Here is a 70,985-nt window from a genome sequence, read left to right as displayed (position 1 = left end):
TGGAGCCGCCTTCTGGCATGGGCCCTCACTTCAGCCCTCGAGGGAGATCACGAGACTGGAGTCGATTCAGCCCTGGCGACGTCCCTGGACCAAACCCTAACCCTAGCTAAGGCTCCCTCCCCATGGGGACCCCATGCCAAAGTCTGACAAGACCACGCGCCTGGGGTCCAGAGGCGGTGCAGGCTGACTCGGCATGGAAGCTGCAAGCTCACCATGTGGTTTCCCAGGCCCGTGTGCAGCTGACCGAGAGGATTCCGGAGGCCTCCTCGAACAGGGGCCGATCGACGTGTGTGGCCTTGGCAGCCAAAGACGGATCCTGACCGGCACGGTCCCTTGTGCCCTCAACTCAGGCCTTCGGGAAGACCACTGCCCTGCTGTGGGTTCGGCGCCTGGAGCCTCCTGGGACCTAACCCTAACCCTAACCCCACACCGAACGGGGACCCTCCACCGAAACCTAAGCCGGCCTCGACCCCTAACCCTGCACTGGAGCCGCCTTGCTGCATGGGCCCTCACTTCAGCCCTCGAGGGAGATCACGAGACCGGAGTCGCTTCGGCCCTGGCCACGTCCCTGGACCGAACCCTAACCCTAGCTAAGGCTCTCTCCCCAAGAGGACCCAATGCCAACCTCTGACAACACCACGCGCCTGGGGTCCGGAAGAGGTGCAGGCTGACTCGGCATGGAACCTGGAAGCTCACCAGGTCGTTTCCCAGGCCCGGCTGCAGCTGCCCAGAGGATTCCGGAGGGCTCCTCGACCAGGGGCCCAATCACGTGTGTGGCCTTGGCAGCCAAAGACGGATCCTGACCGGCACGGTCCCTTGTGCCCTCCACTCAGCCCTTCGGGGAGAACACTGCCCTGCTGTGGGTTGGGCGCCTGGAGCCTCCTGGGACCTAACCCTAACCCTAACCGTACCCCGAACCGGGACCCTCCACCGCAACGTAAGCCTGCCTCGAACCCTAACCCTGCAATGGAGCCGCCTTCTGGCATGGGCCCTCACTTCAGCCCTCGAGGGAGATCACGAGACTGGAGTCGATTCAGCCCTGGCGACGTCCCTGGACCAAACCCTAACCCTAGCTAAGGCTCGCTCCCCATGGGGACCCCATGCCAAAGTCTGACAAGACCACGCGCCTGGGGTCCAGAGGCGGTGCAGGCTGACTCGGCATGGAAGCTGCAAGCTCACCATGTGGTTTCCCAGGCCCGTGTGCAGCTGACCGAGAGGATTCCGGAGGCCTCCTCGAACAGGGGCCGATCGACCTGTGTTTCCTTGGCAGCCAAAGACGGATCCTGACCGGCACGGTCCCTTGTGCCCTCAACTCAGGCCTTCGGGAAGACCACTGCCCTGCTGTGGTTTCGGCGCCTGGAGCCTCCTGGGACCTAACCCTAACCCTAACCCCACACCGAACGGGGACCCTCCACCGAAACCTAAGCCGGCCTCGACCCCTAACCCTGCACTGGAGCCGCCTTGCTGCATGGGCCCTCACTTCAGCCCTCGAGGGAGATCACGAGACCGGAGTCGCTTCGGCCCTGGCCACGTCCCTGGACCGAACCCTAACCCTAGCTAAGGCTCTCTCCGGAAGAGGACCCAATGCCAACGTCTGACAACACCACGAGCCTGGGGTCCGGAAGAGGTGCAGGCTGACTCGGCATGGAACCTGGAAGCTCACCATGTCGTTTCCCAGGCCCGGCTGCAGCTGCCCAGAGGATTCCGGAGGCCTCCTCGACCAGGGGCCCAATCACGTGTGTGGCCTTGGCAGCCAAAGACGGATCCTGACCGGCACGGTCCCTTGTGCCCTCCACTCAGCCCTTCGGGGAGAACACTGCCCTACTGTGGGTTGGGCGCCTGGAGCCTCCTGGGACCTAACCCTAACCCTAACCGTACCCCGAACCGGGACCCTCCACCGCAACGTAAGCCTGCCTCGAACCCTAACCCTGCAATGGAGCCGCCTTCTGGCATGGGCCCTCACTTCAGCCCTCGAGGGAGATCACGAGACTGGAGTCGATTCAGCCCTGGCGACGTCCCTGGACCAAACCCTAACCCTAGCTAAGGCTCGCTCCCCATGGGGACCCCATGCCAAAGTCTGACAAGACCACGCGCCTGGGGTCCAGAGGCGGTGCAGGCTGACTCGGCATGGAAGCTGCAAGCTCACCATGTGGTTTCCCAGGCCCGTGTGCAGCTGACCGAGAGGATTCCGGAGGCCTCCTCGAACAGGGGCCGATCGACGTGTGTGGCCTTGGCAGCCAAAGACGGATCCTGACCGGCACGGTCCCTTGTGCCCTCAACTCAGGCCTTCGGGAAGACCACTGCCCTGCTGTGGGTTCGGCGCCTGGAGCCTCCTGGGACCTAACCCTAACCCTGACCCCACACCGAACGGGGACCCTCCACCGAAACCTAAGCCGGCCTCGACCCCTAACCCTGCACTGGAGCCGCCTTGCTGCATGGGCCCTCACTTCAGCCCTCGAGGGAGATCACGAGACCGGAGTCGCTTCGGCCCTGGCCACGTCCCTGGACCGAACCCTAACCCTAGCTAAGGCTCTCTCCCCAAGAGGACCCAATGCCAACGTCTGACAACACCACGCGCCTGGGGTCCGGAAGAGGTGCAGGCTGACTCGGCATGGAACCTGGAAGCTCACCAGGTCGTTTCCCAGGCCCGGCTGCAGCTGCCCAGAGGATTCCGGAGGCCTCCTCGACCAGGGGCCCAATCACGTGTGTGGCCTTGGCAGCCAAAGACGGATCCTGACCGGCACGGTCCCTTGTGCCCTCAACTCAGTCCTTCGGGGAGAACACTGCCCTGCTGTGGGTTGGGCGCCTGGAGCCTCCTGGGACCTAACCCTAACCCTAACCGTACCCCGAACCGGGACCCTCCACCGCAACGTAAGCCTGTCTCGAACCCTAACCCTGCAATGGAGCCGCCTTCTGGCATGGGCCCTCACTTCAGCCCTCGAGGGAGATCACGAGACTGGAGTCGATTCAGCCCTGGCGACGTCCCTGGACCAAACCCTAACCCTAGCTAAGGCTCGCTCCCCATGGGGACCCCATTGCAATGTCTGACAAGACCACGCGCCTGGGGGTCCAGAGGCGGTGCAGGCTGACTCGGCATGGAAGCTGCAAGCTCACCATGTGGTTTCCCAGGCCCGTGTGCAGCTGACCGAGAGGATTCCGGAGGCCTCCTCGAACAGGGGCCGATCGACGTCTGTGGCCTTGGCAGCCAAAGACGGATCCTGACCGGCACGGTCCCTTGTGCCCTCCACTCAGGCCTTCGCGAAGACCACTGCCCTGCTGTGGGTTCGGCGCCTGGAGCCTCCTGGGACCTAACCCTAACCCTAACCCCACACCGAACGGGGACCCTCCACCGAAAACTAAGCCGGCCTCGACCCCTAACCCTGCACTTGAGCCGCCTTGCTGCATGGGCCCTCACTTCTGCCCTCGAGGGAGATCACGAGACCGGAGTCGCTTCGGCCCTGGCCACGTCCCTGGACCGAACCCTAACCCTAGCTAAGGCTCTCTCCCCAAGAGGACCCAATGCCAACGTCTGACAACACCACGCGCCTGGGGTCCGGAAGAGGTGCAGGCTGACTCGGCATGGAACCTGGAAGCTCACCATGTGGTTTCCCAGGCCCGGCTGCAGCTGCCCAGAGGATTCCGGAGGCCTCCTGGACCAGGGGCCCAATCACGTGTGTGGCCTTGGCAGCCAAAGACGGATCCTGACCGGCACGGTCCCTTGTGCCCTCCACTCAGCCCTTCGGGGAGACCACTGCCCTGCTGTGGGTTGGGCGCCTGGAGCCTCCTGGGACCTAACCCTAACCCTAACCGTACCCCGAACCGGGACCCTCCACCGCAACGTAAGCCTGCCTCGAACCCTAACCCTGCAATGGAGCCGCCTTCTGGCATGGGCCCTCACTTCAGCCCTCCAGGGAGATCACGAGACTGGAGTCGATTCGGCCCTGGCGACGTCCCTGGACCGAACCCTAACCCTAGCTAAGGCTCCCTCCCCATGGGGACCCCATGCCAAAGTCTGACAAGACCACGCGCCTGGGGTCCAGAGGCGGTGCAGGCTGACTCGGCATGGAAGCTGCAAGCTCACCATGTGGTTTCCCAGGCCCGTGTGCAGCTGACCGAGAGGATTCCGGAGGCCTCCTCGAACAGGGGCCGATCGACGTCTGTGGCCTTGGCAGCCAAAGACGGATCCTGACCGGCACGGTCCCTTGTGCCCTCAACTCAGGCCTTCGCGAAGACCACTGCCCTGCGGTGGGTTCGGCGCCTGGAGCCTCCTGGGGCCTAACCCTAACCCTAACCCCACACCGAACGGGGACCCTCCACCGAAACCTAAGCCGGCCTCGACCCCTAACCCTGCACTTGAGCCGCCTTGCTGCATGGGCCCTCACTTCAGCCCTCGAGGGAGATCACGAGACCGGAGTCGCTTCGGCCCGGCCACGTCCCTGGACCGAACCCTAACCCTAGCTAAGGCTCTCTCCCCAAGAGGACCCAATGCCAACGTCTGACAACACCACGCGCCTGGGGTCCGGAAGAGGTGCAGGCTGACTCGGCATGGAACCTGGAAGCTCACCATGTGGTTTCCCAGGCCCGCCTGCAGCTGCCCAGAGGATTCCGGAGGCCTCCTGGACCAGGGGCCCAATCACGTGTGTGGCCTTGGCAGCCAAAGACGGATCCTGACCGGCACGGTCCCTTGTGCCCTCCACTCAGCCCTTCGGGGAGACCACTGCCCTGCTGTGGGTTGGGCGCCTGGAGCCTCCTGGGACCTAACCCTAACCCTAACCGTACCCCGAACCGGGACCCTCCACCGCAACGTAAGCCTGCCTCGAACCCTAACCCTGCAATGGAGCCGCCTTCTGGCATGGGCCCTCACTTCAGCCCTCCAGGGAGATCACGAGACTGGAGTCGATTCGGCCCTGGCGACGTCCCTGGACCGAACCCTAACCCTAGCTAAGGCTCCCTCCCCATGGGGACCCCATGCCAAAGTCTGACAAGACCACGCGCCTGGGGTCCAGAGGCGGTGCAGGCTGACTCGGCATGGAAGCTGCAAGCTCACCATGTGGTTTCCCAGGCCCGTGTGCAGCTGACCGAGAGGATTCCGGAGGCCTCCTCGAACAGGGGCCGATCGACGTCTGTGGCCTTGGCAGCCAAAGACGGATCCTGACCGGCACGGTCCCTTGTGCCCTCAACTCAGGCCTTCGCGAAGACCACTGCCCTGCGGTGGGTTCGGCGCCTGGAGCCTCCTGGGGCCTAACCCTAACCCTAACCCCACACCGAACGGGGACCCTCCACCGAAACCTAAGCCGGCCTCGACCCCTAACCCTGCACTTGAGCCGCCTTGCTGCATGGGCCCTCACTTCAGCCCTCGAGGGAGATCACGAGACCGGAGTCGCTTCGGCCCTGGCCACGTCCCTGGACCGAACCCTAACCCTAGCTAAGGCTCTCTCCCCAAGAGGACCCAATGCCAACGTCTGACAACACCACGCGCCTGGGGTCCGGAAGAGGTGCAGGCTGACTCGGCATGGAACCTGGAAGCTCACCATGTGGTTTCCCAGGCCCGCCTGCAGCTGCCCAGAGGATTCCGGAGGCCTCCTGGACCAGGGGCCCAATCACGTGTGTGGCCTTGGCAGCCAAAGACGGATCCTGACCGGCACGGTCCCTTGTGCCCTCCACTCAGCCCTTCGGGGAGACCACTGCCCTGCTGTGGGTTGGGCGCCTGGAGCCTCCTGGGACCTAACCCTAACCCTAACCGTACCCCGAACCGGGACCCTCCACCGCAACGTAAGCCTGCCTCGAACCCTAACCCTGCAATGGAGCCGCCTTCTGGCATGGGCCCTCACTTCAGCCCTCCAGGGAGATCACGAGACTGGAGTCGATTCGGCCCTGGCGACGTCCCTGGACCGAACCCTAACCCTAGCTAAGGCTCCCTCCCCATGGGGACCCCATGCCAAAGTCTGACAAGACCACGCGCCTGGGGTCCAGAGGCGGTGCAGGCTGACTCGGCATGGAAGCTGCAAGCTCACCATGTGGTTTCCCAGGCCCGTGTGCAGCTGACCGAGAGGATTCCGGAGGCCTCCTCGAACAGGGGCCGATCGACGTCTGTGGCCTTGGCAGCCAAAGACGGATCCTGACCGGCACGGTCCCTTGTGCCCTCCACTCAGGCCTTCGCGAAGACCACTGCCCTGCTGTGGGTTCGGCGCCTGGAGCCTCCTGGGACCTATTCCTAACCCTAACCCCACACCGAACGGGGACCCTCCACCGAAACCTAAGCCGGCCTCAACCCCTAACCCTGCACTTGAGCCGCCTTGCTGCATGGGCCCTCACTTCTGCCCTCGAGGGAGATCACGAGACCGGAGTCGCTTCGGCCCTGGCCACATCCCTGGACCGAACCCTAACCCTAGCTAAGGCTCTCTCCCCAAGAGGACCCAATGCCAACGTCTGACAACACCACGCGCCTGGGGTCCGGAAGAGGTGCAGGCTGACTCGGCATGGAACCTGGAAGCTCACCATGTGGTTTCCCAGGCCCGGCTGCAGCTGCCCAGAGGATTCCGGAGGCCTCCTGGACCAGGGGCCCAATCACGTGTGTGGCCTTGGCAGCCAAAGACGGATCCTGACCGGCACGGTCCCTTGTGCCCTCCACTCAGCCCTTCGGGGAGACCACTGCCCTGCTGTGGGTTGGGCGCCTGGAGCCTCCTGGGACCTAACCCTAACCCTAACCGTACCCCGAACCGGGACCCTCCACCGCAACGTAAGCCTGCCTCGAACCCTAACCCTGCAATGGAGCCGCCTTCTGGCATGGGCCCTCACTTCAGCCCTCCAGGGAGATCACGAGACTGGAGTCGATTCGGCCCTGGCGACGTCCCTGGACCGAACCCTAACCCTAGCTAAGGCTCCCTCCCCATGGGGACCCCATGCCAAAGTCTGACAAGACCACGCGCCTGGGGTCCAGAGGCGGTGCAGGCTGACTCGGCATGGAAGCTGCAAGCTCACCATGTGGTTTCCCAGGCCCGTGTGCAGCTGACCGAGAGGATTCCGGAGGCCTCCTCGAACAGGGGCCGATCGACGTCTGTGGCCTTGGCAGCCAAAGACGGATCCTGACCGGCACGGTCCCTTGTGCCCTCCACTCAGGCCTTCGCGAAGACCACTGCCCTGCTGTGGGTTCGGCGCCTGGAGCCTCCTGGGACCTAACCCTAACCCTAACCCCACACCGAACGGGGACCCTCCACCGAAAACTAAGCCGGCCTCGACCCCTAACCCTGCACTTGAGCCGCCTTGCTGCATGGGCCCTCACTTCTGCCCTCGAGGGAGATCACGAGACCGGAGTCGCTTCGGCCCTGGCCACGTCCCTGGACCGAACCCTAACCCTAGCTAAGGCTCTCTCCCCAAGAGGACCCAATGCCAACGTCTGACAACACCACGCGCCTGGGGTCCGGAAGAGGTGCAGGCTGACTCGGCATGGAACCTGGAAGCTCACCATGTGGTTTCCCAGGCCCGGCTGCAGCTGCCCAGAGGATTCCGGAGGCCTCCTGGACCAGGGGCCCAATCACGTGTGTGGCCTTGGCAGCCAAAGACGGATCCTGACCGGCACGGTCCCTTGTGCCCTCCACTCAGCCCTTCGGGGAGACCACTGCCCTGCTGTGGGTTGGGCGCCTGGAGCCTCCTGGGACCTAACCCTAACCCTAACCGTACCCCGAACCGGGACCCTCCACCGCAACGTAAGCCTGCCTCGAACCCTAACCCTGCAATGGAGCCGCCTTCTGGCATGGGCCCTCACTTCAGCCCTCCAGGGAGATCACGAGACTGGAGTCGATTCGGCCCTGGCGACGTCCCTGGACCGAACCCTAACCCTAGCTAAGGCTCCCTCCCCATGGGGACCCCATGCCAAAGTCTGACAAGACCACGCGCCTGGGGTCCAGAGGCGGTGCAGGCTGACTCGGCATGGAAGCTGCAAGCTCACCATGTGGTTTCCCAGGCCCGTGTGCAGCTGACCGAGAGGATTCCGGAGGCCTCCTCGAACAGGGGCCGATCGACGTCTGTGGCCTTGGCAGCCAAAGACGGATCCTGACCGGCACGGTCCCTTGTGCCCTCAACTCAGGCCTTCGCGAAGACCACTGCCCTGCGGTGGGTTCGGCGCCTGGAGCCTCCTGGGGCCTAACCCTAACCCTAACCCCACACCGAACGGGGACCCTCCACCGAAACCTAAGCCGGCCTCGACCCCTAACCCTGCACTTGAGCCGCCTTGCTGCATGGGCCCTCACTTCAGCCCTCGAGGGAGATCACGAGACCGGAGTCGCTTCGGCCCGGCCACGTCCCTGGACCGAACCCTAACCCTAGCTAAGGCTCTCTCCCCAAGAGGACCCAATGCCAACGTCTGACAACACCACGCGCCTGGGGTCCGGAAGAGGTGCAGGCTGACTCGGCATGGAACCTGGAAGCTCACCATGTGGTTTCCCAGGCCCGCCTGCAGCTGCCCAGAGGATTCCGGAGGCCTCCTGGACCAGGGGCCCAATCACGTGTGTGGCCTTGGCAGCCAAAGACGGATCCTGACCGGCACGGTCCCTTGTGCCCTCCACTCAGCCCTTCGGGGAGACCACTGCCCTGCTGTGGGTTGGGCGCCTGGAGCCTCCTGGGACCTAACCCTAACCCTAACCGTACCCCGAACCGGGACCCTCCACCGCAACGTAAGCCTGCCTCGAACCCTAACCCTGCAATGGAGCCGCCTTCTGGCATGGGCCCTCACTTCAGCCCTCCAGGGAGATCACGAGACTGGAGTCGATTCGGCCCTGGCGACGTCCCTGGACCGAACCCTAACCCTAGCTAAGGCTCCCTCCCCATGGGGACCCCATGCCAAAGTCTGACAAGACCACGCGCCTGGGGTCCAGAGGCGGTGCAGGCTGACTCGGCATGGAAGCTGCAAGCTCACCATGTGGTTTCCCAGGCCCGTGTGCAGCTGACCGAGAGGATTCCGGAGGCCTCCTCGAACAGGGGCCGATCGACGTCTGTGGCCTTGGCAGCCAAAGACGGATCCTGACCGGCACGGTCCCTTGTGCCCTCAACTCAGGCCTTCGCGAAGACCACTGCCCTGCGGTGGGTTCGGCGCCTGGAGCCTCCTGGGGCCTAACCCTAACCCTAACCCCACACCGAACGGGGACCCTCCACCGAAACCTAAGCCGGCCTCGACCCCTAACCCTGCACTTGAGCCGCCTTGCTGCATGGGCCCTCACTTCAGCCCTCGAGGGAGATCACGAGACCGGAGTCGCTTCGGCCCTGGCCACGTCCCTGGACCGAACCCTAACCCTAGCTAAGGCTCTCTCCCCAAGAGGACCCAATGCCAACGTCTGACAACACCACGCGCCTGGGGTCCGGAAGAGGTGCAGGCTGACTCGGCATGGAACCTGGAAGCTCACCATGTGGTTTCCCAGGCCCGCCTGCAGCTGCCCAGAGGATTCCGGAGGCCTCCTGGACCAGGGGCCCAATCACGTGTGTGGCCTTGGCAGCCAAAGACGGATCCTGACCGGCACGGTCCCTTGTGCCCTCCACTCAGCCCTTCGGGGAGACCACTGCCCTGCTGTGGGTTGGGCGCCTGGAGCCTCCTGGGACCTAACCCTAACCCTAACCGTACCCCGAACCGGGACCCTCCACCGCAACGTAAGCCTGCCTCGAACCCTAACCCTGCAATGGAGCCGCCTTCTGGCATGGGCCCTCACTTCAGCCCTCCAGGGAGATCACGAGACTGGAGTCGATTCGGCCCTGGCGACGTCCCTGGACCGAACCCTAACCCTAGCTAAGGCTCCCTCCCCATGGGGACCCCATGCCAAAGTCTGACAAGACCACGCGCCTGGGGTCCAGAGGCGGTGCAGGCTGACTCGGCATGGAAGCTGCAAGCTCACCATGTGGTTTCCCAGGCCCGTGTGCAGCTGACCGAGAGGATTCCGGAGGCCTCCTCGAACAGGGGCCGATCGACGTCTGTGGCCTTGGCAGCCAAAGACGGATCCTGACCGGCACGGTCCCTTGTGCCCTCCACTCAGGCCTTCGCGAAGACCACTGCCCTGCTGTGGGTTCGGCGCCTGGAGCCTCCTGGGACCTATTCCTAACCCTAACCCCACACCGAACGGGGACCCTCCACCGAAACCTAAGCCGGCCTCAACCCCTAACCCTGCACTTGAGCCGCCTTGCTGCATGGGCCCTCACTTCAGCCCTCGAGGGAGATCACGAGACCGGAGTCGCTTCGGCCCTGGCCACATCCCTGGACCGAACCCTAACCCTAGCTAAGGCTCTCTCCCCAAGAGGACCCAATGCCAACGTCTGACAACACCACGCGCCTGGGGTCCGGAAGAGGTGCAGGCTGACTCGGCATGGAACCTGGAAGCTCACCATGTGGTTTCCCAGGCCCGGCTGCAGCTGCCCAGAGGATTCCGGAGGCCTCCTGGACCAGGGGCCCAATCACGTGTGTGGCCTTGGCAGCCAAAGACGGATCCTGACCGGCACGGTCCCTTGTGCCCTCCACTCAGCCCTTCGGGGAGACCACTGCCCTGCTGTGGGTTGGGCGCCTGGAGCCTCCTGGGACCTAACCCTAACCCTAACCGTACCCCGAACCGGGACCCTCCACCGCAACGTAAGCCTGCCTCGAACCCTAACCCTGCAATGGAGCCGCCTTCTGGCATGGGCCCTCACTTCAGCCCTCCAGGGAGATCACGAGACTGGAGTCGATTCGGCCCTGGCGACGTCCCTGGACCGAACCCTAACCCTAGCTAAGGCTCCCTCCCCATGGGGACCCCATGCCAAAGTCTGACAAGACCACGCGCCTGGGGTCCAGAGGCGGTGCAGGCTGACTCGGCATGGAAGCTGCAAGCTCACCATGTGGTTTCCCAGGCCCGTGTGCAGCTGACCGAGAGGATTCCGGAGGCCTCCTCGAACAGGGGCCGATCGACGTCTGTGGCCTTGGCAGCCAAAGACGGATCCTGACCGGCACGGTCCCTTGTGCCCTCCACTCAGGCCTTCGCGAAGACCACTGCCCTGCTGTGGGTTCGGCGCCTGGAGCCTCCTGGGACCTAACCCTAACCCTAACCCCACACCGAACGGGGACCCTCCACCGAAAACTAAGCCGGCCTCGACCCCTAACCCTGCACTTGAGCCGCCTTGCTGCATGGGCCCTCACTTCTGCCCTCGAGGGAGATCACGAGACCGGAGTCGCTTCGGCCCTGGCCACGTCCCTGGACCGAACCCTAACCCTAGCTAAGGCTCTCTCCCCAAGAGGACCCAATGCCAACGTCTGACAACACCACGCGCCTGGGGTCCGGAAGAGGTGCAGGCTGACTCGGCATGGAACCTGGAAGCTCACCATGTGGTTTCCCAGGCCCGGCTGCAGCTGCCCAGAGGATTCCGGAGGCCTCCTGGACCAGGGGCCCAATCACGTGTGTGGCCTTGGCAGCCAAAGACGGATCCTGACCGGCACGGTCCCTTGTGCCCTCCACTCAGCCCTTCGGGGAGACCACTGCCCTGCTGTGGGTTGGGCGCCTGGAGCCTCCTGGGACCTAACCCTAACCCTAACCGTACCCCGAACCGGGACCCTCCACCGCAACGTAAGCCTGCCTCGAACCCTAACCCTGCAATGGAGCCGCCTTCTGGCATGGGCCCTCACTTCAGCCCTCCAGGGAGATCACGAGACTGGAGTCGATTCGGCCCTGGCGACGTCCCTGGACCGAACCCTAACCCTAGCTAAGGCTCCCTCCCCATGGGGACCCCATGCCAAAGTCTGACAAGACCACGCGCCTGGGGTCCAGAGGCGGTGCAGGCTGACTCGGCATGGAAGCTGCAAGCTCACCATGTGGTTTCCCAGGCCCGTGTGCAGCTGACCGAGAGGATTCCGGAGGCCTCCTCGAACAGGGGCCGATCGACGTCTGTGGCCTTGGCAGCCAAAGACGGATCCTGACCGGCACGGTCCCTTGTGCCCTCAACTCAGGCCTTCGCGAAGACCACTGCCCTGCGGTGGGTTCGGCGCCTGGAGCCTCCTGGGGCCTAACCCTAACCCTAACCCCACACCGAACGGGGACCCTCCACCGAAACCTAAGCCGGCCTCGACCCCTAACCCTGCACTTGAGCCGCCTTGCTGCATGGGCCCTCACTTCAGCCCTCGAGGGAGATCACGAGACCGGAGTCGCTTCGGCCCGGCCACGTCCCTGGACCGAACCCTAACCCTAGCTAAGGCTCTCTCCCCAAGAGGACCCAATGCCAACGTCTGACAACACCACGCGCCTGGGGTCCGGAAGAGGTGCAGGCTGACTCGGCATGGAACCTGGAAGCTCACCATGTGGTTTCCCAGGCCCGCCTGCAGCTGCCCAGAGGATTCCGGAGGCCTCCTGGACCAGGGGCCCAATCACGTGTGTGGCCTTGGCAGCCAAAGACGGATCCTGACCGGCACGGTCCCTTGTGCCCTCCACTCAGCCCTTCGGGGAGACCACTGCCCTGCTGTGGGTTGGGCGCCTGGAGCCTCCTGGGACCTAACCCTAACCCTAACCGTACCCCGAACCGGGACCCTCCACCGCAACGTAAGCCTGCCTCGAACCCTAACCCTGCAATGGAGCCGCCTTCTGGCATGGGCCCTCACTTCAGCCCTCCAGGGAGATCACGAGACTGGAGTCGATTCGGCCCTGGCGACGTCCCTGGACCGAACCCTAACCCTAGCTAAGGCTCCCTCCCCATGGGGACCCCATGCCAAAGTCTGACAAGACCACGCGCCTGGGGTCCAGAGGCGGTGCAGGCTGACTCGGCATGGAAGCTGCAAGCTCACCATGTGGTTTCCCAGGCCCGTGTGCAGCTGACCGAGAGGATTCCGGAGGCCTCCTCGAACAGGGGCCGATCGACGTCTGTGGCCTTGGCAGCCAAAGACGGATCCTGACCGGCACGGTCCCTTGTGCCCTCCACTCAGGCCTTCGCGAAGACCACTGCCCTGCTGTGGGTTCGGCGCCTGGAGCCTCCTGGGACCTATTCCTAACCCTAACCCCACACCGAACGGGGACCCTCCACCAAAACCTAAGCCGGCCTCGACCCCTAACCCTGCACTTGAGCCGCCTTGCTGCATTGGCCCTCACTTCTGCCCTCGAGGGAGATCACGAGACCGGAGTCGCTTCGGCCCTGGCCACGTCCCTGGACCGAACCCTAACCCTAGCTAAGGCTCTCTCCCCAAGAGGACCCAATGCCAACGTCTGACAACACCACGCGCCTGGGGTCCGGAAGAGGTGCAGGCTGACTCGGCATGGAACCTGGAAGCTCACCATGTGGTTTCCCAGGCCCGGCTGCAGCTGCCCAGAGGATTCCGGAGGCCTCCTGGACCAGGGGCCCAATCACGTGTGTGGCCTTGGCAGCCAAAGACGGATCCTGACCGGCACGGTCCCTTGTGCCCTCCACTCAGCCCTTCGGGGAGACCACTGCCCTGCTGTGGGTTGGGCGCCTGGAGCCTCCTGGGACCTAACCCTAACCCTAACCGTACCCCGAACCGGGACCCTCCACCGCAACGTAAGCCTGCCTCGAACCCTAACCCTGCAATGGAGCCGCCTTCTGGCATGGGCCCTCACTTCAGCCCTCCAGGGAGATCACGAGACTGGAGTCGATTCGGCCCTGGCGACGTCCCTGGACCGAACCCTAACCCTAGCTAAGGCTCCCTCCCCATGGGGACCCCATGCCAAAGTCTGACAAGACCACGCGCCTGGGGTCCAGAGGCGGTGCAGGCTGACTCGGCATGGAAGCTGCAAGCTCACCATGTGGTTTCCCAGGCCCGTGTGCAGCTGACCGAGAGGATTTCGGAGGCCTCCTCGAACAGGGGCCGATCGACGTCTGTGGCCTTGGCAGCCAAAGACGGATCCTGACCGGCACGGTCCCTTGTGCCCTCCACTCAAGCCTTCGCGAAGACCACTGCCCTGCTGTGGGTTCGGCGCCTGGAGCCTCCTGGGACCTAACCCTAACCCTAACCCCACACCGAACAGGGACCCTCCACCGAAACCTAAGCCGGCCTCGACCCCTAACCCTGCACTTGAGCCGCCTTGCTGCATGGGCCCTCACTTCAGCCCTCGAGGGAGATCACGAGACCGGAGTCGCTTCGGCCCTGGCCACGTCCCTGGACCGAACCCTAACCCTAGCTAAGGCTCTCTCCCCAAGAGGACCCAATGCCAACGTCTGACAACACCACGCGCCTGGGGTCCGGAAGAGGTGCAGGCTGACTCGGCATGGAACCTGGAAGCTCACCATGTGGTTTCCCAGGCCCGGCTGCAGCTGACCGAGAGGATTTCGGAGGCCTCCTCGAACAGGGGCCGATCGACGTCTGTGGCCTTGGCAGCCAAAGACGGATCCTGACCGGCACGGACCCTTTTGCCCTCAACTCAGGCCTTCGGGGAGACCACTGCCCTGCTGTGGGTTGGGCGCCTGGAGCCTCCTGGGACCTAACCCTAACCCTAACCGTACCCCGAACCGGGACCCTCCACCGCAACGTAAGCCTGCCTCGAACCCTAACCCTGCAATGGAGCCGCCTTCTGGCATGGGCCCTCACTTCAGCCCTCCAGGGAGATCACGAGACTGGAGTCGATTCGGCCCTGGCGACGTCCCTGGACCGAACCCTAACCCTAGCTAAGGCTCCCTCCCCATGGGGACCCCATGCCAAAGTCTGACAAGACCACGCGCCTGGGGTCCAGAGGCGGTGCAGGCTGACTCGGCATGGAAGCTGCAAGCTCACCATGTGGTTTCCCAGGCCCGTGTGCAGCTGACCGAGAGGATTTCGGAGGCCTCCTCGAACAGGGGCCGATCGACGTCTGTGGCCTTGGCAGCCAAAGACGGATCCTGACCGGCACGGTCCCTTGTGCCCTCCACTCAAGCCTTCGCGAAGACCACTGCCCTGCTGTGGGTTCGGCGCCTGGAGCCTCCTGGGACCTAACCCTAACCCTAACCCCACACCGAACAGGGACCCTCCACCGAAACCTAAGCCGGCCTCGACCCCTAACCCTGCACTTGAGCCGCCTTGCTGCATGGGCCCTCACTTCAGCCCTCGAGGGAGATCACGAGACCGGAGTCGCTTCGGCCCTGGCCACGTCCCTGGACCGAACCCTAACCCTAGCTAAGGCTCTCTCCCCAAGAGGACCCAATGCCAACGTCTGACAACACCACGCGCCTGGGGTCCGGAAGAGGTGCAGGCTGACTCGGCATGGAACCTGGAAGCTCACCATGTGGTTTCCCAGGCCCGCCTGCAGCTGCCCAGAGGATTCCGGAGGCCTCCTGGACCAGGGGCCCAATCACGTGTGTGGCCTTGGCAGCCAAAGACGGATCCTGACCTGCACGGTCCCTTGTGCCCTCCACTCAGCCCTTCGGGGAGACCACTGCCCTGCTGTGGGTTGGGCGCCTGGAGCCTCCTGGGACCTAACCCTAACCCTAACCGTACCCCGAACCGGGACCCTCCACCACAACGTAAGCCTGCCTCGAACCCTAACCCTGCAATGGAGCCGCCTTCTGGCATGGGCCCTCACTTCAGCCCTCCAGGGAGATCACGAGACTGGAGTCGATTCGGCCCTGGCGACGTCCCTGGACCGAACCCTAACCCTAGCTAAGGCTCCCTCCCCATGGGGACCCCATGCCATAGTCTGACAAGACCACGCGCCTGGGGTCCAGAGGCGGTGCAGGCTGACTCGGCATGGAAGCTGCAAGCTCACCATGTGGTTTCCCAGGCCCGTGTGCAGCTGACCGAGAGGATTCCGGAGGCCTCCTCGAACAGGGGCCGATCGACGTCTGTGGCCTTGGCAGCCAAAGACGGATCCTGACCGGCACGGTCCCTTGTGCCCTCCACTCAGGCCTTCGCGAAGACCACTGCCCTGCTGTGGGTTCGGCGCCTGGAGCCTCCTGGGACCTAACCCTAACCCTAACCCCACACCGAACGGGGACCCTCCACTGAAACCTAAGCCGGCCTCGACCCCTAACCCTGCACTTGAGCCGCCTTGCTGCATGGGCCCTCACTTCTGCCCTCGAGGGAGATCACGAGACCGGAGTCGCTTCGGCCCTGGCCACGTCCCTGGACCGAACCCTAACCCTAGCTAAGGCTCTCTCCCCAAGAGGACCCAATGCCAACGTCTGACAACACCACGCGCCTGGGGTCCGGAAGAGGTGCAGGCTGACTCGGCATGGAACCTGGAAGCTCACCATGTGGTTTCCCAGGCCCGGCTGCAGCTGCCCAGAGGATTCCGGAGGCCTCCTGGACCAGGGGCCCAATCACGTGTGTGGCCTTGGCAGCCAAAGACGGATCCTGACCGGCACGGTCCCTTGTGCCCTCCACTCAGCCCTTCGGGGAGACCACTGCCCTGCTGTGGGTTGGGCGCCTGGAGCCTCCTGGGACCTAACCCTAACCCTAACCGTACCCCGAACCGGGACCCTCCACCGCAACGTAAGCCTGCCTCGAACCCTAACCCTGCAATGGAGCCGCCTTCTGGCATGGGCCCTCACTTCAGCCCTCCAGGGAGATCACGAGACTGGAGTCGATTCGGCCCTGGCGACGTCCCTGGACCGAACCCTAACCCTAGCTAAGGCTCCCTCCCCATGGGGACCCCATGCCAAAGTCTGACAAGACCACGCGCCTGGGGTCCAGAGGCGGTGCAGGCTGACTCGGCATGGAAGCTGCAAGCTCACCATGTGGTTTCCCAGGCCCGTGTGCAGCTGACCGAGAGGATTCCGGAGGCCTCCTCGAACAGGGGGCCGATCGACGTCTGTGGCCTTGGCAGCCAAAGACGGATCCTGACCGGCACGGTCCCTTGTGCCCTCCACTCAGGCCTTCGCGAAGACCACTGCCCTGCTGTGGGTTCGGCGCCTGGAGCCTCCTGGGACCTAACCCTAACCCTAACCCCACACCGAACGGGGACCCTCCACCGAAAACTAAGCCGGCCTCGACCCCTAACCCTGCACTTGAGCCGCCTTGCTGCATGGGCCCTCACTTCTGCCCTCGAGGGAGATCACGAGACCGGAGTCGCTTCGGCCCTGGCCACGTCCCTGGACCGAACCCTAACCCTAGCTAAGGCTCTCTCCCCAAGAGGACCCAATGCCAACGTCTGACAACACCACGCGCCTGGGGTCCGGAAGAGGTGCAGGCTGACTCGGCATGGAACCTGGAAGCTCACCATGTGGTTTCCCAGGCCCGGCTCCAGCTGCCCAGAGGATTCCGGAGGCCTCCTGGACCAGGGGCCCAATCACGTGTGTGGCCTTGGCAGCCAAAGACGGATCCTGACCGGCACGGTCCCTTGTGCCCTCCACTCAGCCCTTCGGGGAGACCACTGCCCTGCTGTGGGTTGGGCGCCTGGAGCCTCCTGGGACCTAACCCTAACCCTAACCGTACCCCGAACCGGGACCCTCCACCGCAACGTAAGCCTGCCTCGAACCCTAACCCTGCAATGGAGCCGCCTTCTGGCATGGGCCCTCACTTCAGCCCTCCAGGGAGATCACGAGACTGGAGTCGATTCGGCCCTGGCGACGTCCCTGGACCGAACCCTAACCCTAGCTAAGGCTCCCTCCCCATGGGGACCCCATGCCAAAGTCTGACAAGACCACGCGCCTGGGGTCCAGAGGCGGTGCAGGCTGACTCGGCATGGAAGCTGCAAGCTCACCATGTGGTTTCCCAGGCCCGTGTGCAGCTGACCGAGAGGATTCCGGAGGCCTCCTCGAACAGGGGCCGATCGACGTCTGTGGCCTTGGCAGCCAAAGACGGATCCTGACCGGCACGGTCCCTTGTGCCCTCAACTCAGGCCTTCGCGAAGACCACTGCCCTGCGGTGGGTTCGGCGCCTGGAGCCTCCTGGGGCCTAACCCTAACCCTAACCCCACACCGAACGGGGACCCTCCACCGAAACCTAAGCCGGCCTCGACCCCTAACCCTGCACTTGAGCCGCCTTGCTGCATGGGCCCTCACTTCAGCCCTCGAGGGAGATCACGAGACCGGAGTCGCTTCGGCCCGGCCACGTCCCTGGACCGAACCCTAACCCTAGCTAAGGCTCTCTCCCCAAGAGGACCCAATGCCAACGTCTGACAACACCACGCGCCTGGGGTCCGGAAGAGGTGCAGGCTGACTCGGCATGGAACCTGGAAGCTCACCATGTGGTTTCCCAGGCCCGCCTGCAGCTGCCCAGAGGATTCCGGAGGCCTCCTGGACCAGGGGCCCAATCACGTGTGTGGCCTTGGCAGCCAAAGACGGATCCTGACCGGCACGGTCCCTTGTGCCCTCCACTCAGCCCTTCGGGGAGACCACTGCCCTGCTGTGGGTTGGGCGCCTGGAGCCTCCTGGGACCTAACCCTAACCCTAACCGTACCCCGAACCGGGACCCTCCACCGCAACGTAAGCCTGCCTCGAACCCTAACCCTGCAATGGAGCCGCCTTCTGGCATGGGCCCTCACTTCAGCCCTCCAGGGAGATCACGAGACTGGAGTCGATTCGGCCCTGGCGACGTCCCTGGACCGAACCCTAACCCTAGCTAAGGCTCCCTCCCCATGGGGACCCCATGCCAAAGTCTGACAAGACCACGCGCCTGGGGTCTAGAGGCGGTGCAGGCTGACTCGGCATGGAAGCTGCAAGCTCACCATGTGGTTTCCCAGGCCCGTGTGCAGCTGACCGAGAGGATTCCGGAGGCCTCCTCGAACAGGGGCCGATCGACGTCTGTGGCCTTGGCAGCCAAAGACGGATCCTGACCGGCACGGTCCCTTGTGCCCTCAACTCAGGCCTTCGCGAAGACCACTGCCCTGCGGTGGGTTCGGCGCCTGGAGCCTCCTGGGGCCTAACCCTAACCCTAACCCCACACCGAACGGGGACCCTCCACCGAAACCTAAGCCGGCCTCGACCCCTAACCCTGCACTTGAGCCGCCTTGCTGCATGGGCCCTCACTTCAGCCCTCGAGGGAGATCACGAGACCGGAGTCGCTTCGGCCCTGGCCACGTCCCTGGACCGAACCCTAACCCTAGCTAAGGCTCTCTCCCCAAGAGGACCCAATGCCAACGTCTGACAACACCACGCGCCTGGGGTCCGGAAGAGGTGCAGGCTGACTCGGCATGGAACCTGGAAGCTCACCATGTGGTTTCCCAGGCCCGGCTGCAGCTGCCCAGAGGATTCCGGAGGCCTCCTCGACCAGGGGCCCAATCACGTGTGTGGCCTTGGCAGCCAAAGACGGATCCTGACCGGCACGGTCCCTTGTGCCCTCCACTCAGCCCTTCGGGGAGACCACTGCCCTGCTGTGGGTTGGGCGCCTGGAGCCTCCTGGGACCTAACCCTAACCCTAACCGTACCCCGAACCGGGACCCTCCACCGCAACGTAAGCCTGCCTCGAACCCTAACCCTGCAATGGAGCCGCCTTCTGGCATGGGCCCTCACTTCAGCCCTCCAGGGAGATCACGAGACTGGAGTCGATTCGGCCCTGGCGACGTCCCTGGACCGAACCCTAACCCTAGCTAAGGCTCCCTCCCCATGGGGACCCCATGCCAAAGTCTGACAAGACCACGCGCCTGGGGTCCAGAGGCGGTGCAGGCTGACTCGGCATGGAAGCTGCAAGCTCACCATGTGGTTTCCCAGGCCCGTGTGCAGCTGACCGAGAGGATTCCGGAGGCCTCCTCGAACAGGGGCCGATCGACGTCTGTGGCCTTGGCAGCCAAAGACGGATCCTGACCGGCACGGTCCCTTGTGCCCTCCACTCAGGCCTTCGCGAAGACCACTGCCCTGCTGTGGGTTCGGCGCCTGGAGCCTCCTGGGACCTATTCCTAACCCTAACCCCACACCGAACGGGGACCCTCCACCGAAACCTAAGCCGGCCTCAACCCCTAACCCTGCACTTGAGCCGCCTTGCTGCATGGGCCCTCACTTCTGCCCTCGAGGGAGATCACGAGACCGGAGTCGCTTCGGCCCTGGCCACATCCCTGGACCGAACCCTAACCCTAGCTAAGGCTCTCTCCCCAAGAGGACCCAATGCCAACGTCTGACAACACCACGCGCCTGGGGTCCGGAAGAGGTGCAGGCTGACTCGGCATGGAACCTGGAAGCTCACCATGTGGTTTCCCAGGCCCGGCTGCAGCTGCCCAGAGGATTCCGGAGGCCTCCTGGACCAGGGGCCCAATCACGTGTGTGGCCTTGGCAGCCAAAGACGGATCCTGACCGGCACGGTCCCTTGTGCCCTCCACTCAGCCCTTCGGGGAGACCACTGCCCTGCTGTGGGTTGGGCGCCTGGAGCCTCCTGGGACCTAACCCTAACCCTAACCGTACCCCGAACCGGGACCCTCCACCGCAACGTAAGCCTGCCTCGAACCCTAACCCTGCAATGGAGCCGCCTTCTGGCATGGGCCCTCACTTCAGCCCTCCAGGGAGATCACGAGACTGGAGTCGATTCGGCCCTGGCGACGTCCCTGGACCGAACCCTAACCCTAGCTAAGGCTCCCTCCCCATGGGGACCCCATGCCAAAGTCTGACAAGACCACGCGCCTGGGGTCCAGAGGCGGTGCAGGCTGACTCGGCATGGAAGCTGCAAGCTCACCATGTGGTTTCCCAGGCCCGTGTGCAGCTGACCGAGAGGATTCCGGAGGCCTCCTCGAACAGGGGCCGATCGACTTCTGTGGCCTTGGCAGCCAAAGACGGATCCTGACCGGCACGGTCCCTTGTGCCCTCCACTCAGGCCTTCGCGAAGACCACTGCCCTGCTGTGGGTTCGGCGCCTGGAGCCTCCTGGGACCTAACCCTAACCCTAACCCCACACCGAACGGGGACCCTCCACCGAAAACTAAGCCGGCCTCGACCCCTAACCCTGCACTTGAGCCGCCTTGCTGCATGGGCCCTCACTTCTGCCCTCGAGGGAGATCACGAGACCGGAGTCGCTTCGGCCCTGGCCACGTCCCTGGACCGAACCCTAACCCTAGCTAAGGCTCTCTCCCCAAGAGGACCCAATGCCAACGTCTGACAACACCACGCGCCTGGGGTCCGGAAGAGGTGCAGGCTGACTCGGCATGGAACCTGGAAGCTCACCATGTGGTTTCCCAGGCCCGGCTGCAGCTGCCCAGAGGATTCCGGAGGCCTCCTGGACCAGGGGCCCAATCACGTGTGTGGCCTTGGCAGCCAAAGACGGATCCTGACCGGCACGGTCCCTTGTGCCCTCCACTCAGCCCTTCGGGGAGACCACTGCCCTGCTGTGGGTTGGGCGCCTGGAGCCTCCTGGGACCTAACCCTAACCCTAACCGTACCCCGAACCGGGACCCTCCACCGCAACGTAAGCCTGCCTCGAACCCTAACCCTGCAATGGAGCCGCCTTCTGGCATGGGCCCTCACTTCAGCCCTCCAGGGAGATCACGAGACTGGAGTCGATTCGGCCCTGGCGACGTCCCTGGACCGAACCCTAACCCTAGCTAAGGCTCCCTCCCCATGGGGACCCCATGCCAAAGTCTGACAAGACCACGCGCCTGGGGTCCAGAGGCGGTGCAGGCTGACTCGGCATGGAAGCTGCAAGCTCACCATGTGGTTTCCCAGGCCCGTGTGCAGCTGACCGAGAGGATTCCGGAGGCCTCCTCGAACAGGGGCCGATCGACGTCTGTGGCCTTGGCAGCCAAAGACGGATCCTGACCGGCACGGTCCCTTGTGCCCTCAACTCAGGCCTTCGCGAAGACCACTGCCCTGCGGTGGGTTCGGCGCCTGGAGCCTCCTGGGGCCTAACCCTAACCCTAACCCCACACCGAACGGGGACCCTCCACCGAAACCTAAGCCGGCCTCGACCCCTAACCCTGCACTTGAGCCGCCTTGCTGCATGGGCCCTCACTTCAGCCCTCGAGGGAGATCACGAGACCGGAGTCGCTTCGGCCCGGCCACGTCCCTGGACCGAACCCTAACCCTAGCTAAGGCTCTCTCCCCAAGAGGACCCAATGCCAACGTCTGACAACACCACGCGCCTGGGGTCCGGAAGAGGTGCAGGCTGACTCGGCATGGAACCTGGAAGCTCACCATGTGGTTTCCCAGGCCCGCCTGCAGCTGCCCAGAGGATTCCGGAGGCCTCCTGGACCAGGGGCCCAATCACGTGTGTGGCCTTGGCAGCCAAAGACGGATCCTGACCGGCACGGTCCCTTGTGCCCTCCACTCAGCCCTTCGGGGAGACCACTGCCCTGCTGTGGGTTGGGCGCCTGGAGCCTCCTGGGACCTAACCCTAACCCTAACCGTACCCCGAACCGGGACCCTCCACCGCAACGTAAGCCTGCCTCGAACCCTAACCCTGCAATGGAGCCGCCTTCTGGCATGGGCCCTCACTTCAGCCCTCCAGGGAGATCACGAGACTGGAGTCGATTCGGCCCTGGCGACGTCCCTGGACCGAACCCTAACCCTAGCTAAGGCTCCCTCCCCATGGGGACCCCATGCCAAAGTCTGACAAGACCACGCGCCTGGGGTCCAGAGGCGGTGCAGGCTGACTCGGCATGGAAGCTGCAAGCTCACCATGTGGTTTCCCAGGCCCGTGTGCAGCTGACCGAGAGGATTCCGGAGGCCTCCTCGAACAGGGGCCGATCGACGTCTGTGGCCTTGGCAGCCAAAGACGGATCCTGACCGGCACGGTCCCTTGTGCCCTCCACTCAGGCCTTCGCGAAGACCACTGCCCTGCTGTGGGTTCGGCGCCTGGAGCCTCCTGGGACCTATTCCTAACCCTAACCCCACACCGAACGGGGACCCTCCACCAAAACCTAAGCCGGCCTCGACCCCTAACCCTGCACTTGAGCCGCCTTGCTGCATTGGCCCTCACTTCTGCCCTCGAGGGAGATCACGAGACCGGAGTCGCTTCGGCCCTGGCCACGTCCCTGGACCGAACCCTAACCCTAGCTAAGGCTCTCTCCCCAAGAGGACCCAATGCCAACGTCTGACAACACCACGCGCCTGGGGTCCGGAAGAGGTGCAGGCTGACTCGGCATGGAACCTGGAAGCTCACCATGTGGTTTCCCAGGCCCGGCTGCAGCTGCCCAGAGGATTCCGGAGGCCTCCTGGACCAGGGGCCCAATCACGTGTGTGGCCTTGGCAGCCAAAGACGGATCCTGACCGGCACGGTCCCTTGTGCCCTCCACTCAGCCCTTCGGGGAGACCACTGCCCTGCTGTGGGTTGGGCGCCTGGAGCCTCCTGGGACCTAACCCTAACCCTAACCGTACCCCGAACCGGGACCCTCCACCACAACGTAAGCCTGCCTCGAACCCTAACCCTGCAATGGAGCCGCCTTCTGGCATGGGCCCTCACTTCAGCCCTCCAGGGAGATCACGAGACTGGAGTCGATTCGGCCCTGGCGACGTCCCTGGACCGAACCCTAACCCTAGCAAAGGCTCCCTCCCCATGGGGACCCCATGCCAAAGTCTGACAAGACCACGCGCCTGGGGTCCAGAGGCGGTGCAGGCTGACTCGGCATGGAAGCTGCAAGCTCACCATGTGGTTTCCCAGGCCCGTGTGCAGCTGACCGAGAGGATTCCGGAGGCCTCCTCGAACAGGGGCCGATCGACGTCTGTGGCCTTGGCAGCCAAAGACGGATCCTGACCGGCACGGTCCCTTGTGCCCTCCACTCAGGCCTTCGCGAAGACCACTGCCCTGCTGTGGGTTCGGCGCCTGGAGCCTCCTGGGACCTAACCCTAACCCTAACCCCACACCGAACGGGGACCCTCCACTGAAACCTAAGCCGGCCTCGACCCCTAACCCTGCACTTGAGCCGCCTTGCTGCATGGGCCCTCACTTCTGCCCTCGAGGGAGATCACGAGACCGGAGTCGCTTCGGCCCTGGCCACGTCCCTGGACCGAACCCTAACCCTAGCTAAGGCTCTCTCCCCAAGAGGACCCAATGCCAACGTCTGACAACACCACGCGCCTGGGGTCCGGAAGAGGTGCAGGCTGACTCGGCATGGAACCTGGAAGCTCACCATGTGGTTTCCCAGGCCCGGCTGCAGCTGCCCAGAGGATTCCGGAGGCCTCCTGGACCAGGGGCCCAATCACGTGTGTGGCCTTGGCAGCCAAAGACGGATCCTGACCGGCACGGTCCCTTGTGCCCTCCACTCAGCCCTTCGGGGAGACCACTGCCCTGCTGTGGGTTGGGCGCCTGGAGCCTCCTGGGACCTAACCCTAACCCTAACCGTACCCCGAACCGGGACCCTCCACCGCAACGTAAGCCTGCCTCGAACCCTAACCCTGCAATGGAGCCGCCTTCTGGCATGGGCCCTCACTTCAGCCCTCCAGGGAGATCACGAGACTGGAGTCGATTCGGCCCTGGCGACGTCCCTGGACCGAACCCTAACCCTAGCTAAGGCTCCCTCCCCATGGGGACCCCATGCCAAAGTCTGACAAGACCACGCGCCTGGGGTCCAGAGGCGGTGCAGGCTGACTCGGCATGGAAGCTGCAAGCTCACCATGTGGTTTCCCAGGCCCGTGTGCAGCTGACCGAGAGGATTCCGGAGGCCTCCTCGAACAGGGGCCGATCGACGTCTGTGGCCTTGGCAGCCAAAGACGGATCCTGACCGGCACGGTCCCTTGTGCCCTCAACTCAGGCCTTCGCGAAGACCACTGCCCTGCGGTGGGTTCGGCGCCTGGAGCCTCCTGGGGCCTAACCCTAACCCTAACCCCACACCGAACGGGGACCCTCCACCGAAACCTAAGCCGGCCTCGACCCCTAACCCTGCACTTGAGCCGCCTTGCTGCATGGGCCCTCACTTCAGCCCTCGAGGGAGATCACGAGACCGGAGTCGCTTCGGCCCGGCCACGTCCCTGGACCGAACCCTAACCCTAGCTAAGGCTCTCTCCCCAAGAGGACCCAATGCCAACGTCTGACAACACCACGCGCCTGGGGTCCGGAAGAGGTGCAGGCTGACTCGGCATGGAACCTGGAAGCTCACCATGTGGTTTCCCAGGCCCGCCTGCAGCTGCCCAGAGGATTCCGGAGGCCTCCTGGACCAGGGGCCCAATCACGTGTGTGGCCTTGGCAGCCAAAGACGGATCCTGACCGGCACGGTCCCTTGTGCCCTCCACTCAGCCCTTCGGGGAGACCACTGCCCTGCTGTGGGTTGGGCGCCTGGAGCCTCCTGGGACCTAACCCTAACCCTAACCGTACCCCGAACCGGGACCCTCCACCGCAACGTAAGCCTGCCTCGAACCCTAACCCTGCAATGGAGCCGCCTTCTGGCATGGGCCCTCACTTCAGCCCTCCAGGGAGATCACGAGACTGGAGTCGATTCGGCCCTGGCGACGTCCCTGGACCGAACCCTAACCCTAGCTAAGGCTCCCTCCCCATGGGGACCCCATGCCAAAGTCTGACAAGACCACGCGCCTGGGGTCCAGAGGCGGTGCAGGCTGACTCGGCATGGAAGCTGCAAGCTCACCATGTGGTTTCCCAGGCCCGTGTGCAGCTGACCGAGAGGATTCCGGAGGCCTCCTCGAACAGGGGCCGATCGACGTCTGTGGCCTTGGCAGCCAAAGACGGATCCTGACCGGCACGGTCCCTTGTGCCCTCAACTCAGGCCTTCGCGAAGACCACTGCCCTGCGGTGGGTTCGGCGCCTGGAGCCTCCTGGGGCCTAACCCTAACCCTAACCCCACACCGAACGGGGACCCTCCACCGAAACCTAAGCCGGCCTCGACCCCTAACCCTGCACTTGAGCCGCCTTGCTGCATGGGCCCTCACTTCAGCCCTCGAGGGAGATCACGAGACCGGAGTCGCTTTGGCCCTGGCCACGTCCCTGGACCGAACCCTAACCCTAGCTAAGGCTCTCTCCCCAAGAGGACCCAATGCCAACGTCTGACAACACCACGCGCCTGGGGTCCGGAAGAGGTGCAGGCTGACTCGGCATGGAACCTGGAAGCTCACCATGTGGTTTCCCAGGCCCGCCTGCAGCTGCCCAGAGGATTCCGGAGGCCTCCTGGACCAGGGGCCCAATCACGTGTGTGGCCTTGGCAGCCAAAGACGGATCCTGACCGGCACGGTCCCTTGTGCCCTCCACTCAGCCCTTCGGGGAGACCACTGCCCTGCTGTGGGTTGGGCGCCTGGAGCCTCCTGGGACCTAACCCTAACCCTAACCGTACCCCGAACCGGGACCCTCCACCGCAACGTAAGCCTGCCTCGAACCCTAACCCTGCAATGGAGCCGCCTTCTGGCATGGGCCCTCACTTCAGCCCTCCAGGGAGATCACGAGACTGGAGTCGATTCGGCCCTGGCGACGTCCCTGGACCGAACCCTAACCCTAGCTAAGGCTCCCTCCCCATGGGGACCCCATGCCAAAGTCTGACAAGACCACGCGCCTGGGGTCCAGAGGCGGTGCAGGCTGACTCGGCATGGAAGCTGCAAGCTCACCATGTGGTTTCCCAGGCCCGTGTGCAGCTGACCGAGAGGATTCCGGAGGCCTCCTCGAACAGGGGCCGATCGACGTCTGTGGCCTTGGCAGCCAAAGACGGATCCTGACCGGCACGGTCCCTTGTGCCCTCCACTCAGGCCTTCGCGAAGACCACTGCCCTGCTGTGGGTTCGGCGCCTGGAGCCTCCTGGGACCTATTCCTAACCCTAACCCCACACCGAACGGGGACCCTCCACCGAAACCTAAGCCGGCCTCGACCCCTAACCCTGCACTTGAGCCGCCTTGCTGCATGGGCCCTCACTTCTGCCCTCGAGGGAGATCACGAGACCGGAGTCGCTTCGGCCCTGGCCACGTCCCTGGACCGAACCCTAACCCTAGCTAAGGCTCTCTCCCCAAGAGGACCCAATGCCAACGTCTGACAACACCACGCGCCTGGGGTCCGGAAGAGGTGCAGGCTGACTCGGCATGGAACCTGGAAGCTCACCATGTGGTTTCCCAGGCCCGGCTGCAGCTGCCCAGAGGATTCCGGAGGCCTCCTGGACCAGGGGCCCAATCACGTGTGTGGCCTTGGCAGCCAAAGACGGATCCTGACCGGCACGGTCCCTTGTGCCCTCCACTCAGCCCTTCGGGGAGACCACTGCCCTGCTGTGGGTTGGGCGCCTGGAGCCTCCTGGGACCTAACCCTAACCCTAACCGTACCCCGAACCGGGACCCTCCACCGCAACGTAAGCCTGCCTCGAACCCTAACCCTGCAATGGAGCCGCCTTCTGGCATGGGCCCTCACTTCAGCCCTCCAGGGAGATCACGAGACTGGAGTCGATTCGGCCCTGGCGACGTCCCTGGACCGAACCCTAACCCTAGCTAAGGCTCCCTCCCCATGGGGACCCCATGCCAAAGTCTGACAAGACCACGCGCCTGGGGTCCAGAGGCGGTGCAGGCTGACTCGGCATGGAAGCTGCAAGCTCACCATGTGGTTTCCCAGGCCCGTGTGCAGCTGACCGAGAGGATTCCGGAGGCCTCCTCGAACAGGGGCCGATCGACGTCTGTGGCCTTGGCAGCCAAAGACGGATCCTGACCGGCACGGTCCCTTGTGCCCTCCACTCAGGCCTTCGCGAAGACCACTGCCCTGCTGTGGGTTCGGCGCCTGGAGCCTCCTGGGACCTAACCCTAACCCTAACCCCACACCGAACGGGGACCCTCCACCGAAAACTAAGCCGGCCTCGACCCCTAACCCTGCACTTGAGCCGCCTTGCTGCATGGGCCCTCACTTCTGCCCTCGAGGGAGATCACGAGACCGGAGTCGCTTCGGCCCTGGCCACGTCCCTGGACCGAACCCTAACCCTAGCTAAGGCTCTCTCCCCAAGAGGACCCAATGCCAACGTCTGACAACACCACGCGCCTGGGGTCCGGAAGAGTTGCAGGCTGACTCGGCATGGAACCTGGAAGCTCACCATGTGGTTTCCCAGGCCCGGCTCCAGCTGCCCAGAGGATTCCGGAGGCCTCCTGGACCAGGGGCCCAATCACGTGTGTGGCCTTGGCAGCCAAAGACGGATCCTGACCGGCACGGTCCCTTGTGCCCTCCACTCAGCCCTTCGGGGAGACCACTGCCCTGCTGTGGGTTGGGCGCCTGGAGCCTCCTGGGACCTAACCCTAACCCTAACCGTACCCCGAACCGGGACCCTCCACCGCAACGTAAGCCTGCCTCGAACCCTAACCCTGCAATGGAGCCGCCTTCTGGCATGGGCCCTCACTTCAGCCCTCCAGGGAGATCACGAGACTGGAGTCGATTCGGCCCTGGCGACGTCCCTGGACCGAACCCTAACCCTAGCTAAGGCTCCCTCCCCATGGGGACCCCATGCCAAAGTCTAACAAGACCACGCGCCTGGGGTCCAGAGGCGGTGCAGGCTGACTCGGCATGGAAGCTGCAAGCTCACCATGTGGTTTCCCAGGCCCGTGTGCAGCTGACCGAGAGGATTCCGGAGGCCTCCTCGAACAGGGGCCGATCGACGTCTGTGGCCTTGGCAGCCAAAGACGGATCCTGACCGGCACGGTCCCTTGTGCCCTCAACTCAGGCCTTCGCGAAGACCACTGCCCTGCGGTGGGTTCGGCGCCTGGAGCCTCCTGGGGCCTAACCCTAACCCTAACCCCACACCGAACGGGGACCCTCCACCGAAACCTAAGCCGGCCTCGACCCCTAACCCTGCACTTGAGCCGCCTTGCTGCATGGGCCCTCACTTCAGCCCTCGAGGGAGATCACGAGACCGGAGTCGCTTCGGCCCGGCCACGTCCCTGGACCGAACCCTAACCCTAGCTAAGGCTCTCTCCCCAAGAGGACCCAATGCCAACGTCTGACAACACCACGCGCCTGGGGTCCGGAAGAGGTGCAGGCTGACTCGGCATGGAACCTGGAAGCTCACCATGTGGTTTCCCAGGCCCGCCTGCAGCTGCCCAGAGGATTCCGGAGGCCTCCTGGACCAGGGGCCCAATCACGTGTGTGGCCTTGGCAGCCAAAGACGGATCCTGACCGGCACGGTCCCTTGTGCCCTCCACTCAGCCCTTCGGGGAGACCACTGCCCTGCTGTGGGTTGGGCGCCTGGAGCCTCCTGGGACCTAACCCTAACCCTAACCGTACCCCGAACCGGGACCCTCCACCGCAACGTAAGCCTGCCTCGAACCCTAACCCTGCAATGGAGCCGCCTTCTGGCATGGGCCCTCACTTCAGCCCTCCAGGGAGATCACGAGACTGGAGTCGATTCGGCCCTGGCGACGTCCCTGGACCGAACCCTAACCCTAGCTAAGGCTCCCTCCCCATGGGGACCCCATGCCAAAGTCTGACAAGACCACGCGCCTGGGGTCCAGAGGCGGTGCAGGCTGACTCGGCATGGAAGCTGCAAGCTCACCATGTGGTTTCCCAGGCCCGTGTGCAGCTGACCGAGAGGATTCCGGAGGCCTCCTCGAACAGGGGCCGATCGACGTCTGTGGCCTTGGCAGCCAAAGACGGATCCTGACCGGCACGGTCCCTTGTGCCCTCCACTCAGGCCTTCGCGAAGACCACTGCCCTGCTGTGGGTTCGGCGCCTGGAGCCTCCTGGGACCTAACCCTAACCCTAACCCCACACCGAACGGGGACCCTCCACCGAAAACTAAGCCGGCCTCGACCCCTAACCCTGCACTTGAGCCGCCTTGCTGCATGGGCCCTCACTTCTGCCCTCGAGGGAGATCACGAGACCGGAGTCGCTTCGGCCCTGGCCACGTCCCTGGACCGAACCCTAACCCTAGCTAAGGCTCTCTCCCCAAGAGGACCCAATGCCAACGTCTGACAACACCACGCGCCTGGGGTCCGGAAGAGGTGCAGGCTGACTAGGCATGGAACCTGGAAGCTCACCATGTGGTTTCCCAGGCCCGGCTCCAGCTGCCCAGAGGATTCCGGAGGCCTCCTGGACCAGGGGCCCAATCACGTGTGTGGCCTTGGCAGCCAAAGACGGATCCTGACCGGCACGGTCCCTTGTGCCCTCCACTCAGCCCTTCGGGGAGACCACTGCCCTGCTGTGGGTTGGGCGCCTGGAGCCTCCTGGGACCTAACCCTAACCCTAACCGTACCCCGAACCGGGACCCTCCACCGCAACGTAAGCCTGCCTCGAACCCTAACCCTGCAATGGAGCCGCCTTCTGGCATGGGCCCTCACTTCAGCCCTCCAGGGAGATCACGAGACTGGAGTCGATTCGGCCCTGGCGACGTCCCTGGACCGAACCCTAACCCTAGCTAAGGCTCCCTCCCCATGGGGACCCCATGCCAAAGTCTGACAAGACCACGCGCCTGGGGTCCAGAGGCGGTGCAGGCTGACTCGGCATGGAAGCTGCAAGCTCACCATGTGGTTTCCCAGGCCCGTGTGCAGCTGACCGAGAGGATTCCGGAGGCCTCCTCGAACAGGGGCCGATCGACGTCTGTGGCCTTGGCAGCCAAAGACGGATCCTGACCGGCACGGTCCCTTGTGCCCTCAACTCAGGCCTTCGCGAAGACCACTGCCCTGCGGTGGGTTCGGCGCCTGGAGCCTCCTGGGGCCTAACCCTAACCCTAACCCCACACCGAACGGGGACCCTCCACCGAAACCTAAGCCGGCCTCGACCCCTAACCCTGCACTTGAGCCGCCTTGCTGCATGGGCCCTCACTTCAGCCCTCGAGGGAGATCACGAGACCGGAGTCGCTTCGGCCCGGCCACGTCCCTGGACCGAACCCTAACCCTAGCTAAGGCTCTCTCCCCAAGAGGACCCAATGCCAACGTCTGACAACACCACGCGCCTGGGGTCCGGAAGAGGTGCAGGCTGACTCGGCATGGAACCTGGAAGCTCACCATGTGGTTTCCCAGGCCCGCCTGCAGCTGCCCAGAGGATTCCGGAGGCCTCCTGGACCAGGGGCCCAATCACGTGTGTGGCCTTGGCAGCCAAAGACGGATCCTGACCGGCACGGTCCCTTGTGCCCTCCACTCAGCCCTTCGGGGAGACCACTGCCCTGCTGTGGGTTGGGCGCCTGGAGCCTCCTGGGACCTAACCCTAACCCTAACCGTACCCCGAACCGGGACCCTCCACCGCAACGTAAGCCTGCCTCGAACCCTAACCCTGCAATGGAGCCGCCTTCTGGCATGGGCCCTCACTTCAGCCCTCCAGGGAGATCACGAGACTGGAGTCGATTCGGCCCTGGCGACGTCCCTGGACCGAACCCTAACCCTAGCTAAGGCTCCCTCCCCATGGGGACCCCATGCCAAAGTCTGACAAGACCACGCGCCTGGGGTCCAGAGGCGGTGCAGGCTGACTCGGCATGGAAGCTGCAAGCTCACCATGTGGTTTCCCAGGCCCGTGTGCAGCTGACCGAGAGGATTCCGGAGGCCTCCTCGAACAGGGGCCGATCGACGTCTGTGGCCTTGGCAGCCAAAGACGGATCCTGACCGGCACGGTCCCTTGTGCCCTCCACTCAGGCCTTCGCGAAGACCACTGCCCTGCTGTGGGTTCGGCGCCTGGAGCCTCCTGGGACCTATTCCTAACCCTAACCCCACACCGAACGGGGACCCTCCACCAAAACCTAAGCCGGCCTCGACCCCTAACCCTGCACTTGAGCCGCCTTGCTGCATTGGCCCTCACTTCTGCCCTCGAGGGAGATCACGAGACCGGAGTCGCTTCGGCCCTGGCCACGTCCCTGGACCGAACCCTAACCCTAGCTAAGGCTCTCTCCCCAAGAGGACCCAATGCCAACGTCTGACAACACCACGCGCCTGGGGTCCGGAAGAGGTGCAGGCTGACTCGGCATGGAACCTGGAAGCTCACCATGTGGTTTCCCAGGCCCGGCTGCAGCTGCCCAGAGGATTCCGGAGGCCTCCTGGACCAGGGGCCCAATCACGTGTGTGGCCTTGGCAGCCAAAGACGGATCCTGACCGGCACGGTCCCTTGTGCCCTCCACTCAGCCCTTCGGGGAGACCACTGCCCTGCTGTGGGTTGGGCGCCTGGAGCCTCCTGGGACCTAACCCTAACCCTAACCGTACCCCGAACCGGGACCCTCCACCACAACGTAAGCCTGCCTCGAACCCTAACCCTGCAATGGAGCCGCCTTCTGGCATGGGCCCTCACTTCAGCCCTCGAGGGAGATCACGAGACTGGAGTCGATTCGGCCCTGGCGACGTCCCTGGACCGAACCCTAACCCTAGCTAAGGCTCCCTCCCCATGGGGACCCCATGCCAAAGTCTGACAAGACCACGCGCCTGGGGTCCAGAGGCGGTGCAGGCTGACTCGGCATGGAAGCTGCAAGCTCACCATGTGGTTTCCCAGGCCCGTGTGCAGCTGACCGAGAGGATTCCGGAGGCCTCCTCGAACAGGGGCCGATCGACGTCTGTGGCCTTGGCAGCCAAAGACGGATCCTGACCGGCACGGTCCCTTGTGCCCTCCACTCAGGCCTTCGCGAAGACCACTGCCCTGCTGTGGGTTCGGCGCCTGGAGCCTCCTGGGACCTAACCCTAACCCTAACCCCACACCGAACGGGGACCCTCCACTGAAACCTAAGCCGGCCTCGACCCCTAACCCTGCACTTGAGCCGCCTTGCTGCATGGGCCCTCACTTCTGCCCTCGAGGGAGATCACGAGACCGGAGTCGCTTCGGCCCTGGCCACGTCCCTGGACCGAACCCTAACCCTAGCTAAGGCTCTCTCCCCAAGAGGACCCAATGCCAACGTCTGACAACACCACGCGCCTGGGGTCCGGAAGAGGTGCAGGCTGACTCGGCATGGAACCTGGAAGCTCACCATGTGGTTTCCCAGGCCCGGCTGCAGCTGCCCAGAGGATTCCGGAGGCCTCCTGGACCAGGGGCCCAATCACGTGTGTGGCCTTGGCAGCCAAAGACGGATCCTGACCGGCACGGTCCCTTGTGCCCTCCACTCAGCCCTTCGGGGAGACCACTGCCCTGCTGTGGGTTGGGCGCCTGGAGCCTCCTGGGACCTAACCCTAACCCTAACCGTACCCCGAACCGGGACCCTCCACCGCAACGTAAGCCTGCCTCGAACCCTAACCCTGCAATGGAGCCGCCTTCTGGCATGGGCCCTCACTTCAGCCCTCCAGGGAGATCACGAGACTGGAGTCGATTCGGCCCTGGCGACGTCCCTGGACCGAACCCTAACCCTAGCTAAGGCTCCCTCCCCATGGGGACCCCATGCCAAAGTCTGACAAGACCACGCGCCTGGGGTCCAGAGGCGGTGCAGGCTGACTCGGCATGGAAGCTGCAAGCTCACCATGTGGTTTCCCAGGCCCGTGTGCAGCTGACCGAGAGGATTCCGGAGGCCTCCTCGAACAGGGGCCGATCGACGTCTGTGGCCTTGGCAGCCAAAGACGGATCCTGACCGGCACGGTCCCTTGTGCCCTCCACTCAGGCCTTCGCGAAGACCACTGCCCTGCTGTGGGTTCGGCGCCTGGAGCCTCCTGGGACCTAACCCTAACCCTAACCCCACACCGAACGGGGACCCTCCACCGAAAACTAAGCCGGCCTCGACCCCTAACCCTGCACTTGAGCCGCCTTGCTGCATGGGCCCTCACTTCTGCCCTCGAGGGAGATCACGAGACCGGAGTCGCTTCGGCCCTGGCCACGTCCCTGGACCGAACCCTAACCCTAGCTAAGGCTCTCTCCCCAAGAGGACCCAATGCCAACGTCTGACAACACCACGCGCCTGGGGTCCGGAAGAGGTGCAGGCTGACTCGGCATGGAACCTGGAAGCTCACCATGTGGTTTCCCAGGCCCGGCTCCAGCTGCCCAGAGGATTCCGGAGGCCTCCTGGACCAGGGGCCCAATCACGTGTGTGGCCTTGGCAGCCAAAGACGGATCCTGACCGGCACGGTCCCTTGTGCCCTCCACTCAGCCCTTCGGGGAGACCACTGCCCTGCTGTGGGTTGGGCGCCTGGAGCCTCCTGGGACCTAACCCTAACCCTAACCGTACCCCGAACCGGGACCCTCCACCGCAACGTAAGCCTGCCTCGAACCCTAACCCTGCAATGGAGCCGCCTTCTGGCATGGGCCCTCACTTCAGCCCTCCAGGGAGATCACGAGACTGGAGTCGATTCGGCCCTGGCGACGTCCCTGGACCGAACCCTAACCCTAGCTAAGGCTCCCTCCCCATGGGGACCCCATGCCAAAGTCTGACAAGACCACGCGCCTGGGGTCCAGAGGCGGTGCAGGCTGACTCGGCATGGAAGCTGCAAGCTCACCATGTGGTTTCCCAGGCCCGTGTGCAGCTGACCGAGAGGATTCCGGAGGCCTCCTCGAACAGGGGCCGATCGACGTCTGTGGCCTTGGCAGCCAAAGACGGATCCTGACCGGCACGGTCCCTTGTGCCCTCAACTCAGGCCTTCGCGAAGACCACTGCCCTGCGGTGGGTTCGGCGCCTGGAGCCTCCTGGGGCCTAACCCTAACCCTAACCCCACACCGAACGGGGACCCTCCACCGAAACCTAAGCCGGCCTCGACCCCTAACCCTGCACTTGAGCCGCCTTGCTGCATGGGCCCTCACTTCAGCCCTCGAGGGAGATCACGAGACCGGAGTCGCTTCGGCCCGGCCACGTCCCTGGACCGAACCCTAACCCTAGCTAAGGCTCTCTCCCCAAGAGGACCCAATGCCAACGTCTGACAACACCACGCGCCTGGGGTCCGGAAGAGGTGCAGGCTGACTCGGCATGGAACCTGGAAGCTCACCATGTGGTTTCCCAGGCCCGCCTGCAGCTGCCCAGAGGATTCCGGAGGCCTCCTGGACCAGGGGCCCAATCACGTGTGTGGCCTTGGCAGCCAAAGACGGATCCTGACCGGCACGGTCCCTTGTGCCCTCCACTCAGCCCTTCGGGGAGACCACTGCCCTGCTGTGGGTTGGGCGCCTGGAGCCTCCTGGGACCTAACCCTAACCCTAACCGTACCCCGAACCGGGACCCTCCACCGCAACGTAAGCCTGCCTCGAACCCTAACCCTGCAATGGAGCCGCCTTCTGGCATGGGCCCTCACTTCAGCCCTCCAGGGAGATCACGAGACTGGAGTCGATTCGGCCCTGGCGACGTCCCTGGACCGAACCCTAACCCTAGCTAAGGCTCCCTCCCCATGGGGACCCCATGCCAAAGTCTGACAAGACCACGCGCCTGGGGTCCAGAGGCGGTGCAGGCTGACTCGGCATGGAAGCTGCAAGCTCACCATGTGGTTTCCCAGGCCCGTGTGCAGCTGACCGAGAGGATTTCGGAGGCCTCCTCGAACAGGGGCCGATCGACGTCTGTGGCCTTGGCAGCCAAAGACGGATCCTGACCGGCACGGTCCCTTGTGCCCTCAACTCAGGCCTTCGCGAAGACCACTGCCCTGCGGTGGGTTCGGCGCCTGGAGCCTCCTGGGGCCTAACCCTAACCCTAACCCCACACCGAACGGGGACCCTCCACCGAAACCTAAGCCGGCCTCGACCCCTAACCCTGCACTTGAGCCGCCTTGCTGCATGGGCCCTCACTTCAGCCCTCGAGGGAGATCACGAGACCGGAGTCGCTTCGGCCCTGGCCACGTCCCTGGACCGAACCCTAACCCTAGCTAAGGCTCTCTCCCCAAGAGGACCCAATGCCAACGTCTGACAACACCACGCGCCTGGGGTCCGGAAGAGGTGCAGGCTGACTCGGCATGGAACCTGGAAGCTCACCATGTGGTTTCCCAGGCCCGCCTGCAGCTGCCCAGAGGATTCCGGAGGCCTCCTGGACCAGGGGCCCAATCACGTGTGTGGCCTTGGCAGCCAAAGACGGATCCTGACCGGCACGGTCCCTTGTGCCCTCCACTCAGCCCTTCGGGGAGACCACTGCCCTGCTGTGGGTTGGGCGCCTGGAGCCTCCTGGGACCTAACCCTAACCCTAACCGTACCCCGAACCGGGACCCTCCACCGCAACGTAAGCCTGCCTCGAACCCTAACCCTGCAATGGAGCCGCCTTCTGGCATGGGCCCTCACTTCAGCCCTCCAGGGAGATCACGAGACTGGAGTCGATTCGGCCCTGGCGACGTCCCTGGACCGAACCCTAACCCTAGCTAAGGCTCCCTCCCCATGGGGACCCCATGCCAAAGTCTGACAAGACCACGCGCCTGGGGTCCAGAGGCGGTGCAGGCTGACTCGGCATGGAAGCTGCAAGCTCACCATGTGGTTTCCCAGGCCCGTGTGCAGCTGACCGAGAGGATTCCGGAGGCCTCCTCGAACAGGGGCCGATCGACGTCTGTGGCCTTGGCAGCCAAAGACGGATCCTGACCGGCACGGTCCCTTGTGCCCTCCACTCAGGCCTTCGCGAAGACCACTGCCCTGCTGTGGGTTCGGCGCCTGGAGCCTCCTGGGACCTATTCCTAACCCTAACCCCACACCGAACGGGGACCCTCCACCGAAACCTAAGCCGGCCTCGACCCCTAACCCTGCACTTGAGCCGCCTTGCTGCATGGGCCCTCACTTCTGCCCTCGAGGGAGATCACGAGACCGGAGTCGCTTCGGCCCTGGCCACGTCCCTGGACCGAACCCTAACCCTAGCTAAGGCTCTCTCCCCAAGAGGACCCAATGCCAACGTCTGACAACACCACGCGCCTGGGGTCCGGAAGAGGTGCAGGCTGACTCGGCATGGAACCTGGAAGCTCACCATGTGGTTTCCCAGGCCCGGCTGCAGCTGCCCAGAGGATTCCGGAGGCCTCCTGGACCAGGGGCCCAATCACGTGTGTGGCCTTGGCAGCCAAAGACGGATCCTGACCGGCACGGTCCCTTGTGCCCTCCACTCAGCCCTTCGGGGAGACCACTGCCCTGCTGTGGGTTGGGCGCCTGGAGCCTCCTGGGACCTAACCCTAACCCTAACCGTACCCCGAACCGGGACCCTCCACCGCAACGTAAGCCTGCCTCGAACCCTAACCCTGCAATGGAGCCGTCTTCTGGCATGGGCCCTCACTTCAGCCCTCCAGGGAGATCACGAGACTGGAGTCGATTCGGCCCTGGCGACGTCCCTGGACCGAACCCTAACCCTAGCTAAGGCTCCCTCCCCATGGGGACCCCATGCCAAAGTCTGACAAGACCACGCGCCTGGGGTCCAGAGGCGGTGCAGGCTGACTCGGCATGGAAGCTGCAAGCTCACCATGTGGTTTCCCAGGCCCGTGTGCAGCTGACCGAGAGGATTCCGGAGGCCTCCTCGAACAGGGGCCGATCGACGTCTGTGGCCTTGGCAGCCAAAGACGGATCCTGACCGGCACGGTCCCTTGTGCCCTCCACTCAGGCCTTCGCGAAGACCACTGCCCTGCTGTGGGTTCGGCGCCTGGAGCCTCCTGGGACCTAACCCTAACCCTAACCCCACACCGAACGGGGACCCTCCACCGAAAACTAAGCCGGCCTCGACCCCTAACCCTGCACTTGAGCCGCCTTGCTGCATGGGCCCTCACTTCTGCCCTCGAGGGAGATCACGAGACCGGAGTCGCTTCGGCCCTGGCCACGTCCCTGGACCGAACCCTAACCCTAGCTAAGGCTCTCTCCCCAAGAGGACCCAATGCCAACGTCTGACAACACCACGCGCCTGGGGTCCGGAAGAGTTGCAGGCTGACTCGGCATGGAACCTGGAAGCTCACCATGTGGTTTCCCAGGCCCGGCTCCAGCTGCCCAGAGGATTCCGGAGGCCTCCTGGACCAGGGGCCCAATCACGTGTGTGGCCTTGGCAGCCAAAGACGGATCCTGACCGGCACGGTCCCTTGTGCCCTCCACTCAGCCCTTCGGGGAGACCACTGCCCTGCTGTGGGTTGGGCGCCTGGAGCCTCCTGGGACCTAACCCTAACCCTAACCGTACCCCGAACCGGGACCCTCCACCGCAACGTAAGCCTGCCTCGAACCCTAACCCTGCAATGGAGCCGCCTTCTGGCATGGGCCCTCACTTCAGCCCTCCAGGGAGATCACGAGACTGGAGTCGATTCGGCCCTGGCGACGTCCCTGGACCGAACCCTAACCCTAGCTAAGGCTCCCTCCCCATGGGGACCCCATGCCAAAGTCTGACAAGACCACGCGCCTGGGGTCCAGAGGCGGTGCAGGCTGACTCGGCATGGAAGCTGCAAGCTCACCATGTGGTTTCCCAGGCCCGTGTGCAGCTGACCGAGAGGATTCCGGAGGCCTCCTCGAACAGGGGCCGATCGACGTCTGTGGCCTTGGCAGCCAAAGACGGATCCTGACCGGCACGGTCCCTTGTGCCCTCAACTCAGGCCTTCGCGAAGACCACTGCCCTGCGGTGGGTTCGGCGCCTGGAGCCTCCTGGGGCCTAACCCTAACCCTAACCCCACACCGAACGGGGACCCTCCACCGAAACCTAAGCCGGCCTCGACCCCTAACCCTGCACTTGAGCCGCCTTGCTGCATGGGCCCTCACTTCAGCCCTCGAGGGAGATCACGAGACCGGAGTCGCTTCGGCCCGGCCACGTCCCTGGACCGAACCCTAACCCTAGCTAAGGCTCTCTCCCCAAGAGGACCCAATGCCAACGTCTGACAACACCACGCGCCTGGGGTCCGGAAGAGGTGCAGGCTGACTCGGCATGGAACCTGGAAGCTCACCATGTGGTTTCCCAGGCCCGCCTGCAGCTGCCCAGAGGATTCCGGAGGCCTCCTGGACCAGGGGCCCAATCACGTGTGTGGCCTTGGCAGCCAAAGACGGATCCTGACCGGCACGGTCCCTTGTGCCCTCCACTCAGCCCTTCGGGGAGACCACTGCCCTGCTGTGGGTTGGGCGCCTGGAGCCTCCTGGGACCTAACCCTAACCCTAACCGTACCCCGAACCGGGACCCTCCACCGCAACGTAAGCCTGCCTCGAACCCTAACCCTGCAATGGAGCCGCCTTCTGGCATGGGCCCTCACTTCAGCCCTCCAGGGAGATCACGAGACTGGAGTCGATTCGGCCCTGGCGACGTCCCTGGACCGAACCCTAACCCTAGCTAAGGCTCCCTCCCCATGGGGACCCCATGCCAAAGTCTGACAAGACCACGCGCCTGGGGTCCAGAGGCGGTGCAGGCTGACTCGGCATGGAAGCTGCAAGCTCACCATGTGGTTTCCCAGGCCCGTGTGCAGCTGACCGAGAGGATTCCGGAGGCCTCCTCGAACAGGGGCCGATCGACGTCTGTGGCCTTGGCAGCCAAAGACGGATCCTGACCGGCACGGTCCCTTGTGCCCTCCACTCAGGCCTTCGCGAAGACCACTGCCCTGCTGTGGGTTCGGCGCCTGGAGCCTCCTGGGACCTATTCCTAACCCTAACCCCACAGCGAACGGGGACCCTCCACCAAAACCTAAGCCGGCCTCGACCCCTAACCCTGCACTTGAGCCGCCTTGCTGCATTGGCCCTCACTTCTGCCCTCGAGGGAGATCACGAGACCGGAGTCGCTTCGGCCCTGGCCACGTCCCTGGACCGAACCCTAACCCTAGCTAAGGCTCTCTCCCCAAGAGGACCCAATGCCAACGTCTGACAACACCACGCGCCTGGGGTCCGGAAGAGGTGCAGGCTGACTCGGCATGGAACCTGGAAGCTCACCATGTGGTTTCCCAGGCCCGGCTGCAGCTGCCCAGAGGATTCCGGAGGCCTCCTGGACCAGGGGCCCAATCACGTGTGTGGCCTTGGCAGCCAAAGACGGATCCTGACCGGCACGGTCCCTTGTGCCCTCCACTCAGCCCTTCGGGGAGACCACTGCCCTGCTGTGGGTTGGGCGCCTGGAGCCTCCTGGGACCTAACCCTAACCCTAACCGTACCCCGAACCGGGACCCTCCACCGCAACGTAAGCCTGCCTCGAACCCTAACCCTGCAATGGAGCCGCCTTCTGGCATGGGCCCTCACTTCAGCCCTCCAGGGAGATCACGAGACTGGAGTCGATTCGGCCCTGGCGACGTCCCTGGACCGAACCCTAACCCTAGCTAAGGCTCCCTCCCCATGGGGACCCCATGCCAAAGTCTGACAAGACCACGCGCCTGGGGTCCAGAGGCGGTGCAGGCTGACTCGGCATGGAAGCTGCAAGCTCACCATGTGGTTTCCCAGGCCCGTGTGCAGCTGACCGAGAGGATTCCGGAGGCCTCCTCGAACAGGGGCCGATCGACGTCTGTGGCCTTGGCAGCCAAAGACGGATCCTGACCGGCACGGTCCCTTGTGCCCTCCACTCAGGCCTTCGCGAAGACCACTGCCCTGCTGTGGGTTCGGCGCCTGGAGCCTCCTGGGACCTATTCCTAACCCTAACCCCACACCGAACGGGGACCCTCCACCGAAACCTAAGCCGGCCTCGACCCCTAACCCTGCACTTGAGCCGCCTTGCTGCATGGGCCCTCACTTCTGCCCTCGAGGGAGATCACGAGACCGGAGTCGCTTCGGCCCTGGCCACGTCCCTGGACCGAACCCTAACCCTAGCTAAGGCTCTCTCCCCAAGAGGACCCAATGCCAACGTCTGACAACACCACGCGCCTGGGGTCCGGAAGAGGTGCAGGCTGACTCGGCATGGAACCTGGAAGCTCACCATGTGGTTTCCCAGGCCCGGCTGCAGCTGCCCAGAGGATTCCGGAGGCCTCCTGGACCAGGGGCCCAATCACGTGTGTGGCCTTGGCAGCCAAAGACGGATCCTGACCGGCACGGTCCCTTGTGCCCTCCACTCAGCCCTTCGGGGAGACCACTGCCCTGCTGTGGGTTGGGCGCCTGGAGCCTCCTGGGACCTAACCCTAACCCTAACCGTACCCCGAACCGGGACCCTCCACCGCAACGTAAGCCTGCCTCGAACCCTAACCCTGCAATGGAGCCGCCTTCTGGCATGGGCCCTCACTTCAGCCCTCCAGGGAGATCACGAGACTGGAGTCGATTCGGCCCTGGCGACGTCCCTGGACCGAACCCTAACCCTAGCTAAGGCTCCCTCCCCATGGGGACCCCATGCCAAAGTCTGACAAGACCACGCGCCTGGGGTCCAGAGGCGGTGCAGGCTGACTCGGCATGGAAGCTGCAAGCTCACCATGTGGTTTCCCAGGCCCGTGTGCAGCTGACCGAGAGGATTCCGGAGGCCTCCTCGAACAGGGGCCGATCGACGTCTGTGGCCTTGGCAGCCAAAGACGGATCCTGACCGGCACGGTCCCTTGTGCCCTCAACTCAGGCCTTCGCGAAGACCACTGCCCTGCGGTGGGTTCGGCGCCTGGAGCCTCCTGGGGCCTAACCCTAACCCTAACCCCACACCGAACGGGGACCCTCCACCGAAACCTAAGCCGGCCTCGACCCCTAACCCTGCACTTGAGCCGCCTTGCTGCATGGGCCCTCACTTCAGCCCTCGAGGGAGATCACGAGACCGGAGTCGCTTCGGCCCGGCCACGTCCCTGGACCGAACCCTAACCCTAGCTAAGGCTCTCTCCCCAAGAGGACCCAATGCCAACGTCTGACAACACCACGCGCCTGGGGTCCGGAAGAGGTGCAGGCTGACTCGGCATGGAAGCTGGAAGCTCACCATGTGGTTTCCCAGGCCCGCCTGCAGCTGCCCAGAGGATTCCGGAGGCCTCCTGGACCAGGGGCCCAATCACGTGTGTGGCCTTGGCAGCCAAAGACGGATCCTGACCGGCACGGTCCCTTGTGCCCTCCACTCAGCCCTTCGGGGAGACCACTGCCCTGCTGTGGGTTGGGCGCCTGGAGCCTCCTGGGACCTAACCCTAACCCTAACCGTACCCCCGAACCGGGACCCTCCACCGCAACGTAAGCCTGCCTCGAACCCTAACCCTGCAATGGAGCCGCCTTCTGGCATGGGCCCTCACTTCAGCCCTCCAGGGAGATCACGAGACTGGAGTCGATTCGGCCCTGGCGACGTCCCTGGACCGAACCCTAACCCTAGCTAAGGCTCCCTCCCCATGGGGACCCCATGCCAAAGTCTGACAAGACCACGCGCCTGGGGTCCAGAGGCGGTGCAGGCTGACTCGGCATGGAAGCTGCAAGCTCACCATGTGGTTTCCCAGGCCCGTGTGCAGCTGACCGAGAGGATTCCGGAGGCCTCCTCGAACAGGGGCCGATCGACGTCTGTGGCCTTGGCAGCCAAAGACGGATCCTGACCGGCACGGTCCCTTGTGCCCTCCACTCAGGCCTTCGCGAAGACCACTGCCCTGCTGTGGGTTCGGCGCCTGGAGCCTCCTGGGACCTATTCCTAACCCTAACCCCACAGCGAACGGGGACCCTCCACCAAAACCTAAGCCGGCCTCGACCCCTAACCCTGCACTTGAGCCGCCTTGCTGCATTGGCCCTCACTTCTGCCCTCGAGGGAGATCACGAGACCGGAGTCGCTTCGGCCCTGGCCACGTCCCTGGACCGAACCCTAACCCTAGCTAAGGCTCTCTCCCCAAGAGGACCCAATGCCAACGTCTGACAACACCACGCGCCTGGGGTCCGGAAGAGGTGCAGGCTGACTCGGCATGGAACCTGGAAGCTCACCATGTGGTTTCCCAGGCCCGGCTGCAGCTGCCCAGAGGATTCCGGAGGCCTCCTGGACCAGGGGCCCAATCACGTGTGTGGCCTTGGCAGCCAAAGACGGATCCTGACCGGCACGGTCCCTTGTGCCCTCCACTCAGCCCTTCGGGGAGACCACTGCCCTGCTGTGGGTTGGGCGCCTGGAGCCTCCTGGGACCTAACCCTAACCCTAACCGTACCCCGAACCGGGGACCCTCCACCGCAACGTAAGCCTGCCTCGAACCCTAACCCTGCAATGGAGCCGCCTTCTGGCATGGGCCCTCACTTCAGCCCTCCAGGGAGATCACGAGACTGGAGTCGATTCGGCCCTGGCGACGTCCCTGGACCGAACCCTAACCCTAGCTAAGGCTCCCTCCCCATGGGGACCCCATGCCAAAGTCTGACAAGACCACGCGCCTGGGGTCCAGAGGCGGTGCAGGCTGACTCGGCATGGAAGCTGCAAGCTCACCATGTGGTTTCCCAGGCCCGTGTGCAGCTGACCGAGAGGATTCCGGAGGCCTCCTCGAACAGGGGCCGATCGACGTCTGTGGCCTTGGCAGCCAAAGACGGATCCTGACCGGCACGGTCCCTTGTGCCCTCCACTCAGGCCTTCGCGAAGACCACTGCCCTGCTGTGGGTTCGGCGCCTGGAGCCTCCTGGGACCTATTCCTAACCCTAACCCCACACCGAACGGGGACCCTCCACCGAAACCTAAGCCGGCCTCGACCCCTAACCCTGCACTTGAGCCGCCTTGCTGCATGGGCCCTCACTTCTGCCCTCGAGGGAGATCACGAGACCGGAGTCGCTTCGGCCCTGGCCACGTCCCTGGACCGAACCCTAACCCTAGCTAAGGCTCTCTCCCCAAGAGGACCCAATGCCAACGTCTGACAACACCACGCGCCTGGGGTCCGGAAGAGGTGCAGGCTGACTCGGCATGGAACCTGGAAGCTCACCATGTGGTTTCCCAGGCCCGGCTGCAGCTGCCCAGAGGATTCCGGAGGCCTCCTGGACCAGGGGCCCAATCACGTGTGTGGCCTTGGCAGCCAAAGACGGATCCTGACCGGCACGGTCCCTTGTGCCCTCCACTCAGCCCTTCGGGGAGACCACTGCCCTGCTGTGGGTTGGGCGCCTGGAGCCTCCTGGGACCTAACCCTAACCCTAACCGTACCCCGAACCGGGACCCTCCACCGCAACGTAAGCCTGCCTCGAACCCTAACCCTGCAATGGAGCCGCCTTCTGGCATGGGCCCTCACTTCAGCCCTCCAGGGAGATCACGAGACTGGAGTCGATTCGGCCCTGGCGACGTCCCTGGACCGAACCCTAACCCTAGCTAAGGCTCCCTCCCCATGGGGACCCCATGCCAAAGTCTGACAAGACCACGCGCCTGGGGTCCAGAGGCGGTGCAGGCTGACTCGGCATGGAAGCTGCAAGCTCACCATGTGGTTTCCCAGGCCCGTGTGCAGCTGACCGAGAGGATTCCGGAGGCCTCCTCGAACAGGGGCCGATCGACGTCTGTGGCCTTGGCAGCCAAAGACGGATCCTGACCGGCACGGTCCCCTTGTGCCCTCAACTCAGGCCTTCGCGAAGACCACTGCCCTGCGGTGGGTTCGGCGCCTGGAGCCTCCTGGGGCCTAACCCTAACCCTAACCCCACACCGAACGGGGACCCTCCACCGAAACCTAAGCCGGCCTCGACCCCTAACCCTGCACTTGAGCCGCCTTGCTGCATGGGCCCTCACTTCAGCCCTCGAGGGAGATCACGAGACCGGAGTCGCTTCGGCCCTGGCCACGTCCCTGGACCGAACCCTAACCCTAGCTAAGGCTCTCTCCCCAAGAGGACCCAATGCCAACGTCTGACAACACCACGCGCCTGGGGTCCGGAAGAGGTGCAGGCTGACTCGGCATGGAAGCTGGAAGCTCACCATGTGGTTTCCCAGGCCCGCCTGCAGCTGCCCAGAGGATTCCGGAGGCCTCCTGGACCAGGGGCCCAATCACGTGTGTGGCCTTGGCAGCCAAAGACGGATCCTGACCGGCACGGTCCCTTGTGCCCTCCACTCAGCCCTTCGGGGAGACCACTGCCCTGCTGTGGGTTGGGCGCCTGGAGCCTCCTGGGACCTAACCCTAACCCTAACCGTACCCCGAACCGGGACCCTCCACCGCAACGTAAGCCTGCCTCGAACCCTAACCCTGCAATGGAGCCGCCTTCTGGCATGGGCCCTCACTTCAGCCCTCCAGGGAGATCACGAGACTGGAGTCGATTCGGCCCTGGCGACGTCCCTGGACCGAACCCTAACCCTAGCTAAGGCTCCCTCCCCATGGGGACCCCATGCCAAAGTCTGACAAGACCACGCGCCTGGGGTCCAGAGGCGGTGCAGGCTGACTCGGCATGGAAGCTGCAAGCTCACCATGTGGTTTCCCAGGCCCGTGTGCAGCTGACCGAGAGGATTCCGGAGGCCTCCTCGAACAGGGGCCGATCGACGTCTGTGGCCTTGGCAGCCAAAGACGGATCCTGACCTGCACGGTCCCTTGTGCCCTCAACTCAGTCCTTCGCGAAGACCACTGCCCTGCGGTGGGTTCGGCGCCTGGAGCCTCCTGGGACCTAACCCTAACCCTAACCCCACACCGAACGGGGACCCTCCACCGAAACCTAAGCCGGCCTCGACCCCTAACCCTGCACTTGAGCCGCCTTGCTGCATGTGCCCTCACTTCAGCCCTCGAGGGAGATCACGAGACCGGAGTCGCTTCGGCCCTGGCCACGTCCCTGGACCGAACCCTAACCCTAGCTAAGGCTCTCTCCCCAAGAGGACCCAATGCCAACGTCTGACAACACCACGCGCCTGGGGTCCGGAAGAGGTGCAGGCTGACTCGGCATGGAACCTGGAAGCTCACCATGTGGTTTCCCAGGCCCGGCTGCAGCTGCCCAGAGGATTCCGGAGGCCTCCTGGACCAGGGGCCCAATCACGTGTGTGGCCTTGGCAGCCAAAGACGGATCCTGACCGGCACGGTCCCTTGTGCCCTCCACTCAGCCCTTCGGGGAGACCACTGCCCTGCTGTGGGTTGGGCGCCTGGAGCCTCCTGGGACCTAACCCTAACCCTAACCGTACCCCGAACCGGGACCCTCCACCGCAACGTAAGCCTGCCTCGAACCCTAACCCTGCAATGGAGCCGCCTTCTGGCATGGGCCCTCACTTCAGCCCTCCAGGGAGATCACGAGACTGGAGTCGATTCGGCCCTGGCGACGTCCCTGGACCGAACCCTAACCCTAGCTAAGGCTCCCTCCCCATGGGGACCCCATGCCAAAGTCTGACAAGACCACGCGCCTGGGGTCCAGAGGCGGTGCAGGCTGACTCGGCATGGAAGCTGCAAGCTCACCATGTGGTTTCCCAGGCCCGTGTGCAGCTGACCGAGAGGATTCCGGAGGCCTCCTCGAACAGGGGCCGATCGACGTCTGTGGCCTTGGCAGCCAAAGACGGATCCTGACCGGCACGATCCCTTGTGCCCTCCACTCAGGCCTTCGCGAAGACCACTGCCCTGCTGTGGGTTCGGCGCCTGGAGCCTCCTGGGACCTAACCCTAACCCTAACCCCACACCGAACGGGGACCCTCCACCGAAACCTAAGCCGGCCTCGACCCCTAACCCTGCACTTGAGCCGCCTTGCTGCATGGGCCCTCACTTCAGCCCTCGAGGGAGATCACGAGACCGGAGTCGCTTCGGCCCTGGCCACGTCCCTGGACCGAACCCTAACCCTAGCTAAGGCTCTCTCCCCAAGAGGACCCAATGCCAACGTCTGACAACACCACGCGCCTGGGGTCCGGAAGAGGTGCAGGCTGACTCGGCATGGAACCTGGAAGCTCACCATGTGGTTTCCCAGGCCCGGCTGCAGCTGCCCAGAGGATTCCGGAGGCCTCCTGGACCAGGGGCCCAATCACGTGTGTGGCCTTGGCAGCCAAAGACGGATCCTGACCGGCACGGTCCCTTGTGCCCTCCACTCAGCCCTTCGGGGAGACCACTGCCCTGCTGTGGGTTGGGCGCCTGGAGCCTCCTGGGACCTAACCCTAACCCTAACCGTACCCCGAACCGGGACCCTCCACCACAACGTAAGCCTGCCTCGAACCCTAACCCTACAATGGAGCCGCCTTCTGGCATGGGCCCTCACTTCAGCCCTCCAGGGAGATCACGAGACTGGAGTCGATTCGGCCCTGGCGACGTCCCTGGACCGAACCCTAACCCTAGCTAAGGCTCCCTCCCCATGGGGACCCCATGCCAAAGTCTGACAAGACCACGCGCCTGGGGTCCAGAGGCGGTGCATGCTGACTCGGCATGGAAGCTGCAAGCTCACCATGTGGTTTCCCAGGCCCGTGTGCAGCTGACCGAGAGGATTTCGGAGGCCTCCTCGAACAGGGGCCGATCGACGTCTGTGGCCTTGGCAGCCAAAGACGGATCCTGACCGGCACGGTCCCTTGTGCCCTCAACTCAAGCCTTCGCGAAGACCACTGCCCTGCTGTGGGTTCGGCGCCTGGAGCCTCCTGGGACCTAACCCTAACCCTAACCCCACACCGAACGGGGACCCTCCACCGAAACCTAAGCCGGCCTCGACCCCTAACCCTGCACTTGAGCCGCCTTGCTGCATGGGCCCTCACTTCAGCCCTCGAGGGAGATCACGAGACCGGAGTCGCTTCGGCCCTGGCCACGTCCCTGGACCGAACCCTAACCCTAGCTAACGCTCTCTCCCCAAGAGGACCCAATGCCAACGTCGACAACACCACGCGCCTGGGGTCCGGAAGAGGTGCAGGCTGACTCGGCATGGAACCTGGAAGCTCACCATGTGGTTTCCCAGGCCCGGCTGCAGCTGCCCAGAGGATTCCGGAGGCCTTCTGGACCAGGGGCCCAATCACGTGTGTGGCCTTGGCAGCCAAAGACGGATCCTGACCGGCACGGTCCCTTGTGCCCTCCACTCAGTCCTTCGGGGAGACCACTGCCCTGCTGTGGGTTGGGCGCCTGGAGCCTCCTGGGACCTAACCCTAACCCTAACCGTACCCTGAACCGGGACCCTCCACCACAACGTAAGCCTGCCTCGAACCCTAACCCTGCAATGGAGCCGCCTTCTGGCATGGGCCCTCACTTCAGCCCTCCAGGGAGATCACGAGACTGGAGTCGATTCGGCCCTGGCGACGTCCCTGGACCGAACCCTAACCCTAGCTAAGGCTCCCTCCCCATGGGGACCCCATGCCAAAGTCTGACAAGACCACGCGCCTGGGGTCCAGAGGCGGTGCAGGCTGACTCGGCATGGAAGCTGCAAGCTCAACATGTGGTTTCCCAGGCCCGTGTGCAGTTGACCGAGAGGATTCCGGAGGCCTCCTCGAAGAGGGGCCGATCGATGTCTGTGGCCTTGGAAGCCAAAGACGGATCCTGACCGGCACGGTCCCTTGTGCCCTCAACTCAGGCCTTCGCGAAGACCACTGCCCTGCTGTGGGTTCGGCGCCTGGAGCCTCCTGGGACCTAACCCTAACCCTAACCCCACACCGAACGGGGACCCTCCACCGAAACCTAAGCCGGCCTCGACCCCTAACCCTGCACTGGAGCCGCCTTGCTGCATGGGCCCTCACTTCAGCCCTCGAGGGAGATCACGAGACCGGAGTCGCTTCGGCCCTGGCCACGTCCCTGGACCGAACCCTAACCCTAGCTAAGGCTCTCTCCCCAAGAGGACCCAATGCCAACGTCTGACAACACCACGCGCCTGGGGTCCGGAAGAGGTGCAGGCTGACTCGGCATGGAACCTGGAAGCTCACCATGTGGTTTCCCAGGCCCGCCTGCAGCTGCCCAGAGGATTCCGGAGGCCTCCTGGACCAGGGGCCCAATCACGTGTGTGGCCTTGGCAGCCAAAGACGGATCCTGACCGGCACGGTCCCTTGTGCCCTCCACTCAGCCCTTCGGGGAGACCACTGCCCTGCTGTGGGTTGGGCGCCTGGAGCCTCCTGGGACCTAACCCTAACCCTAACCGTACCCCGAACCGGGACCCTCCACCGCAACGTAAGCCTGCCTCGAACCCTAACCCTGCAATGGAGCCGCCTTCTGGCATGGGCCCTCACTTCAGCCCTCCAGGGAGATCACGAGACTGGAGTCGATTCGCCCTGGCGACGTCCCTGGACCGAACCCTAACCCTAGCTAAGGCTCCCTCCCCATGGGGACCCCATGCCAAAGTCTGACAAGACCACGCGCCTGGGGGCCAGAGGCGGTGCAGGCTGACTCGGCATGGCAGCTGCAAGCTCACCATGTGGTTTCCCAGGCCCGTGTGCAGCTGACCGAGAGGATTTCGGAGGCCTCCTCGAACAGGGGCCGATCGACGTCTGTGGCCTTGGCAGCCAAAGACGGATCCTGACCGGCACGGTCCCTTGTGCCCTCAACTCAGGCCTTCGCGAAGACCACTGCCCTGCGGTGGGTTCGGCGCCTGGAGCCTCCTGGGACCTAACCCTAACCCTAACCCCACACCGAACGGGGACCCTCCACCGAAACCTAAGCCGGCCTCGACCCCTAACCCTGCACTTGAGCCGCCTTGCTGCATGGGCCCTCACTTCAGCCCTCGAGGGAGATCACGAGACCGGAGTCGCTTCGGCCCTGGCCACGTCCCTGGACCGAACCCTAACCCTAGCTAACGCTCTCTCCCCAAGAGGACCCGATGCCAACGTCTGACAACACCACGCGCCTGGGGTCCGGAAGAGGTGCAGGCTGACTCGGCATGGAACCTGGAAGCTCACCATGTGGTTTCCCAGGCCCGGCTGCAGCTGCCCAGAGGATTCCGGAGGCCTCCTGGACCAGGGGCCCAATCACGTGTGTGGCCTTGGCAGCCAAAGACGGATCCTGACCGGCACGGTCCCTTGTGCCCTCCACTCAGCCCTTCGGGGAGACCACTGCCCTGCTGTGGGTTGGGCGCCTGGAGCCTCCTGGGACCTAACCCTAACCCTAACCGTACCCCGAACCGGGACCCTCCACCGCAACGTAAGCCTGCCTCGAACCCTAACCCTGCAATGGAGCCGCCTTCTGGCATGGGCCCTCACTTCAGCCCTCCAGGGAGATCACGAGACTGGAGTCGATTCGGCCCTGGCGACGTCCCTGGACCGAACCCTAACCCTAGCTAAGGCTCCCTCCCCATGGGGACCCCATGCCAAAGTCTGACAAGACCACGCGCCTGGGGTCCAGAGGCGGTGCAGGCTGACTCGGCATGGAAGCTGCAAGCTCACCATGTGGTTTCCCAGGCCCGTGTGCAGCTGACCGAGAGGATTTCGGAGGCCTCCTCGAACAGGGGCCGATCGACGTCTGTGGCCTTGGCAGCCAAAGACGGATCCTGACCGGCACGGTCCCTTGTGCCCTCAACTCAAGCCTTCGCGAAGACCACTGCCCTGCTGTGGGTTCGGCGCCTGGAGCCTCCTGGGACCTAACCCTAACCCTAACCCCACACCGAACAGGGACCCTCCACCGAAACCTAAGCCGGCCTCGACCCCTAACCCTGCACTTGAGCCGCCTTGCTGCATGGGCCCTCACTTCAGCCCTCGAGGGAGATCACGAGACCGGAGTCGCTTCGGCCCTGGCCACGTCCCTGGACCGAACCCTAACCCTAGCTAAGGCTCTCTCCCCAAGAGGACCCAATGCCAACGTCTGACAACACCACGCGCCTGGGGTCCGGAAGAGGTGCAGGCTGACTCGGCATGGAACCTGGAAGCTCACCATGTGGTTTCCCAGGCCCGCCTGCAGCTGCCCAGAGGATTCCGGAGGCCTCCTGGACCAGGGGCCCAATCACGTGTGTGGCCTTGGCAGCCAAAGACGGATCCTGACCGGCACGGTCCCTTGTGCCCTCCACTCAGCCCTTCGGGGAGACCACTGCCCTGCTGTGGGTTGGGCGCCTGGAGCCTCCTGGGACCTAACCCTAACCCTAACCGTACCCCGAACCGGGACCCTCCACCGCAACGTAAGCCTGCCTCGAACCCTAACCCTGCAATGGAGCCGCCTTCTGGCATGGGCGCTCACTTCAGCCCTCCAGGGAGATCACGAGACTGGAGTCGATTCGGCCCTGGCGACGTCCCTGGACCGAACCCTAACCCTAGCTAAGGCTCCCTCCCCATGGGGACCCCATGCCAAAGTCTGACAAGACCACGCGCCTGGGGTCCAGAGGCGGTGCAGGCTGACTCGGCATGGAAGCTGCAAGCTCACCATGTGTTTTCCCAGGCCCGTGTGCAGCTGACCGAGAGGATTCCGGAGGCCTCCTCGAACAGGGGCCGATCGACGTCTGTGGCCTTGGCAGCCAAAGACGGATCCTGACCGGCACGGTCCCTTGTGCCCTCAACTCAGGCCTTCGCGAAGACCACTGCCCTGCTGTGGGTTCGGCGCCTGGAGCCTCCTGGGACCTAACCCTAACCCTAACCCCACACCGAACGGGGACCCTCCACCGAAACCTAAGCCGGCCTCGACCCCTAACCCTGCACTGGAGCCGCCTTGCCGCATGGGCCCTCACTTCAGCCCTCGAGGGAGATCACGAGACCGGAGTCGCTTCGGCCCTGGCCACGTCCCTGGACCGAACCCTAACCCTAGTTAAGGCTCTCTCCCCAAGAGGACCCAATGCCAACGTCTGACAACACCACGCGCCTGGGGTCCGGAAGAGGTGCAGGCTGACTCGGCATGGAACCTGGAAGCTCACCATGTGGTTTCCCAGGCCCGGCTGCAGCTGCCCAGAGGATTCCGGAGGCCTCCTGGACCAGGGGCCCAATCACGTGTGTGGCCTTGGCAGCCAAAGACGGATCCTGACCGGCACGGTCCCTTGTGCCCTCCACTCAGCCCTTCGGGGAGACCACTGCCCTGCTGTGGGTTGGGCGCCTGGAGCCTCCTGGGACCTAACCCTAACCCTAACCGTACCCCGAACCGGGACCCTCCACCGCAACGTAAGCCTGCCTCGAACCCTAACCCTGCAATGGAGCCGCCTTCTGGCATGGGCCCTCACTTCAGCCCTCCAGGGAGATCACGAGACTGGAGTCGATTCGCCCTGGCGACGTCCCTGGACCGAACCCTAACCCTAGCTAAAGCTCCCTCCCCATGGGGACCCCATGCCAAAGTCTGACAAGACCACGCGCCTGGGGGCCAGAGGCGGTGCAGGCTGACTCGGCATGGCAGCTGCAAGCTCACCATGTGGTTTCCCAGGCCCGTGTGCAGCTGACCGAGAGGATTCCGGAGGCCTCCTCGAACAGGGGCCGATCGACGTCTGTGGCCTTGGCAGCCAAAGACGGATCCTGACCGGCACGGTCCCTTGTGCCCTCAACTCAGGCCTTCGCGAAGACCACTGCCCTGTGGTGCGTTCGGCGCCTGGAGCCTCCTGGGACCTAACCCTAACCCTAACCCCACACCGAACGGGGACCTTCCACCGAAACCTAAGCCGGCCTCGACCCCTAACCCTGCACTTGAGCCGCCTTGCTGCATGGGCCCTCACTTCAGCCCTCGAGGGAGATCACGAGACCGGAGTCGCTTCGGCCCTGGCCACGTCCCTGGACCGAACCCTAACCCTAGCTAAGGCTCTCTCCCCAAGAGGACCCGATGCCAACGTCTGACAACACCACGCGCCTGGGGTCCGGAAGAGGTGCAGGCTGACTCGGCATGGAACCTGGAAGCTCACCATGTGGTTTCCCAGGCCCGGCTGCAGCTGCCCAGAGGATTCCGGAGGCCTCCTGGACCAGGGGCCCAATCACGTGTGTGGCCTTGGCAGCCAAAGACGGATCCTGACCGGCACGGTCCCTTGTGCCCTCCACTCAGCCCTTCGGGGAGACCACTGCCCTGCTGTGGGTTGGGCGCCTGGAGCCTCCTGGGACCTAACCCTAACCCTAACCGTACCCCGAACCGGGACCCTCCACCGCAATGTAAGCCTGCCTCGAACCCTAACCCTGCAATGGAGCCGCCTTCTGGCATGGGCCCTCACTTCAGCCCTCCAGGGAGATCACGAGACTGGAGTCGATTCGGCCCTGGCGACGTCCCTGGACCGAACCCTAACCCTAGCTAAGGCTCCCTCCCCATGGGGACCCCATGCCAAAGTCTGACAAGACCACGCGCCTGGGGTCCAGAGGCGGTGCAGGCTGACTCGGCATGGAAGCTGCAAGCTCACCATGTGGTTTCCCCAGGCCCGTGTGCAGCTGACCGAGAGGATTTCGGAGGCCTCCTCGAACAGGGGCCGATCGACGTCTGTGGACTTGGCAGCCAAAGACGGATCCTGACCGGCACGGTCCCTTGTGCCCTCAACTCAGGCCTTCGCGAAGACCACTGCCCTGCTGTGGGTTCGGCGCCTGGAGCCTCCTGTGACCTAACCCTAACCCTAACCCCCACCGAACGGCGACCCTCCACCGAAACCTAAGACGGCCTCGACCCCTAACCCTGCACTTGAGCCGCCTTGCTGCATGGGCCCTCACTTCAGCCCTCGAGGGAGATCACGAGACCGGAGTCGCTTCGGCCCTGGCCACGTCCCTGGACCGAACCCTAACCCTAGCTAAGGCTCTCTCCCCAAGAGGACCCAATGCCAACGTCTGACAACACCACGCGCCTGGGGTCCGGAAGAGGTGCAGGCTGACTCGGCATGGAACCTGGAAGCTCACCATGTGGTTTCCCAGGCCCGGCTGCAGCTGCCCAGAGGATTCCGGAGGCCTCCTGGACCAGGGGCCCAATCACGTGTGTGGCCTTGGCAGCCAAAGACGGATCCTGACCGGCACGGTCCCTTGTGCCCTCCACTCAGCCCTTCGGGGAGACCACTGCCCTGCTGTGGGTTGGGCGCCTGGAGCCTCCTGGGACCTAACCCTAACCCTAACCGTACCCCGAACCGGGACCCTCCACCGCAACGTAAGCCTGCCTCGAACCCTAACCCTGCAATGGAGCCGCCTTCTGGCATGGGCCCTCACTTCAGCCCTCCAGGGAGATCACGAGACTGGAGTCGATTCGGCCCTGGCGACGTCCCTGGACCGAACCCTAACCCTAGCTAAGGCTCCCTCCCCATGGGGACCCCATGCCAAAGTCTGACAAGACCACGCGCCTGGGGTCCAGAGGCGGTGCAGGCTGACTCGGCATGGAAGCTGCAAGCTCACCATGTGGTTTCCCAGGCCCGTGTGCAGCTGACCGAGAGGATTCCGGAGGCCTCCTCGAACAGGGGCCGATCGACGTCTGTGGCCTTGGCAGCCAAAGACGGATCCTGACCGGCACGGTCCCTTGTGCCCTCAACTCAGGCCTTCGCGAAGACCACTGCCCTGCGGTGGGTTCGGCGCCTGGAGCCTCCTGGGACCTAACCCTAACCCTAACCCCACACCGAACGGGGACCCTCCACCGAAACCTAAGCCGGCCTCGACCCCTAACCCTGCACTTGAGCCGCCTTGCTGCATGGGCCCTCACTTCAGCCCTCGAGGGAGATCACGAGACCGGAGTCGCTTCGGCCCTGGCCACGTCCCTGGACCGAACCCTAACCCTAGCTAAGGCTCTCTCCCCAAGAGGACCCAATGCCAACGTCTGACAACACCACGCGCCTGGGGTCCGGAAGAGGTGCAGGCTGACTCGGCATGGAACCTGGAAGCTCACCATGTGGTTTCCCAGGCCCGGCTGCAGCTGCCCAGAGGATTCCGGAGGCCTCCTGGACCAGGGGCCCAATCACGTGTGTGGCCTTGGCAGCCAAAGACGGATCCTGACCGGCACGGTCCCTTGTGCCCTCCACTCAGCCCTTCGGGGAGACCACTGCCCTGCTGTGGGTTGGGCGCCTGGAGCCTCCTGGGACCTAACCCTAACCCTAACCGTACCCCGAACCGGGACCCTCCACCGCAACGTAAGCCTGCCTCGAACCCTAACCCTGCAATGGAGCCGCCTTCTGGCATGGGCCCTCACTTCAGCCCTCCAGGGAGATCACGAGACTGGAGTCGATTCGGCCCTGGCGACGTCCCTGGACCGAACCCTAACCCTAGCTAAGGCTCCCTCCCCATGGGGACCCCATGCCAAAGTCTGACAAGACCACGCGCCTGGGGTCCAGAGGCGGTGCAGGCTGACTCGGCATGGAAGCTGCAAGCTCACCATGTGGTTTCCCAGGCCCGCCTGAAGCTGACCGAGAGGATTCCGGAGGCCTCCTCGAACAGGGGCCGATCGACGTCTGTGGCCTTGGCAGCCAAAGACGGATCCTGACCGGCACGGTCCCTTGTGCCCTCCACTCAGGCCTTCGCGAAGACCACTGCCCTGCTGTGGGTTCGGCGCCTGGAGCCTCCTGGGAACCTATTCCTAACCCTAACCCCACACCGAACGGGGACCCTCCACCAAAACCTAAGCCGGCCTCGACCCCTAACCCTGCACTTGAGCCGTCTTGCTGCATGGGCCCTCACTTCTGCCCTCGAGGGAGATCACGAGACCGGAGTCGCTTCGGCCCTGGCCACGTCCCTGGACCGAACCCTAACCCTAGCTAAGGCTCTCTCCCCAAGAGGACCCAATGCCAACGTCTGACAACACCACGCGCCTGGGGTCCGGAAGAGGTGCAGGCTGACTCGGCATGGAACCTGGAAGCTCACCATGTGGTTTCCCAGGCCCGGCTGCAGCTGCCCAGAGGATTCCGGAGGCCTCCTGGACCAGGGGCCCAATCACGTGTGTGGCCTTGGCAGCCAAAGACGGATCCTGACCGGCACGGTCCCTTGTGCCCTCCACTCAGCCCTTCGGGGAGACCACTGCCCTGCTGTGGGTTGGGCGCCTGGAGCCTCCTGGGACCTAACCCTAACCCTAACCGTACCCCGAACCGGGACCCTCCACCGCAACGTAAGCCTGCCTCGAACCCTAACCCTGCAATGGAGCCGCCTTCTGGCATGGGCCCTCACTTCAGCCCTCCAGGGAGATCACGAGACTGGAGTCGATTCGGCCCTGGCGACGTCCCTGGACCGAACCCTAACCCTAGCTAAGGCTCCCTCCCCATGGGGACCCCATGCCAAAGTCTGACAAGACCACGCGCCTGGGGTCCAGAGGCGGTGCAGGCTGACTCGGCATGGAAGCTGCAAGCTCACCATGTGGTTTCCCAGGCCCGTGTGCAGCTGACCGAGAGGATTCCGGAGGCCTCCTCGAACAGGGGCCGATCGACGTCTGTGGCCTTGGCAGCCAAAGACGGATCCTGAACGGCACGGTCCCTTGTGCCCTCCACTCAGGCCTTCGCGAAGACCACTGCCCTGCTGTGGGTTCGGCGCCTGGAGCCTCCTGGGACCTAACCCTAACCCTAACCCCACACCGAACGGGGACCCTCCACCGAAAACTAAGCCGGCCTCGACCCCTAACCCTGCACTTGAGCCGCCTTGCTGCATGGGCCCTCACTTCTGCCCTCGAGGGAGATTACGAGACCGGAGTCGCTTCGGCCCTGGCCACGTCCCTGGACCGAACCCTAACCCTAGCTAAGGCTCTCTCCCCAAGAGGACCCAATGCCAACGTCTGACAACACCACGCGCCTGGGGTCCGGAAGAGGTGCAGGCTGACTCGGCATGGAACCTGGAAGCTCACCATGTGGTTTCGCAGGCCCGCCTGCAGCTGCCCAGAGGATTCCGGAGGCCTCCTGGACCAGGGGCCCAATCACGTGTGTGGCCTTGGCAGCCAAAGACGGATCCTGACCGGCACGGTCCCTTGTGCCCTCCACTCAGCCCTTCGGGGAGACCACTGCCCTGCTGTGGGTTGGGCGCCTGGAGCCTCCTGGGACCTAACCCTAACCCTAACCGTACCCCGAACCGGGACCCTCCACCGCAACGTAAGCCTGCCTCGAACCCTAACCCTGCAATGGAGCCGCCTTCTGGCATGGGCCCTCACTTCTGCCCTCGAGGGAGATCACGAGACCGGAGTCGCTTCGGCCCTGGCCACGTCCCTGGACCGAACCCTAACCCTAGCTAAGGCTCTCTCCCCAAGAGGACCCAATGCCAACGTCTGACAACACCACGCGCCTGGGGTCCGGAAGAGGTGCAGGCTGACTCGGCATGGAACCTGGAAGCTCACCATGTGGTTTCCCAGGCCCGCCTGCAGCTGCCCAGAGGATTCCGGAGGCCTCCTCGAACAGGGGCCCAATCACGTGTGTGGCCTTGGCAGCCAAAGACGGATCCTGACCGGCACGGTCCCTTGTGCCCTCCACTCAGCCCTTCGGGGAGACCACTGCCCTGCTGTGGGTTGGGCGCCTGGAGCCTCCTGGGACCTAACCCTAACCCTAACCGTACCCCGAACCGGGACCCTCCACCGCAACGTAAGCCTGCCTCGAACCCTAACCCTGCAATGGAGCCGCCTTCTGGCATGGGCCCTCACTTCAGCCCTCCAGGGAGATCACGAGACTGGAGTCGATTCGGCCCTGGCGACGTCCCTGGACCGAACCCTAACCCTAGCTAAGGCTCCCTCCCCATGGGGACCCCATGCCAACGTCTGACAACACCACGCGCCTGGGGTCCAGAGGCGGTGCAGGCTGACTCGGCATGGAAGCTGCAAGCTCACCATGTGGTTTCCCAGGCCCGCGTGCAGCTGACCGAGAGGATTTCGGAGGCCTCCTCGAACAGGGGCCGATCGACGTCTGTGGCCTTGGCAGCCAAAGACGGATCCTGACCGGCACGGTCCCTTGTGCCCTCCACTCAAGCCTTCGCGAAGACCACTGCCCTGCTGTGGGTTCGGCGCCTGGAGCCTCCTGGGACCTAACCCTAACCCTAACCCCACACCGAACGGGGACCCTCCACCGAAACCTAAGCCGGCCTCGACCCCTAACCCTGCAATGGAGCCGCCTTGCTGCATGGGCCCTCACTTCAGCCCTCGAGGGAGATCACGAGACCGGAGTCGCTTCGGCCCTGGCCACGTCCCTGGACCGAACCCTAACCCTAGCTAAGGCTCTCTCCCCAAGAGGACCCAATGCCAACGTCTGACAACACCACGCGCCTGGGGTCCGGAAGAGGTGCAGGCTGACTCGGCATGGAACCTGGAAGCTCACCATGTGGTTTCCCAGGCCCGCCTGCAGCTGCCCAGAGGATTCCGGAGGCCTCCTGGACCAGGGGCCCAATCACGTGTGTGGCCTTGGCAGCCAAAGACGGATCCTGACCGGCACGGTCCCTTGTGCCCTCCACTCAGCCCTTCGGGGAGACCACTGCCCTGCTGTGGGTTGGGCGCCTGGAGCCTCCTGGGACCTAACCCTAACCCTAACCGTACCCCGAACCGGGACCCTCCACCGCAACGTAAGCCTGCCTCGAACCCTAACCCTGCAATGGAGCCGCCTTCTGGCATGGGCCCTCACTTCAGCCCTCCAGGGAGATCACGAGACTGGAGTCGATTCGGCCCTGGCGACGTCCCTGGACCGAACCCTAACCCTAGCTAAGGCTCCCTCCCCATGGGGACCCCATGCCAAAGTCTGACAAGACCACGCGCCTGGGGTCCAGAGGCGGTGCAGGCTGACTCGGCATGGAAGCTGCAAGCTCACCATGTGGTTTCCCAGGCCCGTGTGCAGCTGACCGAGAGGATTCCGGAGGCCTCCTCGAACAGGGGCCGATCGACGTCTGTGGCCTTGGCAGCCAAAGACGGATCCTGACCGGCACGGTCCCTTGTGCCCTCAACTCAGGCCTTCGCGAAGACCACTGCCCTGCTGTGGGTTCGGCGCCTGGAGCCTCCTGGGACCTAACCCTAACCCTAACCCCACACCGAACGGGGACCCTCCACCGAAACCTAAGCCGGCCTCGACCCCTAACCCTGCACTGGAGCCGCCTTGCCGCATGGGCCCTCACTTCAGCCCTCGAGGGAGATCACGAGACCGGAGTCGCTTCGGCCCTGGCCACGTCCCTGGACCGAACCCTAACCCTAGTTAAGGCTCTCTCCCCAAGAGGACCCAATGCCAACGTCTGACAACACCACGCGCCTGGGGTCCGGAAGAGGTGCAGGCTGACTCGGCATGGAACCTGGAAGCTCACCATGTGGTTTCCCAGGCCCGGCTGCAGCTGCCCAGAGGATTCCGGAGGCCTCCTGGACCAGGGGCCCAATCACGTGTGTGGCCTTGGCAGCCAAAGACGGATCCTGACCGGCACGGTCCCTTGTGCCCTCCACTCAGCCCTTCGGGGAGACCACTGCCCTGCTGTGGGTTGGGCGCCTGGAGCCTCCTGGGACCTAACCCTAACCCTAACCGTACCCCGAACCGGGACCCTCCACCGCAACGTAAGCCTGCCTCGAACCCTAACCCTGCAATGGAGCCGCCTTCTGGCATGGGCCCTCACTTCAGCCCTCCAGGGAGATCACGAGACTGGAGTCGATTCGCCCTGGCGACGTCCCTGGACCGAACCCTAACCCTAGCTAAAGCTCCCTCCCCATGGGGACCCCATGCCAAAGTCTGACAAGACCACGCGCCTGGGGGCCAGAGGCGGTGCAGGCTGACTCGGCATGGCAGCTGCAAGCTCACCATGTGGTTTCCCAGGCCCGTGTGCAGCTGACCGAGAGGATTCCGGAGGCCTCCTCGAACAGGGGCCGATCGACGTCTGTGGCCTTGGCAGCCAAAGACGGATCCTGACCGGCACGGTCCCTTGTGCCCTCAACTCAGGCCTTCGCGAAGACCACTGCCCTGTGGTGCGTTCGGCGCCTGGAGCCTCCTGGGACCTAACCCTAACCCTAACCCCACACCGAACGGGGACCTTCCACCGAAACCTAAGCCGGCCTCGACCCCTAACCCTGCACTTGAGCCGCCTTGCTGCATGGGCCCTCACTTCAGCCCTCGAGGGAGATCACGAGACCGGAGTCGCTTCGGCCCTGGCCACGTCCCTGGACCGAACCCTAACCCTAGCTAAGGCTCTCTCCCCAAGAGGACCCAATGCCAACGTCTGACAACACCACGCGCCTGGGGTCCGGAAGAGGTGCAGGCTGACTCGGCATGGAACCTGGAAGCTCACCATGTGGTTTCCCAGGCCCGGCTGCAGCTGCCCAGAGGATTCCGGAGGCCTCCTGGACCAGGGGCCCAATCACGTGTGTGGCCTTGGCAGCCAAAGACGGATCCTGACCGGCACGGTCCCTTGTGCCCTCCACTCAGCCCTTCGGGGAGACCACTGCCCTGCTGTGGGTTGGGCGCCTGGAGCCTCCTGGGACCTAACCCTAACCCTAACCGTACCCCTAACCGGGACCCTCCACCGCAACGTAAGCCTGCCTCGAACCCTAACCCTGCAATGGAGCCGCCTTCTGGCATGGGCCCTCACTTCAGCCCTCCAGGGAGATCACGAGACTGGAGTCGATTCGGCCCTGGCGACGTCCCTGGACCGAACCCTAACCCTAGCTAAGGCTCCCTCCCCATGGGGACCCCATGCCAAAGTCTGACAAGACCACGCGCCTGGGGTCCAGAGGCGGTGCAGGCTGACTCGGCATGGAAGCTGCAAGCTCACCATGTGGTTTCCCAGGCCCGTGTGCAGCTGACCGAGAGGATTCCGGAGGCCTCCTCGAACAGGGGCCGATCGACGTCTGTGGCCTTGGCAGCCAAAGACGGATCCTGACCGGCACGGTCCCTTGTGCCCTCAACTCAGGCCTTCGCGAAGACCACTGCCCTGCGGTGGGTTCGGCGCCTGGAGCCTCCTGGGACCTAACCCTAACCCTAACCCCACACCGAACGGGGACCCTCCACCGAAACCTAAGCCGGCCTCGACCCCTAACCCTGCACTTGAGCCGCCTTGCTGCATGGGCCCTCACTTCAGCCCTCGAGGGAGATCACGAGACCGGAGTCGCTTCGGCCCTGGCCACGTCCCTGGACCGAACCCTAACCCTAGCTAAGGCTCTCTCCCCAAGAGGACCCAATGCCAACGTCTGACAACACCACGCGCCTGGGGTCCGGAAGAGGTGCAGGCTGACTCGGCATGGAACCTGGAAGCTCACCATGTGGTTTCCCAGGCCCGGCTGCAGCTGCCCAGAGGATTCCGGAGGCCTCCTGGACCAGGGGCCCAATCACGTGTGTGGCCTTGGCAGCCAAAGACGGATCCTGACCGGCACGGTCCCTTGTGCCCTCCACTCAGCCCTTCGGGGAGACCACTGCCCTGCTGTGGGTTGGGCGCCTGGAGCCTCCTGGGACCTAACCCTAACCCTAACCGTACCCCGAACCGGGACCCTCCACCGCAACGTAAGCCTGCCTCGAACCCTAACCCTGCAATGGAGCCGCCTTCTGGCATGGGCCCTCACTTCAGCCCTCCAGGGAGATCACGAGACTGGAGTCGATTCGGCCCTGGCGACGTCCCTGGACCGAACCCTAACCCTAGCTAAGGCTCCCTCCCCATGGGGACCCCATGCCAAAGTCTGACAAGACCACGCGCCTGGGGTCCAGAGGCGGTGCAGGCTGACTCGGCATGGAAGCTGCAAGCTCACCATGTGGTTTCCCAGGCCCGCCTGCAGCTGACCGAGAGGATTCCGGAGGCCTCCTCGAACAGGGGCCGATCGACGTCTGTGGCCTTGGCAGCCAAAGACGGATCCTGACCGGCACGGTCCCTTGTGCCCTCCACTCAGGCCTTCGCGAAGACCACTGCCCTGCTGTGGGTTCGGCGCCTGGAGCCTCCTGGGACCTATTCCTAACCCTAACCCCACACCGAACGGGGACCCTCCACCAAAACCTAAGCCGGCCTCGACCCCTAACCCTGCACTTGAGCCGTCTTGCTGCATGGGCCCTCACTTCTGCCCTCGAGGGAGATCACGAGACCGGAGTCGCTTCGGCCCTGGCCACGTCCCTGGACCGAACCCTAACCCTAGCTAAGGCTCTCTCCCCAAGAGGACCCAATGCCAACGTCTGACAACACCACGCGCCTGGGGTCCGGAAGAGGTGCAGGCTGACTCGGCATGGAACCTGGAAGCTCACCATGTGGTTTCCCAGGCCCGCCTGCAGCTGCCCAGAGGATTCCGGAGGCCTCCTGGACCAGGGGCCCAATCACGTGTGTGGCCTTGGCAGCCAAAGACGGATCCTGACCGGCACGGTCCCTTGTGCCCTCCACTCAGCCCTTCGGGGAGACCACTGCCCTGCTGTGGGTTGGGCGCCTGGAGCCTCCTGGGACCTAACCCTAACCCTAACCGTACCCCGAACCGGGACCCTCCACCGCAACGTAAGCCTGCCTCGAACCCTAACCCTGCAATGGAGCCGCCTTCTGGCATGGGCCCTCACTTCAGCCCTCCAGGGAGATCACGAGACTGGAGTCGATTCGGCCCTGGCGACGTCCCTGGACCGAACCCTAACCCTAGCTAAGGCTCCCTCCCCATGGGGACCCCATGCCAAAGTCTGACAAGACCACGCGCCTGGGGTCCAGAGGCGGTGCAGGCTGACTCGGCATGGAAGCTGCAAGCTCACCATGTGGTTTCCCAGGCCCGTGTGCAGCTGACCGAGAGGATTCCGGAGGCCTCCTCGAACAGGGGCCGATCGACGTCTGTGGCCTTGGCAGCCAAAGACGGATCCTGAACGGCACGGTCCCTTGTGCCCTCCACTCAGGCCTTCGCGAAGACCACTGCCCTGCTGTGGGTTCGGCGCCTGGAGCCTCCTGGGACCTAACCCTAACCCTAACCCCACACCGAACGGGGACCCTCCACCGAAAACTAAGCCGGCCTCGACCCCTAACCCTGCACTTGAGCCGCCTTGCTGCATGGGCCCTCACTTCTGCCCTCGAGGGAGATTACGAGACCGGAGTCGCTTCGGCCCTGGCCACGTCCCTGGACCGAACCCTAACCCTAGCTAAGGCTCTCTCCCCAAGAGGACCCAATGCCAACGTCTGACAACACCACGCGCCTGGGGTCCGGAAGAGGTGCAGGCTGACTCGGCATGGAACCTGGAAGCTCACCATGTGGTTTCGCAGGCCCGCCTGCAGCTGCCCAGAGGATTCCGGAGGCCTCCTGGACCAGGGGCCCAATCACGTGTGTGGCCTTGGCAGCCAAAGACGGATCCTGACCGGCACGGTCCCTTGTGCCCTCCACTCAGCCCTTCGGGGAGACCACTGCCCTGCTGTGGGTTGGGCGCCTGGAGCCTCCTGGGACCTAACCCTAACCCTAACCGTACCCCGAACCGGGACCCTCCACCGCAACGTAAGCCTGCCTCGAACCCTAACCCTGCAATGGAGCCGCCTTCTGGCATGGGCCCTCACTTCTGCCCTCGAGGGAGATCACGAGACCGGAGTCGCTTCGGCCCTGGCCACGTCCCTGGACCGAACCCTAACCCTAGCTAAGGCTCTCTCCCCAAGAGGACCCAATGCCAACGTCTGACAACACCACGCGCCTGGGGTCCGGAAGAGGTGCAGGCTGACTCGGCATGGAACCTGGAAGCTCACCATGTGGTTTCCCAGGCCCGCCTGCAGCTGCCCAGAGGATTCCGGAGGCCTCCTGGACCAGGGGCCCAATCACGTGTGTGGCCTTGGCAGCCAAAGACGGATCCTGACCGGCACGGTCCCTTGTGCCCTCCACTCAGCCCTTCGGGGAGACCACTGCCCTGCTGTGGGTTGGGCGCCTGGAGCCTCCTGGGACCTAACCCTAACCCTAACCGTACCCCGAACCGGGACCCTCCACCGCAACGTAAGCCTGCCTCGAACCCTAACCCTGCAATGGAGCCGCCTTCTGGCATGGGCCCTCACTTCAGCCCTCCAGGGAGATCACGAGACTGGAGTCGATTCGGCCCTGGCGACGTCCCTGGACCGAACCCTAACCCTAGCTAAGGCTCCCTCCCCATGGGGACCCCATGCCAACGTCTGACAACACCACGCGCCTGGGGTCCAGAGGCGGTGCAGGCTGACTCGGCATGGAAGCTGCAAGCTCACCATGTGGTTTCCCAGGCCCGCGTGCAGCTGACCGAGAGGATTTCGGAGGCCTCCTCGAACAGGGGCCGATCGACGTCTGTGGCCTTGGCAGCCAAAGACGGATCCTGACCGGCACGGTCCCTTGTGCCCTCCACTCAAGCCTTCGCGAAGACCACTGCCCTGCTGTGGGTTCGGCGCCTGGAGCCTCCTGGGACCTAACCCTAACCCTAACCCCACACCGAACGGGGACCCTCCACCGAAACCTAAGCCGGCCTCGACCCCTAACCCTGCAATGGAGCCGCCTTGCTGCATGGGCCCTCACTTCAGCCCTCGAGGGAGATCACGAGACCGGAGTCGCTTCGGCCCTGGCCACGTCCCTGGACCGAACCCTAACCCTAGCTAAGGCTCTCTCCCCAAGAGGACCCAATGCCAACGTCTGACAACACCACGCGCCTGGGGTCCGGAAGAGGTGCAGGCTGACTCGGCATGGAACCTGGAAGCTCACCATGTGGTTTCCCAGGCCCGCCTGCAGCTGCCCAGAGGATTCCGGAGGCCTCCTGGACCAGGGGCCCAATCACGTGTGTGGCCTTGGCAGCCAAAGACGGATCCTGACCGGCACGGTCCCTTGTGCCCTCCACTCAGCCCTTCGGGGAGACCACTGCCCTGCTGTGGGTTGGGCGCCTGGAGCCTCCTGGGACCTAACACTAACCCTAACCGTACCCCGAACCGGGACCCTCCACCGCAACGTAAGCCTGCCTCGAACCCTAACCCTGCAATGGAGCCGCCTTCTGGCATGGGCCCTCACTTCAGCCCTCCAGGGAGATCACGAGACTGGAGTCGATTCGGCCCTGGCGACGTCCCTGGACCGAACCCTAACCCTAGCTAAGGCTCCCTCCCCATGGGGACCCCATGCCAAAGTCTGACAAGACCACGCGCCTGGGGTCCAGAGGCGGTGCAGGCTGACTCGGCATGGAAGCTGCAAGCTCACCATGTGGTTTCCCAGGCCCGTGTGCAGCTGACCGAGAGGATTCCGGAGGCCTCCTCGAACAGGGGCCGATCGACGTCTGTGGCCTTGGCAGCCAAAGACGGATCCTGACCGGCACGGTCCCTTGTGCCCTCCACTCAGGCCTTCGCGAAGACCACTGCCCTGCTGTGGGTTCGGCGCCTGGAGCCTCCTGGGACCTAACCCTAACCCTAACCCCACACCGAACGGGGACCCTCCACCGAAACCTAAGCCGGCCTCGACCCCTAACCCTGCACTTGAGCCGCCTTGCTGCATGGGCCCTCACTTCAGCCCTCGAGGGAGATCACGAGACCGGAGTCGCTTCGGCCCTGGCCACGTCCCTGGACCGAACCCTAACCCTAGCTAAGGCTCTCTCCCCAAGAGGACCCAATGCCAACGTCTGACAACACCACGCGCCTGGGGTCCGGAAGAGGTGCAGGCTGACTCGGCATGGAACCTGGAAGCTCACCATGTGGTTTCCCAGGCCCGCCTGCAGCTGCCCAGAGGATTCCGGAGGCCTCCTGGACCAGGGGCCCAATCACGTGTGTGGCCTTGGCAGCCAAAGACGGATCCTGACCGGCACGGTCCCTTGTGCCCTCCACTCAGCCCTTCGGGGAGACCACTGCCCTGCTGTGGGTTGGGCGCCTGGAGCCTCCTGGGACCTAACCCTAACCCTAACCGTACCCCGAACCGGGACCCTCCACCGCAACGTAAGCCTGCCTCGAACCCTAACCCTGCAATGGAGCCGCCTTCTGGCATGGGCCCTCACTTCAGCCCTCCAGGGAGATCACGAGACTGGAGTCGATTCGGCCCTGGCGACGTCCCTGGACCGAACCCTAACCCTAGCTAAGGCTCCCTCCCCATGGGGACCCCATGCCAAAGTCTGACAAGACCACGCGCCTGGGGTCCAGAGGCGGTGCAGGCTGACTCGGCATGGAAGCTGCAAGCTCACCATGTGGTTTCCCAGGCCCGTGTGCAGCTGACCGAGAGGATTCCGGAGGCCTCCTCGAACAGGGGCCGATCGACGTCTGTGGCCTTGGCAGCCAAAGACGGATCCTGACCGGCACGGTCCCTTGTGCCCTCAACTCAGGCCTTCGCGAAGACCACTGCCCTGCTGTGGGTTCGGCGCCTGGAGCCTCCTGGGACCTAACCCTAACCCTAACCCCACACCGAACGGGGACCCTCCACCGAAACCTAAGCCGGCCTCGACCCCTAACCCTGCACTGGAGCCGCCTTGCCGCATGGGCCCTCACTTCAGCCCTCGAGGGAGATCACGAGACCGGAGTCGCTTCGGCCCTGGCCACGTCCCTGGACCGAACCCTAACCCTAGCTAAGGCTCTCTCCCCAAGAGGACCCAATGCCAACGTCTGACAACACCACGCGCCTGGGGTCCGGAAGAGGTGCAGGCTGACTCGGCATGGAACCTGGAAGCTCACCATGTGGTTTCCCAGGCCCGCCTGCAGCTGCCCAGAGGATTCCGGAGGCCTCCTGGACCAGGGGCCCAATCACGTGTGTGGCCTTGGCAGCCAAAGACGGATCCTGACCGGCACGGTCCCTTGTGCCCTCCACTCAGCCCTTCGGGGAGACCACTGCCCTGCTGTGGGTTGGGCGCCTGGAGCCTCCTGGGACCTAACCCTAACCCTAACCGTACCCCGAACCGGGACCCTCCACCGCAACGTAAGCCTGCCTCGAACCCTAACCCTGCAATGGAGCCGCCTTCTGGCATGGGCCCTCACTTCAGCCCTCCAGGGAGATCACGAGACTGGAGTCGATTCGGCCCTGGCGACGTCCCTGGACCGAACCCTAACCCTAGCTAAGGCTCCCTCCCCATGGGGACCCCATGCCAAAGTCTGACAAGACCACGCGCCTGGGGTCCAGAGGCGGTGCAGGCTGACTCGGCATGGAAGCTGCAAGCTCACCATGTGGTTTCCCAGGCCCGTGTGCAGCTGACCGAGAGGATTCCGGAGGCCTCCTCGAACAGGGGCCGATCGACGTCTGTGGCCTTGGCAGCCAAAGACGGATCCTGACCGGCACGGTCCCTTGTGCCCTCCACTCAGGCCTTCGCGAAGACCACTGCCCTGCTGTGGGTTCGGCGCCTGGAGCCTCCTGGGACCTAACCCTAACCCTAACCCCACACCGAACGGGGACCCTCCACCGAAACCTAAGCCGGCCTCGACCCCTAACCCTGCACTTGAGCCGCCTTGCTGCATGGGCCCTCACTTCAGCCCTCGAGGGAGATCACGAGACCGGAGTCGCTTCGGCCCTGGCCACGTCCCTGGACCGAACCCTAACCCTAGCTAAGGCTCTCTCCCCAAGAGGACCCAATGCCAACGTCTGACAACACCACGCGCCTGGGGTCCGGAAGAGGTGCAGGCTGACTCGGCATGGAACCTGGAAGCTCACCATGTGGTTTCCCAGGCCCGGCTGCAGCTGCCCAGAGGATTCCGGAGGCCTCCTGGACCAGGGGCCCAATCACGTGTGTGGCCTTGGCAGCCAAAGACGGATCCTGACCGGCACGGTCCCTTGTGCCCTCCACTCAGCCCTTCGGGGAGACCACTGCCCTGCTGTGGGTTGGGCGCCTGGAGCCTCCTGGGACCTAACCCTAACCCTAACCGTACCCCGAACCGGGACCCTCCACCGCAACGTAAGCCTGCCTCGAACCCTAACCCTGCAATGGAGCCGCCTTCTGGCATGGGCCCTCACTTCAGCCCTCCAGGGAGATCACGAGACTGGAGTCGATTCGGCCCTGGCGACGTCCCTGGACCGAACCCTAACCCTAGCTAAGGCTCGCTCCCCATGGGGACCCCATGCCAAAGTCTGACAAGACCACGCGCCTGGGGTCCAGAGGCGGTGCAGGCTGACTCGGCATGGAAGCTGCAAGCTCACCATGTGGTTTCCCAGGCCCGTGTGCAGCTGACCGAGAGGATTCCGGAGGCCTCCTCGAACAGGGGCCGATCGATGTCTGTGGCCTTGGCAGCCAAAGACGGATCCTGACCGGCACGGTCCCTTGTGCCCTCAACTCAGGCCTTCGCGAAGACCACTGCCCTGCTGTGGGTTCGGCGCCTGGAGCCTCCTGGAACCTAACCCTAACCCTAACCCCACACCGAACGGGGACCCTCCACCGAAACCTAAGCCGGCCTTGATCCCTAACCCTGCACTTGAGCCGCCTTGCTGCATGGACCCTCACTTCTGCCCTCGAGGGAGATCACGAGACCGGAGTCGCTTCGGCCCTGGCCACGTCCCTGGACCGAACCCTAACCCTAGCTAAGGCTCTCTCCCCAAGAGGACCCAATGCCAACGTCTGACAACACCACGCGTCTGGGGTCCGGAAGAGGTGCAGGCTGACTCGGCATGGAACCTGGAAGCTCACCATGTGGTTTCCCAGGCCCGGCTGCAGCTGCCCAGAGGATTCCGGAGGCCTCCTGGACCAGGGGCCCAATCACGTGTGTGGCCTTGGCAGCCAAAGACGGATCCTGACCGGCACGGTCCCTTGTGCCCTCCACTCAGCCCTTCGGGGAGACCACTGCCCTTCTGTGGGTTGGGCGCCTGGAGCCTCCTGGGACCTAACCCTAACCCTAACCGTACCCCGAACCGGGACCCTCCACCGCAACGTAAGCCTGCCTCGAACCCTAACCCTGCAATGGAGCCGCCTTCTGGCATGGGCCCTCACTTCAGCCCTCCAGGGAGATCACGAGACTGGAGTCGATTCGGCCCTGGCGACGTCCCTGGACCGAACCCTAACCCTAGCTAAGGCTCCCTCCCCATGGGGACCCCATGCCAAAGTCTGACAAGACCACGCGCCTGGGGTCCAGAGGCGGTGCAGGCTGACTCGGCATGGAAGCTGCAAGCTCACCATGTGGTTTCCCAGGCCCGTGTGCAGCTGACCGAGAGGATTCCGGAGGCCTCCTCGAACAGGGGCCGATCGACGTCTGTGGCCTTGGCAGCCAAAGACGGATCCTGACCGGCACGGTCCCTTGTGCCCTCCACTCAAGCCTTCGCGAAGACCACTGCCCTGCTGTGGGTTCGGCGCCTGGAGCCTCCTGTGACCTATCCCTAACCCTAACCCCACACCGAACGGGGACCCTCCACCGAAACCTAAGCCGGCCTCGACCCCTAACCCTGCACTGGAGCCGCCTTGCTGCATGGGCCCTCACTTCAGCCCTCGAGGGAGATCACGAGACCGGAGTCGCTTCGGCCCTGGCCACGTCCCTGGACCGAACCCTAACCCTAGCTAAGGCTCTCTCCCCAAGAGGACCCAATGCCAACGTCTGACAACACCACGCGCCTGGGGTCCGGAAGAGGTGCAGGCTGACTCGGCATGGAACCTGGCAGCTCACCATGTGGTTTCCCAGGCCCGGCTGCAGCTGCCCAGAGGATTCCGGAGGCCTCCTGGACCAGGGGCCCAATCACGTGTGTGGCCTTGGCAGCCAAAGACGGATCCTGACCGGCACGGTCCCTTGTGCCCTCCACTCAGCCCTTCGGGGAGACCACTGCCCTGCTGTGGGTTGGGCGCCTGGAGCCTCCTGGGACCTAACCCTAACCCTAACCGTACCCCGAACCGGGACCCTCCACCGCAACGTAAGCCTGCCTCGAACCCTAACCCTGCAATGGAGCCGCCTTCTGGCATGGGCCCTCACTTCAGCCCTCCAGGGAGATCACGAGACTGGAGTCGATTCGGCCCTGGCGACGTCCCTGGACCGAACCCTAACCCTAGCTAAGGCTCCCTCCCCATGGGGACCCCATGCCAAAGTCTGACAAGACCACGCGCCTGGGGTCCAGAGGCGGTGCAGGCTGACTCGGCATGGAAGCTGCAAGCTCACCATGTGGTTTCCCAGGCCCGTGTGCAGCTGACCGAGAGGATTCCGGAGGCCTCCTCGAACAGGGGCCGATCGACGTCTGTGGCCTTGGCAGCCAAAGACGGATCCTGACCGGCACGGTCCCTTGTGCCCTCAACTCAGGCCTTCGCGAAGACCACTGCCCTGCTGTGGGTTCGGCGCCTGGAGCCTCCTGGGACCTAACCCTAACCCTAACCCCACACCGAACGGGGACCCTCCACCGAAACCTAAGCCGGCCTCGACCCCTAACCCTGCACTGGAGCCGCCTTGCCGCATGGGCCCTCACTTCAGCCCTCGAGGGAGATCACGAGACCGGAGTCGCTTCGGCCCTGGCCACGTCCCTGGACCGAACCCTAACCCTAGCTAAGGCTCTCTCCCCAAGAGGACCCAATGCCAACGTCTGACAACACCACGCGCCTGGGGGCCGGAAAAGGTGCAGGCTGACTCGGCATGGAACCTGGAAGCTCACCATGTGGTTTCCCAGGCCCGGCTGCAGCTGCCCAGAGGATTCCGGAGGCCTCCTGGACCAGGGGCCCAATCACGTTTGTGGCCTTGGCAGCCAAAGACGGATCCTGACCGGCACGGTCCCTTGTGCCCTCCACTCAGCCCTTCGGGGAGACCACTGCCCTGCTGTGGGTTGGGCGCCTGGAGCCTCCTGGGACCTAACCCTAACCCTAACCGTACCCCGAACCGGGACCCTCCACCGCAACGTAAGCCTGCCTCGAACCCTAACCCTGCAATGGAGCCGCCTTCTGGCATGGGCCCTCACTTCAGCCCTCCAGGGAGATCACGAGACTGGAGTCGATTCGGCCCTGGCGACGTCCCTGGACCGAACCCTAACCCTAGCTAAGGCTCCCTCCCCATGGGGACCCCATGCCAAAGTCTGACATGACCACGCGCCTGGGGTCCAGAGGCGGTGCAGGCTGACTCGGCATGGAAGCTGCAAGCTCACCATGTGGTTTCCCAGGCCCGTGTGCAGCTGACCGAGAGGATTCCGGAGGCCTCCTCGAACAGGGGCCGATCGATGTCTGTGGCCTTGGCAGCCAAAGACGGATCCTGACCGGCACGGTCCCTTGTGCACTCAACTCAGGCCTTCGCGAAGACCACTGCCCTGCTGTGGGTTCGGCGCCTGGAGCCTCCTGGAACCTAACCCTAACCCTAACCCCACACCGAACGGGGACCCTCCACCGAAACCTAAGCCGGCCTTGATCCCTAACCCTGCACTTGAGCCGCCTTGCTGCATGGACCCTCACTTCTGCCCTCGAGGGAGATCACGAGACCGGAGTCGCTTCGGCCCTGGCCACGTCCCTGGACCGAACCCTAACCCTAGCTAAGGCTCTCTCCCCAAGAGGACCCAATGCCAACGTCTGACAACACCACGCGCCTGGGGTCCGGAAGAGGTGCAGGCTGACTCGGCATGGAACCTGGAAGCTCACCATGTGGTTTCCCAGGCCCGGCTGCAGCTGCCCAGAGGATTCCGGAGGCCTCCTGGACCAGGGGCCCAATCACGTGTGTGGCCTTGGCAGCCAAAGACGGATCCTGACCGGCACGGTCCCTTGTGCCCTCCACTCAGCCCTTCGGGGAGACCACTGCCCTGCTGTGGGTTGGGCGCCTGGAGCCTCCTGGGACCTAACCCTAACCCTAACCGTACCCCGAACCGGGACCCTCCACCGCAACGTAAGCCTGCCTCGAACCCTAACCCTGCAATGGAGCCGCCTTCTGGCATGGGCCCTCACTTCAGCCCTCCAGGGAGATCACGAGACTGGAGTCGATTCGGCCCTGGCGACGTCCCTGGACCGAACCCTAACCCTAGCTAAGGCTCCCTCCCCATGGGGACCCCATGCCAAAGTCTGACAAGACCACGCGCCTGGGGTCCAGAGGCGGTGCAGGCTGACTCGGCATGGAAGCTGCAAGCTCACCATGTGGTTTCCCAGGCCCGTGTGCAGCTGACCGAGAGGATTCCGGAGGCCTCCTCGAACAGGGGCCGATCGACGTCTGTGGCCTTGGCAGCCAAAGACGGATCCTGACCGGCACGGTCCCTTGTGCCCTCAACTCAGGCCTTCGCGAAGACCACTGCCCTGCTGTGGGTTCGGCGCCTGGAGCCTCCTGG

The sequence above is a fragment of the Panthera pardus genome, unplaced genomic scaffold, assembly GCF_024362965.1.
Source record: "Panthera pardus isolate Hobbes unplaced genomic scaffold, ASM2436296v1 HiC_scaffold_316, whole genome shotgun sequence".
Lineage (NCBI taxonomy): Eukaryota > Metazoa > Chordata > Mammalia > Carnivora > Felidae > Panthera > Panthera pardus.
Note: the sequence above shows the minus strand (reverse complement) of the source record.